Source organism: Acomys russatus, chromosome 17 (genome assembly GCF_903995435.1).
Source record: "Acomys russatus chromosome 17, mAcoRus1.1, whole genome shotgun sequence".
NCBI lineage: Eukaryota > Metazoa > Chordata > Mammalia > Rodentia > Muridae > Acomys > Acomys russatus.
Window position 1 is genome coordinate 25,439,508 of NC_067153.1, and position 66,250 is coordinate 25,505,757.

The 66,250-nt window shown below is 45.3% G+C and overlaps 1 pseudogene; it reads left to right on the plus strand.

The window, feature by feature from the left end:
* The first annotated feature begins 27,100 nt into the window (after window positions 1-27,100).
* On the plus strand, window positions 27,101-27,539 carry LOC127201850 (40S ribosomal protein S15-like; annotated as a pseudogene).
* Window positions 27,540-66,250: the final 38,711 nt, after the last annotated feature.

Here is a 66,250-nt window from a genome sequence, read left to right on the forward strand (position 1 = left end):
TCTGTCCCTCAGCAGCCAGCACTCCACCCTGAGGTGATGCTGAGCACCACTCCCTTGTCTTCCCGGTACCTTTAGTTATCCTCTCACAGTGGAATGTGATAGAGGACGAAGCAGCCCGAGCTTTTGTTCCCTCACACACACATGCTCTTTCACCATTCAAATCCTCCCCACACTGGAACTGGCCAGTGGCCAACTTCCCCACCCCCACACTACTGAGTTCTAAGACAGAATGCACTGAGTTTACAGGTCTTCAAAAGTCTCCATTTATCACAGAAGACAGTGGGTACTTGTCCTTGTCATCAGTTCCTCACTGGAGGTGCCAATACAGTGCACAACCAGGGACAGCACCTCCCTAGACCTTTCTATGTGAAAGAGGTCTCTGGGCAAGTCATTCGACCTCACAAAAACATAGTTACCCAAGTTATATTTTAGAACTTATGAGACCCTACCCCCACCAACTCCTTACTCAGGGGCTGATGAGGGGGAAAAATCATATGAATGTTTAAAACCAAAATAGTTACTAGAGGGTTAGGCCTGTGGTGGTGCATGTCTGTAGTCTCAGAACTCTGGAGGCTGCAACAGGAGGACTGTTGTGGGTTCAGGTCCAGCTTGGGCTACATAGAGAGTACCAAGCTAGCCTGAGCTACATAATGAGATCCTGTCTCCACAAGCACAATGGTGGGCATGGTAGCAGATACAGACCCGCAATGCAAAGAGACGGAAGCAGAAAGGATGGGAGGGAGGAGAAAGTAATGGTCTGTGGTACCATTGCATAGGTGCAGTCATCTCTCACCCACACCGTACTGTAGCCTCCTAATAATCCCCTCCTGGATCTTGCTCTGGTTTTAGATATCCCTCAGAAGCTTATTGTACTGGTTTGAATGAGAATGGCTTCCACAAGCTCATTCATTTGTTGGCCCCCAGTGGGGTGGAACTGCTTAGGAAGGATTGGAAGGTGTGGCCTTGTTGGAGGAGGTGTGTCACCTAGGTTCCAATTAGCACTCTCTCTCTCTCTCTCTCTCTCTCTCTCTCTCCTCTTCTCTATCTCTCCTCCTCCTCTCTCTCTCTCCCTCTCTCTCTGTGTGTGTATGTGTGTGTGTGTGTGTGTGTGTCTGTCTGTCTGTCTGTCTCTCTGTGTGTGTCTCTCTCTCTGTCTCTTTCTCTGTCTCTCTCTGTCTCTCTCTCTCTCTCTGTCTGTCTCTCTCTGTCTCTCTGTCTCTGTCTCTGTCTCTCTCTGTCTCTGTCTCTCTCTCTGTCTGTCTCTCTCTGTCTCTCTGTCTCTCTGTCTCTTTTTGTCTCTCTCTCTCTGTCTCTGTCTCTGTCTCTCTCTGTCTCTCTGTCTCTGTCTCTCTCTGTCTCTGTCTCTCTCTCTCCCTCTCTCTCTCTCTCTCTGTGTGTGTGTGTGTATGTGTGTCTGTCTGTCTGTCTGTCTCTCTGTGTGTGTGTCTCTCTCTCTCTGTCTCTTTCTCTGTCTCTCTCTGTCTCTCTCTCTCTGTCTGTCTCTCTCTGTCTCTCTGTCTCTCTGTCTCTTTCTGTCTCTCTCTCTGTCTCTGTCTCTCTCTGTCTCTCTGTGTCTCTGTCTCTGTCTCTCTCTGTCTCTGTCTCTGTCTCTCTCTCTCTCTGTCTGTCTCTCTCTGTCTCTCTGTCTCTCTGTCTCTTTCTGTCTCTCTCTCTGTCTCTGTCTCTCTCTGTCTCTCTGTGTCTCTGTCTCTCTGTGTCTCTGTCTTTCTCTCTCTCTCTCTCTCTCTCTCTCTCCTCTCTCCTTCTCTCTCTCTCTCTCTCTCTGTCTCATCTCATAGATTAAGGTGTGAGCTCTAGTTACTCTGCCCCTAGCACCATGCCTACCTGCCTACTGCCTTTTTCCATGCCATGAAGATCATAGACCCCAGCACTCTGGAGCCATGAGTTCCAAATTAAACATTTTATCTTCTAAGTTTCCTCAGTCATCGTGTTTTGTCAAAGCAATTGAAGATCAACTAAGAAACTGACATTTTTGAATGCTTGATGCTTGTGGTACCTACTGTGAAAGCTTTGGGGCCTTGGGTGGGTCTGGGTGGCAGAAGTGGGTCTTTAAGGGATATCTCATTCTGCGTTTCCAGCCAGTTTGCTCTCCTCTCTAATCTGCAGCTACATAAACTATCTCTAGCACAGCATGGGCAGAATTGCCCCTACAGCCACACTGCCCCGCTGGGATGGACTGCAAACCCATGCTTTCTTATTTAGCTACCAACCAACAGTGTTCAGCTATTAGCCACCGCTAGATAAATAGAAACAGAGACTAACTGGATCTCTGATGCTATTCATCCATTGGGGACAATGTGACCTTCAAATTCATGCCTGAGGCACAGCACACTTACCCCCATAAAGTCTTGCTCCCCGTGGATGTGGCTAGGGCTTCTGTTTCTCAATAAGTCTTCAAGGAAATGCTTTTGCCCTCAAAATTGCCCCCTTCTCCTTGTCTGGAATGGCGATTTATCCCATTATTCAGTGACTGGAAATTCATGAAATCTTGTGGCTAGAGCAAAAAATGTGTCACACACAATTTCGTATGTCCATACAATGGAACTGAGACCATCTGACAATGAAAACCACTACCTCTCCCTGAGAGCTTAATGGGCCTCCGACCTGATTTTGTCTTAACTTACAATATTTTTATCCTCTTAATTGAAAACATTGCTTTTGTTTTTGTCTTTTAATGTAATTAGAGATAAGGCCGTATAAAGACAGCGGTCAGAACGCCATAGCATCCTGGCTGAGTTTCAGAACTGACATGCTCAATTGGAAATGCAGCTCTTCTGAGCCATGGAGCTGATGGGGGACCAGTTGTTCCAGTCCAGAGAGACACTGTGGAGAAACAGGAGTACCAACCAGCCTCAGAGGAGATGAGTTTGATAGCCATCTCTCCCTGGGATCAGAATGGGATCCTGAGACGATGTCTAAGCTATGATTCCTTGTAGATGGAGCTCATCTGCCCAAGGCCCTTGAGAAAATTGCAATTATAAATGTAAAAGTAGGTGATGGGTAACATCACAATGGGCAACAAAGCCCCAAATAAATATTCTCCCATATTTATCACTCTATCTCCCAGACCAAGGCCCATTTGGCTCAGGCAGGCCAAGAACAAGAGACTAGTTAGAGGAAAGCACTAAACACATTTTTGTGACCAGCACCCAGATTGAAGAAAAATAAGACAGCGTTATTAGGTTTCAAACCTGGGACAAATGCTTGAGGTACTTATTTAACATGTCAAAGTGGACCTGGCCACCAGGTTCTCCCTGCGTCCATCAGTCCCTGCCTGTTACACGGTATGGCTGGCATACCCCACGCCCTGCCCTGAACTCTCCAGCCCTATATAATCTAATCACTTTGGCTACCAGCTTTCTTTTACCTTTGGGCCTCCTGCATGCTGCACTTGGTTTCCCTGCTTTCCCTCTTACAGGTCCCCTCCCTCTCCCACCAACCCCCAACACGGCAGAGCTTAGCCTGGACATGTCCACTCTGGACTCTCCGAGAGTCCAGGGATCTGACTCTGGCTATGTTCTCCCACATATCTGTAATAAACACTCTCCTACACCAAACCTAGGACCAGTCATGTCCTTCCTGTCCTTTCTTTCTTTTTCTTTTTTTTTTTTTTCATTCAAATATGGGATCCCAGACCCCTCTTATCCCCCTTTCCAGCCACTAGACTCTCTGAAGGTCCTACCCTGATTTCCAGCATGTTAGAACAGGTAAACTCTGCACAGATGGAGTTAGTTTGAATTTGTCATTCTGGAATATTTTGCTCAACATTAAGTTGTAAACTTCACCTATGTTGCTGTATGCACTTAAAGCTTATTCATTCTTGCTGCTTATTAGTGCTGGACTTAGAGTGTTACACTCTCTGTAAGCAAGCATTCACGTGGTTTCTTATTTGGAGTTCTGACAGCACTCTTGTGCAGAACATTAATGGCTTTGTGTATGCAGATCTACCCCGGCATATATGAGGAATGGAAGTGTTGACTCATAAGGCATACACGGATTTGGCTTTACAGATCGGCCGAGCAGTTTTTCAAGCTGCCCGTACTGAATCTCTCCTCTCACCAGCAGTGTGTGAGAGTTACAGTAGCCCCACGCCTTCAACACTTGCATGATCTGGCCATTCTGGTGGTGGGAAGTGGTATATCACATCACAGAATGATTTGCTTTTAAATAAGTCAGGTTAGGTGACTCTGCCACTTGCCCTCAGTATCCAGGCAACTCCTAACCCTCACTTCCAGGAGCAGATTACATCCGACTTTCCCTCCACGTGCTCTGTGCACAGCCCTGTGCTTCACTGTATTGCCTCTTTCCTAGTGTTCAAAGTGCAAGTTCTCCACCTCGAGATTTTCGGATTTACTGTTTCCCAGCTGAAATGTTCTCTCCCTTAGTTACTCCCATGGCAGACTCTTTGCAGTTCACCCACTGTCTTAGGGTTTATACTGCTGCAGTGCAACACCATGATCAAAAAGCAAGTGGGAGGGAAAGACTTTATTTGGCTTACACTGTCATGTTGCTGTTCATCACCAAAGGAGGGCAGGGCAGGAACTCAAGCAGCCCTGGATCCTAGAAGCCAGAGCTGATGCTGATGCAGAGGCCCCGGAGGGGTGCTGCTCACTGGCTTGCTTCACGTGGCTTGCTCAATGTGCTTTCTTATAGAATGCAGGACCTCCAAGGCAGGGATGGCCACACCCACAAAGGGATGGGCCCTCCCAGACTGATGACTAATTGGGAAAGTGCCTTACTGCTGGGTCTCATGAAGGCATTTCCTCAACTGAGGCTCCTTCCTCTTTGACGGCTCTAGCTTGTGTCAAGTTGACAGAAAACCAGCAAGTACATCCATGCAGTCAAGAAATATTATGGGTGATCAGGTTTCCTCTCAGATGTTTCCTTCCTTTCAAGATCTTTTCTTAGCCGTCGCACAGTATAGTCATGGCAGCTCCTTGTAATACCCATGATCCTTCCCATTTCTTCTCTTTGGATGTGTTTTCAGTGAGAAGCTGAAGAAACAGTTCAGCAGTTAAGAGTGTATACTACTGTTCCTGAGGAAGCCAATTTGGATCCCAGAAGTATATCAGGCAGTTCACAACTATCTATAATTCCAGCTCCGGGGGATTTGACACTTCTACCCTCCAAGGGCACCCACTCACATGTAGCATACATTCACACATACACACATGAAAAGGATGTGTTTCTGCTTCTTTATACTAAAATATAGGCTAATAACAGAGTACATATACATGTTTAATGCCTAAAATGCCAGGCACAAAAAAAATATTTTTTTAAAAAGTCTTCATTGAAAAAAAATGTTGAATGGAAGGGAAAACATTGGTAGATAACATTTGCAAAGAGAATTATAAAATAGTAACACTCACAGAACTCCTTCTGTCTTCATTACTGTTCTATTGTTGTGAAGAGACACCATGGGTCAGTCCATGATCATTATGTCAGGTAGCACGGCAGCAGGTAGGCAGGCAGACAGGCATGGATAGGGCTGAAAGGTTACAACCTAATCCACAGACAGCAGGGAGAGAGAGAGACAGAGAGACAGAGAGAGAGACAGAGAGAGAGAGAGAGAGACAGAGAGAGAGAGAGAGACAGAGAGAGAGAGACAGAGAGGAGAGAGGACAGAGAGAGAGAGAGAGAGAGAGAGAGAGAGGGAGAGAAGAGAGAGAGAGAGAGAGAGGAGGACTGTGTTTTTGAAACCCCAAAGCCCATCCCCAGGGACACACTTTCTCCAACAAGGCCACACCTCCTAATCCTTCCCCCAGAATTCCACTAACCAGGAACCAAGCATTAAAACATACAAGCCTGTGGAGGCCATGCTCACTCAAAACACCACACCTTCTCTTCTCTACTCAGCTGATAAAATTAAGCTCATGAAGATATAGTAACTTGGTCATGTTCATGGCACATTCTTTTTGAGACAAGGCTTCTCTGTGTAGCCTTGGCTGTCCTAGACTCACTTTGTAGACCAGGCTAGCCTCAAACTTGCAGCAATCCACCTGCCTCTGCCTCCCGAGTGCTGGGATTAAAGGTGTGCGCCACCACGCCCAGCTCTTGATTTTTATTCTAGCGTCCTACATTGTTTACAAGAACAGGAGACAAGATTTTACACTGTCTAAATGTGTCCACAATAGAGCATTGGTGGCTGACATTGGTGGAAGGCCAACAACATAGCAAGAAACTATGAGATGGAATCAATGATGATGCCCCCTCAAATCATCCTTGACCTTGGTTCAGAAGAAGAAGATAATTGAAAGGATAAATATGGGTCCATTGCCCACGCCTGTGAAGTAAAGCAAAGAAACCACCTTGGCTAGAATAATTTCCCTGGGTTACAAGAGCCTAAGATCTTTCAGGAGGCCATGCTGTTCCAGGTGAGAGCCCTGCCTCACATGCTTCCGTGGGGTGAGACTCAGACTATACCCCAGTGTGGGTCTAGGGGCCAGCTGCATAAGTGGAGGGGTAATCAGTACCTTGGAGAATGCCAGCCAAAAGCACTCCTGACACCGCTTTCGGTCTCACTGAATCATCTCCAGACCCCATGACTGGATGATTCATGAATCTTTGGGGTCATGACTATCAGGTGCTGACCTAGAAATGAGAGCTGAGTTCTTAAATGGAAAGAGAGCCTGTAATCGGAACTCTGGCTTTTCCAGTGCTTCAACCTATGGCTCTCTGGCTTTCTGGAGACTAATGGAAGACACATTAGTGTCTTTTCCATATCAATCTGAGTGAGGAGAAGCAGAAACCAACGAGACAGGAGAAGGTGTGACTATCTGAGCTATAAACAATCTGGAGCTTTTACACTGAGCTGCTAAGACAACTCACCCACCCTGCACGAGGTCCCAGCTCCTCGGGTTTTTCCACAGAACAGCTGAAGCGCCAGCCCAGATGTATGGCTGGAGTCTCCCAGATGGATGCTAGAGAGAATGAAATGGAAGCCACAGTGCTTTATACGACTGTACTCATGGATCAAATTCCATCATCATCATCATCTTTGTACCATCCCTCTAGGTCACCTCTCTAAGGCAGGAGGAAACCGCACTAGGACACACCAAAGTCTGCAGGTGCTTTGTCCCCAAAGGGTTCATCTGTTAGATGTGTGGTGCTCACTGGGGTGGTTTTAAGAGGTAAGATTTAGAGTGAGGTAACTAAGGCACCAAAGGGGCTGCCCTTGGGAAGATCTCCTAGAGCAGGCTACTTCTCTCAAGAGTAGATCATAAAGTAAAGTGGACTCAACACAAACGTCAGCCTCTTCTACACATGCTGAGCCCCGTTTCTGTCTTTACCTGTACTATGACGTAACTGAGGTGAGGCAAAGGAGATATCTCTCATATTTGACGTTTAGTCTCCAAAAGCTAACTACATGGTTTTTTCAAAGTGTCCAGCCTCAGATATTTTGTTTTCACAGCAGAAGGTGGACCAGTAGACATGAACTTCAGGAAGCAAGAATCAGTGGGAACAACCTTGGAAGAATGGCAACCACATCTGGTAGAAAGTCTGAGACATTAGCCAGAGGTTATGTGACTTACTGACTGCCAACAAGGACTTGTAGCCAGGCTGGCAAACCCCAGAGCCCACATTCTAGCTATATATAACTTGATACCACCTCCTTAATCTCTTGTTATTGCCCTAGGCAAACACGTAGGGAGACACAGTTGCTAGGTCAAATTGTATGGCCTTTTTAATACTGTTGATGCATACTGCAACAACAACAACAAAAAATCCCCAGGAAGGAAATGCTAATTAAGAACCTCAGTAAGCACTCATGTGGACACCGATCTGGCTCACCCAGTGAATATTATCACTGGGAAAACCTCTATGGGTTCTGTAAGTTACAAAGACTTGTTTTGATTTTTCATTTTGAATATTTCTTCAATTGCTTATTTTGCATAGCTGCATCATTTAGAAGCATTGGTTACAAGTAAAAGAAGCCAATTTTTTCTCCTTTTACTGAGACATAAAATTTGTACATATTTATAGACGGCAGAATGATGTTATGTATGTGTACTGTGTGTGATGGTCCAGCCAGGGAAATAACACCTTCCATTTCTATCTCTTTATCAAGTCAGGATAGGAAACATTTATTTTTTTATGTTAGGAACTTTCAAACTCCTTTCTAGCTCTTTCTAAATCTATCATAGATTGTCACAAAACACCAGTATTAACTTCTCCTCTGTATCTTGTTCCCCTTATCTGACCTTCTAGGCTCCCTTTCACTGTCATTCCCAATCTCCAGTGACCACAACTCCATCTGCTCCTTTATGGTCTTGATGTTTTAAATCCCACAAATGACTAAAAAAGGTGTGGTGTTTAGGTCTGACTCATTTCACTTAACATGATAGCCTCCAAGTCCATCCATGTTGGTGTAGATAAGCTGTAATATTTCCTTCTTTTGTAACTCCATGATGCTCCATTTTGTGTGTATATCATATTTTTGTTATCCGTTTATCTACCAGTGGATACCTTGATTGGTTATATATTGACTATTGTTACTGGTGCTGCAATAAATATAGGCATGAAAGTATTTTCTTGAGATAATAATTTTATTTTCTTTGTATATGCATTCACTCCATAGCTGGATTGCTAGGTCATATGCTAACCTTATTTTTTTGTTTTTAAGGAATTCCCATAGTGTTTTCTATACTAATTTACATGACCACAAATGATGTATGGGTTTCCTTTTCTCTGCTTCCTGCCAGCACTTACTTTGTTTAGGTTTATTTTGGTTGGCTGTTTTTTGTCCTTGATGCCAGCCATTCCAATTGGGGATGATGTGATGTCATACTATAGATTTTTATTTGCATTTCCCTGATGATCAATGAATCTGAACATTTTTTCTATGTTCTTGATCATTTCATCTTCTTTTGAGAACTGTCTATTCAAAAATCTAGGCTATTTTTTAGTTGGATTATTTCCTTCTTCTGGCTGTTTTTGATAATATTTTTAACCCCATATATGCTAGGCGTCAGATAGCTAGGTTGGAAACGCTCCTTCCCCCTCCTACCTCTTCAGAGTGTCTCTTAACTCTGTAGATTGTGCTATTTGCCACAGAAAAGATTCTCCATTAGAGAAATGATCCAATTAACTACTTTTGGTTGTAAATTAAAGAATTGAAAGCATACCAGATAGCTCATGGAATTTAAAGGAAATCTTAGAAAATGAATCTGAAAATGATCTGTGATCAGAGCATCTCCTGAGCTCCAGGCAACAGGAAAGGACAGGTGGTGTGGTCTTATAGGCTACTGTCAGTGGGGTGAGTCAGTTTAACATCCGTTCCCTGGTCATATGTCTAATTTCTGTAAGATGGTACAGGAAGAAGTCCCTTGACTCAACCAAGACAGCACATGTGTGTGTTGGGGGCAGGGAATAAATGACTGTTACGAAAGGGTGGAATAGATCCTAGACAGCTAGAGGCAATAAATGCCTTCTTGGAACTTAAGTTTGATGGCTCCCAAACCTTTCATCTTTTTATTAATTAAAGTTCTTGCTTCTTTACTCTGTGTCATCATCTGTTCTTATAGTTGATCAAATAAATAAAGAGTGCTAACCTTTTCAGCATAATGTTCAATCACAGCACTCGGGAAGCAGAGGCAGGTGAATTCCTGAGTTCAAGCTAGCCTGGCCTACAGAGTGAGTTCCAGGACAGCCAGGGCTAAGAAACCCTCTGTCTCAAAAAAAAAAAAAAAAAACTAATAGAAGAAGAGGAGGAGAATGAAAAGCAGAATAAAGAAGGAGGAGGAGGAGATGAAGGAGGAGATGAAGGAGGAGAAGGAGGAGGAGGAGCAAGAGAAGGAGGAGGAGATGAAGGAGGAGAAGGAGGAGGAGATGAGATGAAGGAGGAGAAGGAGGAGGAGAAGGAGGAGGAGACGAAGGAAGAGATGAAGGAGGAGAAGGAGGAGGAGATGAAGGAGGAGAAGGAGGAGGAGAAGGAGAAGGAGGAGCAAGAGAAGGAGGAGGAGAAGGAGGAGGAGATGAAGGAGGAGATGAAGGAGGAGAAGGAGGAGGAGATGAAGGAGGAGGAGGAGCAGTTGTTGTCATCGTTGTTCAATGCAGAGAGGACCTCTTTGGCTGAGATAAATATCTAAAAACACAGAAATATGAAAATAAGACTCCTTCAACTTGCCTACCGAAGTAATCAAGAGGAAAGAGATAAGAATAAACAGATCAGCCCCTTGACAACAGGCCGGCAAGAGTTTTTGCTTTTTTGTTTGTTTTGGGGTTTTTTTTGTGAATAGCCAGGCAGCAAATATCCTATGCTTTTCCAGACTACATAGTCTCTGCCATAAATACCACTATTGCTGTGGGAAGGAAATAAATAAACATAGTTGTGGTCTAATAAAACTTTATTTATAAAATCATGTGGCAGACAAGATTTTACCTGAAGCCACACTATTGCAATGGATACTAGTGCTACACTGTAAGTCCAAGTTCCATGGAGAAATCAGCCAGAGAAGAACTGAAGTCTTCTCATCAACAGTCCATCTGAGCATCCACCTGGCCACTTGTACTGTTAAGTCATATGAGCGCGTCATCTTGAAAATGATCCTTTGGCCCCCAGATTAACAGTGCCAGGTGATTCTGCACGGCACAGAAATTAATAACCTAGATGGTCCTAATGCATGACCCACAAATTTATAAAATAAAAGAACTTGTTATTTAACCACTATTCTAGACACTTTGTCATTCATTGGTAGATAGCAAAACAAATCAATTTTTTCCCTTCAATTTGGTGGAGATAAATAGCCATTTGAAATTTGTGAGCTGCATGTCATTAAAAGCAGCCACTGATGTACATTAGAACTGAATGGACAATCTGGGGCAAGAGGGAAAGTTCCAGATCTCCCACCCAAATCTCTTTTCTAGTAGGACTTAGCGTGAACCTGGCAGTCTTGTAGCAAGTATGTCATACAATTCTGATTTCATGAACTAAAATTCGTAGTTGCGTACTGAACAGGGAAAGCAAACACCACATACATTCAGTTTCTCTCACCTTATGTCTTCAAACTGCTTTTGATTTGAGCCCTAATAATTTAGTGTAGGCTATTTGTAGCCTCCAATCTGTTAGGTTTCAAGATTAAGAAAATCCTGCATCTATAATACTTGAACAAAGGGGATGCTAAAACCCCAATCCTCATGAACATGTCTGTAGTTTGATCAAAATTGAACCTGAAGACTTGCCTTCCAATTTTAGAATCTTAAAATATTCACGACTGCAAAATTGAAGATCTCTGTCGAAGACATAGTATGAAACCTTTATAATGCTCATTCTAATTCTTCCTGCAAAAGGCAATAGTCATCAGACACCTTGGGGACTTTTCTGGATTCTGTCACAGACAACAGGTCCTCTCTGCAAGGCACAGCTGCTGAGACTTTACCATTATCTGCAGATAAGATATCCAAGGGCTTGTCGGACGCAAGCTGGGGCTGGGTGTCTTGGAGCAGATTTGCTTTGATGGGTGCAGACAGGGAAACTGATTCACAGGCACAGGACTGCCCCAGATCTGTTTCAGTTATACACAAATAGGGTCATGGTCTGTGTGTTCTTTGCTGCTTAAGCACTTATCTGGGAACAAGAAAAAGAAAAACCTAAGAGTTAAATGGTGGTCTGTTCATTGCTTCCAACAGTCAGTCCAAAAAGCAAATGCTATTTAAGTGGCATTTGACGTGTCTCTAGTGGCAAGCTTAGAGTTGTTGTTTTATTTGAATACTATTGCATATTAGGTGTAAAAATAATATGGCATTTTCATAAATGTGTGCAATGTTATTCAATTGTATCCTCTTCACCCTAAAAAAAAAAACCTATGATTCCAAGACAGAAATTCTACGTTTATAATTCATTACCTATTGACTCAAATGGGCCTCCCAGTTTAGTGGGCCCATCTCCTCACAAAAGACTAGCAACTTAAATAGAGTTATTAGAAGGAAAAGACCTAGAAGATGGAGAAGAGAGGAATCCAGTGAGAGACCAGGAAGGACCAAGGGAAGCGTAAGTCTCTGAGTTTCCAGGTTGGATGTGCCAAACAGACAAAGAAATGAGCTGTAACCAGGTGTGGTAGTGTCTGCTTGTAATCTCAGAATGCCAGAGGCTCAAGGCCTGCCTCAACAATGTCAAATAAAAAGGGTGGAAAGGGCGGGACAGAAAGAAAGGACAGTAAGGAAAGGAGAGAATAGGAGAGTGGGGAGAGAGAGAGAGGGAGGAGAAGAGAAAGGAAAAGAAAGGAATGGGAAAGGGAAGAGAGGAATGAAGACAAGAGAACAGAAGGGGGGGCGAGGGGGAGTTGCAGAACACTAATGTTTCCTGTTTCTTTGGCTAAGCCTTAAGAAAACTTCCAAGGAGGCTTTCTAGACCCTTATGGATATTCATTAAATGGTAAATAGGTAAAAAAATAGAAAAAAATGTTAAGTAGATACAGTTATAATGATCCTTAAAAAAAATTTAATCGTTGATACCAGTTAACATAGCTGTTCTCTTTCTGTTCAAAGATTGGTACTAACCTGTGTGGAAACGAGGAGGCTTGAAAGGGAGAGGAAGGAAGCAAATGACCAGCAGGTGCCTTTGCTCGGTGCCCACCTAGCACCAGGCTGCACTGGGCACACTGAACGGATGCTCCTGTCAACTGCTTAGACAAACAGCAAAGACATTAAACACCCCCACTCTACAGATGAGTGATGTTGAGGCTCACAACACTTGCTCAGCATCAGCCAGACAACGATAGGTTTAAGTTCACATCTGGTTGAGACTAAAATCCATCCTCCTCTCATCATGAGCATCCAAACCGCAAAATACATTTTAGCTTGTCACTTCAGTGATAAGCAAAGTAATAACTTTTATTAGCACTTGATGAAAGTTCATCATTTTATCAACATTGAGCTAGGTCTGTCACCTATTGCGGCATTCAGCTCTCACTCCAACCCCGTGAACAGCTAATACTGCTCTCATTTCACTACCAGGAACCTGAAGTTAAGCCTTTTGCTCAGGAACACACAGTGAGATCGCAGAGGTTTAAGCCAGACAAACTGACACCAAACACCGGTGTCTTAAGTGCCGCACATTACAAACTTATTTTAGTACAATCAGCCCATAAATAAAAACCTGTTGTGCTCAGTGCACTAAGAAGGAGAGAGGCGGAGGAGATTTTAGCTATAATCCAGGAGGTTGATAAACAGAGAAATGTTTCTTCGGCACCTGGAGGTTACTGAGGGGTAAACTCTACAGTGAAACAGACCAGCCTATGATTTCACACACACACACACACACACTCTCTCTCTCTCTCCCTCTCTTTCTCTCTTTCCTTCCCTGGCCCCAAATGCAATTAGTAATCATGAGTTGCATTCAGTCAACCATCTCTGATGTTCTTAAGTACACAATGCTATTTCTATCCTCCCATGACTACAGCTGCCATGGGACATTTTCCTGCAAGAACAACATACTGGCTCTCTTCATCTGGTCCTGGAAAAGGTTTCTGGCATGAGTGGGGAGATGGGGGCCAGCATGCAAATGTTTACATACAGACAGTGCAGCGGGAAGCTAAGCACATGAGAGAACTCAGTTCCAAAACAGGAACCAAAACGTACTTCAGAAGCCCTCTTGGCCTTGGGATGGATCCGTTTTTAAAGGACATGGCTATGGGTACCACCTTCTGTTTACAGGCTTGTCCTCTGTCCTCCATGTCACCGTGACTTTCTGTATCCAAGATGAGACCTGATGATCTCGTTATCTGGGCTGCAGAAATGCAAACAATTCCAAGTCCCTAGGGCAAGACTGCGGGAAGAAGGCCTGCAGGAGCACTGGCTGTGGGTGTACTCTCACGTGCAAGTAAAAGTATGTCACACGCACGCAAGGGTAGACCCAAAATAAAGAACTGGCCTATGCACCGCAAAATGCTAATGTAAGGGCTAGGAAGAGGCCAGATCACTAAAGTGCTTGCTGTGCAAGCATGAGGACCTAAGTTCAAATCTTCAGAACTCATGTTAAAAAAAGACACAAAACAACAACAACAAACCAACCTGCAACAGGCACAATAGTCGTTTCCTGTAATATCTGTGGTCGGTTTGCTGGAGTGGCCAGCCCAACCCTGTCTCAAAAACCAAATAAAACACAATCAAATGGAAAGCACTTGAAGGAGATCCTTGATGTAGACCCATGTATGCCCCAACATACATGTTTACACACACAGACACTAGCACATACACAAACAGTGGAATACAAGCACATGAGTGTGTGTGTGTGCTGGAGGGTTAGCTAACAGCATGAAGCCAAAGTTAAATCTCAGCTTGAGCATTGTGCTAAAAGACTGTTCAAAATGACAATGGCCAAACCATATATAAACACAGAAACAGAACCCCATTCTGCAACAGTCTAGCCAGGAAAGCCACCTCATACCTATGATACCCAGGATGTCATTATAATTATTCAATGTGGCCTAGTCAGAAGCCACAGGGCCATTCCTCAGGGCAGTCCAAGAGATAAAACAATGAGTAGCTTCTACACTGATCCCAAATGGCTCGGTCTCGATGGATAACTGACCACCTCCCTACATTCAATCCCTATCTCCAATTTAGCATCAAGCAGACAAGGGCACCTGAACTTCTCCAGGCTCACCTCATCTGCCCTTTTCCACCACAATATAGTCTCTGCCAGAATGACAGTGCCTCCCTTCCTTGCTACAGGATAGGCAGCCTTTGCTTTGCTCATGTGGTCGGTCCCTGTTTGTTGCCCCAGCACAGTGTCATGTGAGCACTCTTGTTTATCGGAAAGATGTGCTGAAGTGTTTAGTTGTAAAGAGTCTGTTCTCGGTCCTGAAGTGATTTGAGGTGGGGGGACATTATGTCTATACAGACAGAAACAAAGCAGATAGGACAGTAGACTAACAGCTCCCGTACCCAGGCTAATAGTAGGAGAACTCTTCGCACAATCCTGACAACTTTTTAAAAGTGAGAACTTATTCCTGAATAAGAAGGGTTTTATAGTATCTCCACTTGATTGCTCACCTCCTGACGTGTTGGGCAGCCCACCCCTCTTCACCTGAGATTATAAACAAGGGGCTGGGACTTGTCTGTGTTGCTTGATCTGTCTGTTCTCCTTGCAGGAAATGGGGTCCATCGGTCTATTCCTGAGGGAATAATCATATGCCCCGCCACACACAGCATGCCTAGATCTCTTTGGTGATTATTTGTTTGTACTGTTGAGCACGTAGAGCAGTGGTTCTCGGGCTGTGGGTCATGACCCCTTAGAGGGTCTCATACCAGAATTTGTATTACAAGTCACACCAGTAGCAATACAGTTATGAAGTACCAACAAAATAACTTTATGGTTGGGGGGGGTCACTACAACATGAGGAACTGTATTACAGGGCCACAGCATTAGGAAGGGTGAGAACCACTGACACAGAGAATCTCAGAGCTATCTCTGTTTTTTCCCCGTGGGCCAAGGGTACAGAAACACTGTGGTATGGATCATGAGGGCAATGTTCTTAGTATCAATCCTCATGTGTACCCTGGACCATGTGATGCAAGATCTCACAAACTAGGGATTTCAAGGCTACTGGAGGCTGGCCCCTACCTAACCTTGCCTTCAGACTCTTCCTCCAACCTTGCTACATTAAGCTTTTCCTATGACTTTTATTCCCCTCTTATTCATTAACACAGCAGTTCCTTACCTGGGCTGTACACTGAGACAGCAAAGAAGCTTGAAAGAATGCCATGCTAGTCCTATACCCCAGATGCTTAATTGTTCCCAGGTGCAGCCTGGGCCTTCTTGCCTCTTTGGTTTTCTTCGCCTTTAGCCCCACCTCCACCCACACACCCACCCGCACCCCACCCCCATCCCGGAGGATTCTTAAACATATGCAGCTGAGAGTGAGAACCACTTCTTTCATACATTGCTTGTAGGAAATATACCTTAACCCTCGAATGGTTAGGAAAAATATGTTCATATCTATCTATAGAAAGAGGGAGGAAGCAGGAAAGCCTGTATCCATGAAGCTCTCCCTTCCAGATTCTCCATTACTTAAGGGACATGCCTGGTCCTTCACCCAGTCTGATCTCACTAAAGACCCCACACAGAAGCACCTGTCCTGAGATAGTGAGGATTTGCTTGGCCTTTACAATTATTTTATGATTTATTTTAGAGTCTTTCCCAGCAACAAATTAAGGAGAGATGAGCGGGTCAACAGCAATCATAGCTAATCATTGTAATTTCCTATCTATAAACCCCCGGCTTGTATTTACAAACACCCCCCCACACACACACAACAGCACCGAAACCATTCCCCTGTGACTGTACAAGTTGCTACAAGACAGAACACAACAGACTGTTCATCCAGATGCAGTTATAAGATACTGAAAGTACACGGAGCAAAGACATGATGAAATCGCCTCAGATTTACAGCAACAGGTGGCAGCCTCTGAGAAGGCGTAGATGTGGTCATCTGGCTTCTTGTACATACACACACACACAGCAGAGGGAACAAGGAGACCCAGCACCAAGAACTCTGTTGAAAGCGCTGTGGCTTACAAAAGTGGCTTGGAAGGGCACAGGGATGTGAGGAAAGCATGCATGTGCCCACTTGGCTCTTAATCCAAGCACTCAAAAGCACCGCAGAGGGGGCTCCCAAGCAGTCCTCCCAATAAAATCAGTGGCTATAGGTAAGGCCTGGGCATTGCTTTTTAAAGCTTCCTAGGCAAACCACACTGTGTGCTTGACTTTGAAAATGACCTCCACAGAGAATTCTCTACCTCCTGAGCTGGGCAGGACACTGAGTTCCCCGTGCCTTCAGCCTTCCAAGCCAGGCCTTGCACCCTCTTAGAGCTTCCTTCTTTTCTTTTCACTATACAGCTGAAGCTAGCTTTGAACTCCTGGTCCTCACTACATACATATATACACACACTCACATCCACTCACACTCAAAACACAGGGGCCTGCAGTGCAAACGTCTCCGCAAACCCATCTAACTCACTGGAGTTTCTAAACTACAAAGCCATCTTTTCTAACCAGATAGGCTTACCCTATGAAAGTCCCTGAAACATCTGCCAGTGCCCTGTTCAATATAAACACCAGCACGTAAAAACGTCAGTTGACCTATTCAGTCAAAGCTATAAGGAGACAGATTCAAGACTTGGTGTGCTCCTGCGGTTACTTCCTGGTGTTAAGTGTCACACCTAGAATTTGCTAGCTTGTTTTGGCACAGGTCTGGTGTAGTTCCATGCTATCCTGAAGATCATTATGTAGCCAGTGCTAGCCCTGAACGCCTGGACCTCCGGCTCCGGCTCCTACCTCCCCGGTGCCGGGTTACAGGCATATGCCGCCATGTCTGGTGCATATAAGCTGTGTGGCATTAAATTAATCACTTAAAACCTTGTAGCTTAAGACCTTTTATTCAAGTCTCAGTTTCTGTACCAACAAAATGAGGTTAGTATCCATTATACATTCATAAGGCTGTTAGATAATAAAGCAGAGCTCTCTACCAGATAGCACTCCTGTCGCTAGTCCCTGCTAGGGACCAAAGTTTGCCTAAAAATGTCTAAAGTGCCCCAAAACCCAACTCAGTCACGGTTCATCTTGTCTGAAAAGTGGCCGTGACTCATTAAAAATGGGCTCCAGTTGGGGCAAAGGCCCACTACTCTGTGGTTCCTGCTGCGAATCCAAGGTCCCATCTGGGTAACCTTGTCTCTCCAATTCTGATTATTCCTGCCTTAAAAGAACCAGTGGCAGGAAGGATAGCTCAGTGGTTAGAAGAGTATACCATCCTTGCAGAGGACCAGAGTTTGGTTCCCAGCACTTGCACAAGGTGGCTTATGGCAGATTGTAACTTCAAAGGATCCAAAGCTCCCTTCTAGAGCCCCAAGACCCTGCACCCACTTGCACAAACTTACATACAGATGCACACCTGTATGTGCATAATTAGAAATAACATCTTTAAGGAACAATGGTAATCAGCCATGACTGGTGATCTGCTCCGGGGTCACCGGTTTGCATCTCTGATTACAACAGGATACAGATCAGGTGGCAAAAATGTCAAGGTCAGGTCTAGAAACCAGCACTCCAATATCAGGAGTGTTTGGAGTCCTTCGGAGAATTTGAGATGCCCACCGTCCACCCCAGAAGGTTTCGGGCATGAATGACATCAGAATCGCCTGCGGAATTTGTCACAGAGGACAACCAGGGTGGCTCTGCTCTCCAAACCTGACCCCACAGATCTGGACTCAGCACGTGAGTCTTCCTAACAAGGAGCCAGGTGGCTGTGGAGCTGCACCTAGGGACACACTGACCTTACAGGGCAACAAACAGAGCACTCTGAGAAGCCGCAGACATTGTGGAAGGAGTGCAGCCTGTGACAGCAGTCACTGCTTGAGTTTGAACCAGTAACTTCATCTCAGCTAGTTGTATCCTCCCTAAAATACTGGCTTCGTCACTTATATAACTATTTAAAATACTACATGTAAAAGTATCTGAAAACCCTCCAGTATAGTACCCAATACACTGACCCTCAGTATAAGTTTATTCATTGTAGACCAAAGAGCACAGCACAAAAAAATAACTTGATGTCCTCAACCAAGGTGTCAGAGATAATTAGAATGAATAGGCTGAGAGTAATGAACGAGTTGCTACAGACCAACACGGGCCTCCTTTGCCAAGGAGAATGTCCAAGGTCAGTTCTTCATTGAACCTGGTGTTTCCCACCTAAGCCAGAAACTCCATTTTTTGTTTGTTTGTTTGTTTGTTCTGGGAATGTTTAAAAGGCTCAGAGTGGCTTTGTGTTCTAACAATTGACTACCCTGCCCCACAAACAGGCAAACAGATAGCAAGAGCAATCTTTCAAAATAAACAGGAGGCTGGAGAGATGGCTCAGTGGTTATGAGCGCCACCTGCTCTTCCAAAGGTCCTGAGTTCAATTCCCAGCAACCACATGGTGGCTCACAACCATGTGTAATGTGATATGCACCCTCTTCTGGCCTGCAGGTGTACATGCAAGCAGAGCACTGTATACATAATAACAAAATAGACAGAAAATGCCACAAAGCTCTTGGGCATCCTCAAGCACTGCAGCTTTTCTCTGCAATGGTCCTTAAAGCTTTTCAACTCCATATGCAAAGGGCACAGTAAAGAAACTAACATCACTGCTCTGTGGGTGGAAAAGAAAAACTTTATTCCAAACTGTGTAACAGGTACCTATGATACTGTGTGAACATGGAGGCCAGCATGGGCTTTAATATGCTGGGGGCGCCTTCTGCCCAGAGGTAAAGGAAATCACTCCTTTTGGTGGATGGGAACCAGTTTTCACAACTTCCTGAAGGGTGCTAGATTTACCTAACTAATAGAAATCTTCCTATAGTCCAGGTTGCACTCCTTCTGGATATTTGGACAACCTTTTGGAGTTTTGGGAACCAGAGGTTCATCTGGACATGAAAACTCTACTTTCATTCCTAGAAGTGACACTCACCAAATTTCTCATCTCCCAAACTTCTCTAGAGAGGGCATAAGACTCTCTCTCTCTCTCTCTCTTCAGTAAGCCCCTTTTCTCAGCCAGATAGGCTTAGAGTCAGATGTCGGTGTCAGCTGATGTCCCTTCAGGTGCCCGTCCACCCCCAGTGGGTAACCTGTGACCCCAAGGAGCCACCACAATAACACTTGTATCCTTGAATCATGGCCTCTGGGGATTTCCCTCACTATAGAAGTGATGAGACCAGACTATAACGGTGTTAGCTAGCTATCCAGAGCCCAGCATGCCAATCATATTTACCCAGCCACCCGTACCTTAAAAGTACAACAGGGTCCCAATGACAGCAAGACACAGAACAGGAGGGAGCAACTTGTAATTCCTCACACTATGGCTTCCATTCAGCTCTTCCCTCATCCCTCCCTGAGAAATGATCAGATGATCACATGCTGGGAGTGTTATCTTTTAAGCTGTTATACGGATTCTGTTTCCTGCTGCAGTGATGACACCAGGGTTCCTGCCACTTCCAGAAACACACTGGTCTGGCTCTCTGCTCAGGCCACAGTTTTCTGGGCAGGTTCATCTCAAGTGTGTGATGCTGAGTCCTAAACGCATGCTCCAGATTACTATGGCCAGGCAAGGAGTCATCATCTATCCTCAAAATGGAGTCAAAGGCTACTTATAAAATGGAGTCTCTCAGGGCAGGCCGCAGTCTGTAGGATCACTGTTTAGCACAAACAGTATAAATTAGATCAAGGTACAGCCTGATCCAGCAAGCTCCATTGTCAGCCTTCTAGAAGGTTGCTGTTAGTAGCCTCTAGACAAGGCTTGCCTACAACCAAGATAAAGTACAGCCCTGGACCGTCACCACCCATGGTTCTCTGAGGTATACCAGGCAAATATAACCAGAGCTCCAGCTCCAGGGGTCTTCAACTTTTGAGATCCAACCACTTCCCTCAGGGAAAGAAAACACGAGCCATGGTAAAGAGGCAGGAAAGGATTTAAATCATCACAGCTAAGCTACAGCATGAAGCCAGAAGGTGTGCATTTCAAACCCATCTTCGCAGTACTCAGATGAGCTCTGGGTTTAAACAGAGGAACACTGGGACAAGAGGTGTGAATGAGTAAGCAGTCTCAGTCAGAGTGCAGTCTGGTTGGTCGTTATCTTAACTCTGGTTCTGCAAGGTGATCAGAGTTCTGTTGCTTGAGGGGACGAGCAAGTTCCCAGGAGATGAAGAGGTGACTGCTCTTGCCTCTGGGTGTGATCTGAGCATAGGGAGACCTGTCTGCAAGGCTCTGCTTTTCCTGTGGTGACATTCCCTGCAGGTTTAGGGCAATGCCTAGGGACTCTAGTGCCTGGTGGGGGTCTGGAACAGGACGTTGTAAGAGGTGACAGGAAGATGCCTGTTTCTTTTATCTATATGCTGTCAGCGTGGGAAGGGGATGAGCTAGAGCTGATAGCACCAGTTCTTAGACACCTCTCGAGTGATTAGCACACAGGCATGCAGAGGTAACCAGGAGTCTGTCCCCATATGCCAGACTCAAAATGTCTGGAATTACATTATCTCTGTAGGCTCAAGAGAAAGTCAGTGTTGTGCAACAAAAGCAGGTTTTTGTTTGGTTGGTTGGTTTTTGTTTTTGTTTTGTTTTGTTTTGTTTTTGAGTACCCATTAAAGAAGTACCGGGTCAAAAGAATGTAGTTCTGGGAAGAGGGCCTGACTCTTCAAGCCTGAAGTAGAACTAAGACAACGTAAGATGCTAACCCTGGAGAAAACCAACTGGATAAGGAAGCCTCGCCAGTGCACTACGCCAGAAACAGATGAACACATTTGTGTCTTTCCTCGGTGCCAGTTTACTAAGTAACAAGAAATTCTAAGGTCCAGTTTCAATGATAGGAATTTGATAATATAGCCCACCTATCGTGGTAGTCCTGATGAGGCAAATGCAAGTTCTTTTATTTAATCATTGTTAACTAATATTAGCTCTCAAATCATACAGCACATAGAAAATGTGTGTGTGTGTGTTTATGGCTCACAGAATAAATACAAGTTAAATAGCTTGCAGCAGAGTCCAAAGGGTCTCCAAAGGGGGCTAGTGTGCTGAGTTGATAACACAGAGAACTAAACCAGTGCCAGGTGGGAGCAGTTACCTGTGCTGCAGGAATCAGGTTTGAGAGTTAAGTCACAGAGTTCTATGGGGTGGAAATCCAAACAGGGTTTGGCGTGAGGAGCAGGTCTGGGACAGGAAACAGCAGGCCAGGTCCCAGTCTAGATGATGAACAGGTGACCAGGCAGGCAGTCAAGTAGGCCGCATCAGCAGCTCTAGAAACAGTCAGAGCCCTCATCAGCATCAGCAACCAAATATGCCCGATTGTTTTCAAACACAGTCCCAACCACACTGGAGGAGCTGGAAATGCCAGCGTGAACAAGGCAGACACATGGCTGAGGATGCTCATCCAGGGAGCAGCAAAGAAACACAGAAATGAAGACTATCTCTGCCCAGGAAGTCCCAGTGACGTAAACAAAATGGGAGTCAGGTCTGCAGTTCTTCAGTTAGTCTACAGAACACCTTTGGGGAGGAGCGCAGGGATGGAAAATATTCCTGGAAAACATTCCCTAGAGGCAGGTATAATCCTAGCAGCTCTGGGGGGGCGGGGGCTGAGGCAGGAGGATCACAAATCCAGGGTCTCCTTGGGTTAGACACTAAGTTCAAGGCCAATTTGGGCAACTCAGTGAAACTCTAGCTCCAAAAAGAAAAAAAAAAAATCACAATTTTTAAAGGTAAAAAACTGGGGTGGGGATATAGCTCAGTGGTACAGTGCTTGCTTGGCTTGTTTAAAACCCTTGTTAGAAGGAAAGGCGGGAGGGAGAAAGGAAGGAGGGGAGGGAGAATAAAGGGAGGGAAGGAGGGAGAGGGAGGGAGGAAGGGAGAAAAAAGAAGAAAGAATCCCACCTAGCCTCAGCAAACAGTCAACACTTAGTGAGCTGCACACAGGTTGAGGTCTGTCCCCATTGGCCCTTTAGGGCAGATACCTTAGCAGAGAATGCAAAATGCTCTTAAGGTGACCTTGGCTGTGAAGAATGAATAAGAGCCCCGATAGAAGGGAAAGGGTCTTCCAGGCAGACAAACACCAACAAAGGCCAGGAGCTGTGGCAGAACTGGATCCAAATATCCTGATAAACTTCCTGCCTAAGCAGGAAGTGATCAGCTGTGTAGGTTAAGGGTCAGATATAGAACAATTTATATCAGCTAAAAGGCAAAGGAAAAACCCCACTCAGAGAGAGAGAGAGAGAGAGAGAGAGAGAGAGAGAGAGAGAGAGAGAGAGAGAGAGAGAGTGTTCTAACGGGGTGCTGTGAGAGAGATCAAAGGGCAGAATGCTCTGCTAGTGACAGAGTCTTCATAGGACTTCAAAATGTGGAGAGCATCTGAGGCCCACCCACCCTTTACAAAAACACAATCTTCCTCTTCTGAAATAGCATTCAAAGACTGAATCTCCTAAAATAATTGTTCTGAGCTCTTCATTCCCCTTTGTGAATTTGGAAAGGAACAAACACATCTCCCTTGGTTGGACCTGATTTTGTCTGTGGTAGACAGACCCTGCCCCCCACCCAGGATGGGTCACCGGGAAGAACACTTTAATCAGACCACCACCATCCCAACAATTCAAGGAGATAAAACACATGTGAGCGTGTACTTTTAAAGCCAGTTCTGCACAACACAGAACAGTCACATAGTTTTCCTCTCAGCCTCCCGGAATTCACCAAAAGAAAGGACAGAGGTGGGCCAACCAAACCACAACAGGAACAGAGTGATTTGAGGGAAGTAAAGGGGGTCCAGAGGGCTTCCATCCATCATGGAAGAGAGGGGATGGTGGATTGGCTCAATGAAAAAGCTACACCAGTATTCGGTAGAGGCTCTTTCCCTAATGGCAAATCAGAAAGCAAAGAGTGAGGCAGAAAGGAAGTGAGGCTGGGTTGTCAGAGGATGGTCCCTAGGAACCCACTTCCCTTAGCTAGGCCCTACCCCTAAAGTTTCCGCAACCACACCACACCCCCCCCCCCACAAAACAACACCACCATCTGGAGAACAAGCATTTGAAACAAGAGCTTGCAGGAGGCAATTTGCATTCAAACATAGAATAAGCATCACTTTTAAGTGTGTTTTGTGAGACTTAGAAGTATTCATTCATTCATTCATTCATTCAACTAGTATCTATTAAGAGTCTACTATGTGTTAGATGTGCGGGCCTTAGAAATATAAAACTAAACAAATCAAAGACCCCCCCTGAACTACATACATAAGGGACTAACAATAAACAAATATATAAATATGTAACTATAAGCTTTCTTTTCATGTCAGGTGAGGCTACGACACAAGAGAAAAGAAAGACAGTGGAGAAGGGGACCTGGAGGGAAGGAAAGCATCACTCAGAGGGTAGCACTTGACCAGAGAGAGCAGAATCGACTGAGAGAGCGAGAGAGCGATCCATGCAAATAAACCAAGCAAGGAAGGAGCCAGTGCAGATGGCCAGGGTCAGAGTGCACGCAGCAAGCCTAGAGCAGCAAGGAGGTCAGGCGCTCAAGCAGAGCTAGCAGATCGTCTCATCACAAAGGCAGACAGGTCCAGGAGATGAACTCCAGGAAAAGCATGAGATCAGATAAGACTAGAAGGACACATGAAGAGTCGGGGGTTTTAGTGACACTTAGGGACTGAGTGGTGAAGTTGTGTGAGTCCACTAATTTTTTTTTTTTTCTGTTAATTCGTCAAGCTGCTGTGAAGCAATGGAGGGGTGGAAGGCAGGGGAGGAAGCCAGGAAACTGGGTGGGACCTGCCTCAGTGCAGGTGAGAGGAGCTGCTGGTTTGGATGAGTGGGAAACATGGCTGGATATAAATCCAACAGGACTGAAGGAGGCACAGGAAGTCTAGTAAAAAAAAAAAAAAAAAAAAAAAAAAAAGGAGGCAGAGGCATAGAAGGACCTAGAGGACAAGAGCTCCACAAGAAGACCAGCAGAGCCACCTAACCAGGGCCAGGGGGGCCTGTGGAGTCTGAAGCACCAACCGAAGACCGGGCATGGACAGGACCTAGGTCCCCTACATAGCGGATGGGAAGCTCATGTTTCGTGTGGGTCCACTAGTAAGGATAGCAAGGGCTGACTCTGACATGGACTCGGTTGCCTGCTTTTCAATCACATCCCCCTGATAGGACTGCCTTGCCAGGTCACAGGGGAAGTGGATGAACTCAATCCTGATGCGAATTTATGAGATGGGGTAGGGGGTGGGGGCTCCCCTTTTCTAAGGAAAAGTGAATTAATTAATTAATTAATTAATAAAAAAGAGTAAGGACAAAATGAATCTGGTGTGAGTATATATATGTATATATACATATATATATACATATTTATATAAATGTGTATATATACTTATATGTGTTTATATAAATATATATATATACTCATATATGTTTATATAAATATGTACATATATTTATATTAAGCCTGAGTGGTGCTACTATTACCAAGAAAGGGAACAACAGGTGGTACACTTTTGGAAAATAAGGCAGGATCTAGAGCATTCCATTTGAGATGTTGGCAGAGTTCTTAGACCTTTGAGAAGGGATATTGAACAAATAGCTGGGAATATGAGTCTAGGATTGGCGTATGTATTAGACTGTCTCTAGAGTAACAGAACTTAAAGAATGGGTCATTCTACATATATAGAAAGGGGATTTATTAGAATAACTTACAGTTTGTGGTCCAGCTAATCCAACAGTGGCCGTCTGTGAATGGAAGGTCTAAGAATCCAGCTGGATCCAATGCAGAAGGCTAAATGGCTCAGCTGGTCCTCAGTGTACACCAGAATCCTGAAGAAGTAGGCTCTAGTGCCAATGAAGGAATGCGCTGGCCAGCAAGAGTGAAAGAAAGCAGGTAAAGAGAGAGGCTTCCAGCAGGTGTGGTCCAGATTACAGGTGTGTCTTCCTACTGTTGTTTTTGAATTACCAATATGGCCTAATAATTGATTTGTACTATCAGTATTATTGGTATGCCCAGCTAGCAATCAATTAAGACATAGACACTTGTTATATTTTAAAATAGCCTTAGTTAACCTGGGGCAGGGCAGATATCAATCCTCTAAACTACCTCCCATAGCGGGGCAGGCATGGGATCCCTGCCCCAATCCCATGCCATCTGCTTTTAATAATGTCTATCAAGCTACCTCCCATCCATAATCCCAATTACGTGCTAATGTTCTTCATCTGGGCCAAATCCCCCATCCACACCGGCCACGTGTTTCTCTTCCATCTAACCCATGGCGGCCTTCTTCTTTCTCCTCAGGACTCTCTCCCTTTTTTCTTCCTAGGATTCCTCTCTCTTTCTCTCTCTCTCTCTCTCTCTCTCTCTCTCTCTCTCTCTCTCTCTCTCTCTCTCTCTCTCTCTCTCTCTCACTCTCGCTCTCTCTGAGCCCGAGAACCTTAACTACACCTCTATCCCCTCTGCCTTGTCCAGGTGGGATGGCTTTTTATTAATCAAAAGGTGGGTCACAGAGAGAGCAAGCAGTAATTAGCGTCAAAATACATTAGCCCATCCCCCACACCTTACCTCAAAGATGTGAGCTAGAGGTGGATCCTTTCACTTCAAGTGGTTTAATTAAGTAACGATCCCTCACCGGTGTGCCCAGCCATTTGGGGGTTTTAGTTCATTCCAGATATAGTCAAGGTGACAAACAAAATGGCCATCACAGGGTATGAGGACACAAACTTAGGAGTCATCAGCACTTAGGCGTTGTCCAAAGGTGACAGAGAAGGCCTAGAGATGTACACAAACGGAAAAGAAACCTTGAGGCTGAGCCTGGGCCACTTCAATATTCACAGGTTGGGAAAAGGATGCCAATATAGAAAACAGGCCACAGAAGCCACCAGGATCCACGTGCGGAGTATGTGTTTGAAGTGGCCAATCCCATCAAAAGTTACTACCGAGTTCGGATGGAAAACAGAGGGGACCCCAGTTTTGGCAACGTGCAGGCAGCTGGTGACCTTGAAGAGAGATCATAAAAAGTGTTCAACTGCTGGGACATTGCCAAAACATAAAAAGTGGAAAACAATTTACATCATTACAGGCAAAGTTGTGGATTTATAGTCACAACCCAGCAATTCTTTATGTAAGATCTATCACAGAGGGATTGTAGCACACATGCGCCCTGAAGTATACCAAAATGTTCCTGGCAGCATTGTTCACCAGAGTCCTAAGCTGATGAGAACGTGCCAGACCATGGGCCTGCCCCTTCAAGACACTGCTCACTTTAAGCGGCTAGATCCCACACTCAGAGCTGCCTCTCCCAGCCCGGACGGGAGGATAAGAAGCCATGCTGCACTGTGGATTCACAAACCCTATCTATACCTGGCTCCTCCATGCTCCTTGTCACACAGAACCAGCAGGAGATTGACAGGTGGCTTACAGAAGATAAGTGAGAAACGGGTAGATGGAGGAACGAGAACATAGTCTTCCAGCAATGTGATCACAGGCACACTCAGTGTTTTACCAATTATCTGGAACCCTTTAGCTCTGTCAAGTTGACGCTTAAATTTACCCACCACATTCTTCTTAAAAGTTGTAATCTTTTTTTCCAAGCAGCTGCCGAGATGGCTGAAGTGGAGCAGAAGAAGCAGCCTACCGCGGCGTGGACTGGTACCAAACTGCTGGACATATCAAAAGCAGTGATGCAGCTGTACAGCGCCCACAGAGGCGGCGCCTGAACCGAGGCCTACGGCGCAAGCAACACTCGCTTCTTAAGCGCCTGAGGAAGGCCAAGAAGGAGGCTCCACCCGTGGAGAAGCCGGAGGTGGTGAAGACCCACCTGAGGGACATAATCATCCTGCCCGAGGTGGTGGGCAGCATGGTGGGCGTGAACAACGGCAAGACCTTCAACCAGGTGGAGATCAAACCAGAGCCGATCGGCCACTACCTGGGCGAGTTCTCCATCACCTACAAGCCGGTGAAGCACGGCCGGCCTGGTATTGGGGCCACCCACCCCTCCCGCTTCATCCCCCTCAAATAGCCATGGCTAATAAAGACTCGTGTTCAGTCAAAAAAAAATTGTGATCCTCAGCTGGGTGCAGCGGTGCTCCCCTGTAATCCTAGCACCCAGGGAGGCAGAGGCAGGTGGATCGCTATGAGTTTGAGGCCAGCCTGGTCTACAAAGTAAGTCTAGGACTGCCAAGGCCTCACAGAGAAACACTGTCTCAAAAACAAAAACAAAAACAAAAGTTGTGATCCTCAAAAGTTGTGAATAAAGTGAGGATCTGCCCAGCTATCCAGCACCCACATAAAAGACAGCCATGGCAGCACCTGCCAATAGTCCCAGCCCTGGACTGGGGAAGGCAGACACCGGAAGATAATTGGGGATTGCCAGCCCAGTGGCCTAACCAAAATGGCGAGCTCCAGGTTTGGTGTCTCAAAGAGTAAGGTGAAATAGAGGAAGGCAGTCACTACCTCTGGCCTACACACACACACACACTCTCTCTCTCTCTCTCTCTCTCTCTCTCTCTCTCTCTCTCTCTCTCTCTCTCTCTCTCACACACACACACACACACACACACACACACACACAAACACACTCACATATAGAGACACACACATTCACATACGTATACTACAAAAAAAATGAATAAGTAGAAAAGTTGGAATTTTGTCCATTAAATATGGGGGGGGGTAGCAAACCTTGGGTCCCAAGCAAAATCTGAAGTAGTAAATGTCATATTCAATACTTTGAACATCGTATTCAACTCAAATATAATTATTTATCTAGCTTGAGCTTTAGAACTATACTATTAGACTTTATCCCAAGACTTAGGATTTTTTGCACTTTTAAAATTCATTTTTTAAATGTCCATAAAGATACGAAAGCCCTTGGGGATACTGGGATGTTCGAATATGTTCTAAGTAACCCTGTTTTATGACAAGACCACTGATAAAGATGCAAAAAAAATCCTGGGAACTGCATTCTTGTGCAGTCTTCGCCAAAGAAGGGGACATTGCAGAGAAGCCATAGACTCTGCCACTTCCCACCACAGACCGACAGCAGACAGCTCTAGCTACCAACCTCAGTCTATCACCAACAGACTTCAGCCTGTACTCCCAGTTCTGCTAACCTCTATCTTCTCAGCCATACATACGGTAGGAATAAAAGTGGTGTCTACCTCGTCAGTGCTGTAAGAATTAAATACTAAAATGATTAACAAGCTCAAGGTGCATAACTGTCAATTAAAACAAAATTATGTCCCTGCCCCCCTACCCAATATCTTGAAGGAAAGCATCTTATTCCTGGAACCGGGACTACTTTTCTTCCTAGTCTGTAGTTTCTGGGAGGAGCATTTCCCACTAGGCCTTGGAGAAAATATCCTATTGCTGACACCACATACTTTCATCATAGGACCTGGAGAAATCTAGGTGGTTTCGAACTGGAAGCCTCCTCCCAAATGGCCAGATCTCATAGTGGCAAAAAGTGCTAGCAGGCAGCAAAGAGGAGAAAAGTACCAGCTGTCTTACCCAGATATGAACCCAGTAAACTCTATAACAGCATCTCACCTAGTCCATTCGTGGTCCCAAGGTCTTGGTGAGTAACCAAGAGCTGTCTCACTGGACTTAAGGCCAACAAATCAGGGTAACTCACGCATGGTGCTGGAAATCTGGCCACTAAGTTCAAGTCAGAGAACCCAGAGGGAAACCTGCTACTGTAACTTTACTAAACTGATATCGAGTACAGCTTCCTTCTAGATACTTATTCTTGTTTTATTTTGTTTTCAAGACAGGGTTTCTCAGTGTGGTCTTGGCTGTCCTGGACTCACTTTGTAGACCAGGCTGGCCTTGAACTCACAGAGATCTGCCTGCCTCTGCCTCCCCAAATGCTGGGATTACAGGTGTGTGCCATTGCGTCCAGCTTAGATACTTCTTCTTATACATATGTATTAGTCCAGCTCTCATCTTTCACCAAAGAAGCTTCTTTTTTGTAGTAGATGCAGGCTAACACAAAGAACCACAAATGAGTCAGAGAATAAGAGATTGGGGTATTCGTCCTAAAATAGAACATCTGTATCATACTCACCCCCAAAGTTCAAAGAATATCTCAGAAGACGAGACAGAGAGATTTTAAGAGGCAGAGGTTAGAAAGAATTTTTGTGAAACTTCTGACAGGTGGTTACTCTAGTGAACTCAGAGCAACTGTAGTTGCCTCCACAAGGCCTATACAAGATCATCGCAGTCAGTAGTCCAGCATGAATTTGGGGGGCTCATGGGCTCCCACTCCTAGTTGATAAGGTATAGGTTGTTGATGGCTACTAAGGGAGAGGAAGTTTTTTTTTTCAGGAGTGGGCCATTGATGCCCATCTTATATAGTAGCCAGGCCAGTCGTACATCACATGCATGTAAGCAACACTAATTTGGCACAGACAGACAGACAGACAGATAGATAGATAAAAGACAGATAGACGGACAGACAGACAGACAGATGAAAGAACATGACATTGGGTAAGAGGCAAAGAGAGGGACAAGAATTGGAGCATGGAAGCAAGAAGTGGATTTTATCAAAATAAAATATATCCCTGCATTAAGTGAAAACAAAGCTTTAAAAGAGCAATAGAGAAGTTCGCAAGAATTTTAAGTATTTGATCTGCTTTTACAAAATAAAATAAAAAATAACTTTAGGTAAGCCCACAAATGTGGGCTGGCTCTGGCTGTTGGTGGCTGTGGTGTTGCTATGTTGGCACTGAACTCTTATTTAGGCGATGAATGGTTGAAGATCTTGGTGATGATGGAGTTCAACCTTGTTTGTAGTCTTTTCTGTAGGTGTGCAGTGTTCACTTCACTCAAGACAGGAGGCACCTTGTTGTTTTACTATCTTTTCTTGTTTTTTCTTTTATTTATTCACTTTATATCCCAATCATAGTCCCTCCCTCCTCTCCTCCCAGTCCTACCCTCCCTCTCTCCTACTCCTCAGAAAAGGGGAGCCACATCAGCAACAGCCCACCCTGGTACATCAAGTCACACCAGGACTGAACACATCCTCTTCCCCTGAGGCCAGGCAAGGCAACCCTGCCAGAGAGAAGTGATGGAAAAGCAGGCAACAGAGTCCATGTCAGAGGCAGCCCCTGCTCCCCTTACTAGGGTACCCACATGAAGACCAAGCTGCCCATTGGCTACATATGTGTAGGTGGCTTGGGGCCAGTCCATGCACGGGCCTTGGTTGATGCTTCAGTCTCCATATGACCCCCTGGATCCAGGTTAGTTTGCTGTTGGTTTTCTTGCGGAGTTCTTGTCCCATCTGAGCCCTTCTTTTCCTTCCCCCCACTTTTCCACAAGGCTACTGACTCTCTGCCTAATGTTTGTCTGTGAGTCTCACCATCTGTTTTGATCCACTGCTGGGTAGAGCCTCTCAAAGGACAGCTATGCTAGGCTCCATTTGCAAACAGAGCAGAGTATCATTAACCGTGTCAGTGGTTGGCTCTCTCCCACTGGTTGAACATTCCCTCAATCTCCACTCTATCTTTATCCCTGCACATCTTGTAAGTAGGGTAATTTTGGGGGTTGAAGTTTTTATGGGTGGGTTGATGTTCCCCTCCCTCCACTAGAAGTCCTGACTGGCTAGATGGTGATCTCTTGGAGTTTATGGCCCTGCTACTAGGAGTCTTCGAGTCACCCCCATATCCTCCCAGAACCTACCCTGTCAGAGGTCTCCAGCTTGTCTCAGTGATGCCCCCATCCTGGGTTTCTTTACTCTCTCCAAGCCCTCTGGCCTTCCACCTACACTATCCCCACATCTGATCCCCACCCTCCATACTCCTTCTACTTTTTTTTTTTTTTTTTTTTTTTTTTGTATCTTAAATGCCCTTGATCTTCACAAGAGAATTCAAGGCCACATCTTTGTTATGAAACTTTTATTTATTCTTTAAAATTTTTTAAAGTCATATAGAATATATTAATCCTATTCACCCTTTATTCTCCCTCCAACTCTATGACACCCCATCACATCTCCCTGCCCAAATTAATGTCCTTTTGCTTAGTTTTGTTTGACTTTTGAGTCCATTTGTTGCTATCCATATGCTCCTAATTGTGGCATTCTCCACTGGGGTATGGGGAACCTACTAGTGCACATACTTCTGAAAAAAAATTATTCTCTCCCCCAGCAGCTATCAATTGCCAATGGCTTCTCAGTTACAGGTGGGATCTCAGAGGACCTTCCCCAGTGCATTCTGGAATCTTTAACTAGCCTGACCTTGTGATGATCTTGTGTGAGTTCATGTGTACAGCAGCCATGGCCTATACAGAGAACAGCATTTCATAGTTCTCTTCCCATCCTCTAGCTCTTAGACTTGTCCCATCCCATAATGCTCCATGAGCCTTAGGAAGTGGTGCCTGCTGTGCAATAGTGGCACCACTGTCTATGAGGATAACTAACTGTTCACCTGATTGGATGTGAGACCTGCTCCATAGGAGGGAATTCATGCCTGGCAGGGTAAACATAGTCAAAACTTCTTATAGCAGGGGGGAGTGGTCAATACAGAAACTAATTACTGATCAAAGTGCTGAAAATAAGCAACTGCGAGTGCTCTCCTGCAGACAGAAAATCTTTACTCTTTATCCAGTGAAACTCTCTTCTTCCTGATAGAGCTTTTTTGTCCTGGTCTTGGAAAAGCTTTGAAGATTTCAGCTCCAGACTCTTCAGCAGCAGACTTCTCAGGGTTATCAGACATTTTGCTAGTCTGGTGGCACGCACCTATAATCCCAGCATTTTGGAGGCAGAGGCAGGAAAATTGTGAATTTGAGGGCAGGCTGAACTACATTGTGAGACCCTGTCTCAAAAAAAAAAAGTTTTAATAAGTAAAACACACAAATAGGCAGATCCCTTATCCACAGCTGTATCCAAAGGAACAGCCATTCTATCTATCCATAAAAACAAGCACCCACTGATTCTGTAGCCCCACCATGCAACCCTGACACCTGACCTCGACCACCAGTAGCTATGCCAGCATTCCATCAGCCAGCAAGTTTGTGATAAATTTCCAGGGTGCATGGGCACTAGGGGATTGCAAAGGAAGCACATGGAATGGCTCTTAAGGATACAGGACAATCCGTGAGAGCATCTCAACAGCAGTGTGATCTCAGGCAAAGCACATTTCTATCCTCACCCCTGGCTTCCTGGATTAAAATGGAAATCATAATGATGCACACTGTCCATGTGAGGACTGCCGTGAGGGTTGGGAAAGACAGTGCCAGTGATTGCTATGGAAGACACCTACCCAGAGCCAACATTCATCCTTGTTATTAGAACCCAAATCTCCTTCAAGAAAGCATTGTGTTGGCCTGCTTCTTTGTTCTTGGCAATTTATGGTCACAAGATGGGTAACATATCTGCAGGCACTGTATCTGAATTCAAGGAAGAAAAACACATTTGTGTGTAAGGGTGGTGTGGAAGATGAGGTGGGAGTATTTTATGTGTGTTATAACACACCTGCCCCCTTGATAGGGAAACCTGAGTCAAAACTGACCCAATTTGGGATGGCAGGCCCATTTCCCCAGACACCCTGTGCTCAGGAGTGTTCATCTGACCTTGTTCTGGTCAATGAAACATAAAGTAAACACAACCCTGATAAGGCTTCCTTATAAAGGGGACAGGTGTGATGTGAGACACACGAGATGCTCCCACCTTGTCTCCCACCCCACCCTTACACACAAATGCTTTTCTCTTCACTGAATTCAGATACAGTGCCTGGAGATGTTACTCATCTTGTGACCATAAATCGCCACGAACAAAGATAATAAGATGCTGAGAGGAGAAACACAGAAATGAAGAATGATTCTGGGTGCTTAATAAGACAGTGCTCACAGACCGCCCTCCGAATGCCTGCTTCAAGCCCCTAAGAAAAATAATAGATGGTTGGACATTTTAAGTCCCTGTTGGTCATGTTGCTGGCTCACCGGCTCAAAGGTATCATCTAGTGCTATTCTTCACTCCAAGTTCTCACCTAGGTACCAAGAGAGATTCCAAGAGACATTACTGTGATCTCATTTATACACAGTAAAATTAAGGCCCTCTGTTATTTTCTATAAAGTTATTTTGGATCCCAGTAGAATCACCAAACTGTTCACAAAAATGCTTCACAAAGAGCCTTCCAGAAAGATCGCCACACTTGTGGCTTTCTTGAGCAACTTCATACCTTACACATCTCAAATATCACATGAACAGCATTCTGAGTAAGACCTGAGCATTGAGCTCTGCTTTGATGGGCAAACTTCTTCTAATAAACCGGTCTCATTCTTGCCCTTGAGGACAGAGGAGGAAGGATTTGAATTCCTGAGCAAATGCTTAGAAAACACCATGCACAGTGGTTTCAGCCTATAAGCTTCTCAGCAGAAGACAGTCTGACAACAACCATGATCATTTTATACCACAAAGCTACCCTCTGATCTCCAGATGTGCTCATGTGTGAATCATTTGCTGGTTCCGCTCAGGTCCTTTGCACAAAGCAACTTATCAGGAAATAACAGAGGAGCTTGACTTTGCTGTGTACAACACATGTACACAATGGTGGGAATATGTATGCTATGTGTTGTAAGGGCACATATGCCACAACACACACGTGGAGGCCAGAGGAAAACTCGGCCGAGTTGCTTTTCTCCTACCTCTAATGTGAACTCCAGAGATCAAACTCGGGTCATCAGTCTTGCGCAGTAAGTACCACTATCCCCTGAGCCATCTCACTGGCCCTCAGTTTAAGGTCTTAATAGAGCAAAGGATGACGCCTCTAAGGGAGGAAGGAATTCTTTAGCCACTGGCCCTTGGGTTGACTTAAGCTTCATCTTTTCCCCAAGCCTCTAACCTGCTATCCCAGATGTTAGACACTTTAAGCCACACAAGGACATGGGCCAATTTATTTCTCCCTCTCTCTCTCTCTCTCTCTCTCTCTCTCTCTCTCTCTCTCTCTCTCTCTCTCTCTCTGTGTGTGTGTGTGTGTGTGTGTGTGTGTGTGTGTGTGTGTGTTATAGAGAAGGGAAGGTGAAACCTAGCTCATAGTCTTACGGATCCCCCAGGCAGAGATGTTAGAGAAATCAGGACAATGTCCTCTTTCAGGAGGACTTGTGCAATAAGCCTCCCCATCCCAGCAATAAATACCAGTAGTTCCTGAGCTGGTACACCAAGTACTGTGGGGTATGAAGAGAGATAAACCAGCACGAAGACGGCCAAGAGGAAATCCAAAATAAAACGTTCGGAAGACAGCTTGGCACTCCACCCGGTTGCCCGTGGTCTGTTGGGTTAGTTCCTGATCCTTGTATGTGACAATGCTATTGGCCTAGAGGTAGGAAGTAGGGATTTGGCTGGTGCTGATGCTACCATAGTGAAAAAAAAACAACACCTATCCTGGGCATGGTGGACAACGAGGTTGTACAGAGAAGATCGCAAAGTTCACATCCAATTGGAGACCACAGGGCTTAGAAGAGCCTGCTGCATGCCAGCTGCTCGCTAAGGCTCCACCTGCCTACTTTTGAACATGCTCTAGGCAGATCTCAACCACAGCTCCCACAAGCAGAGAGACCACAGCTTGGGGAAAGGTTGCCCATCCTTCCCACACCCCATCCCCGTAGCTGGTTTTCCGTCTCTTTAAATCCTATGTCCCAAGCTCCAGCCCAGCTTTCTACTCTTACCTTCCCTGGAAATCTCATCCACATCAAAGTTGCCACAACATGCGGATGAGCCCTAGTCCTGAGCCCATCTCTGACTGTTCTCTCCCATATGCTTGGCCCGGGCTCCCCTAGATGGACACTCCCTGGGGGTGAAGGTGGTTACCTCCTGTTTCTCAGCATGTGGGTTATTTTAGGTGGGGTCCAAATCTCATTGTGGTCAGTGACTAGAACTGCATCCTGGGCCTACAGACACCTTGCTGAGTTGAGAGTTGTCTTGGCCTCTGCTTTTGTACGATCAAGCTCTCCGTCCCCCAGCAAAGTGTGCCTCCTCCCCCCTCCCCCGCTTGTTGGTTTTCTCACTAGCCATTTCCCTCTCAGATGTGGGTGACATCTCTAAGGCCATGATGTTCCATTGTCTCCCACTTTCAAGAGGTCCCCAAATCCTTCCTCCTTATCCCGCTCACCCATTCTGTGTCCTCTTCCCCACCTAGAACAGAAAATGTGGGTGGGCAGTCGCTCCCCTCCTACACTATAGTCATCTGTTTACTTCTCTGTTTCTTCAACCAATGAGTCATGGAACAGCAGGGATCCGAGGTACCGAGGTTAGGCCACAAGGAGAAAAAGAAAACCCCACAAATCTAAATGTTTTCTTATTTGAGGGGAGATACTCCAGTGATTGGAAGGTGGTGAGGTGCGTGGGAAGCCATGGGAGACAGAAATGCTGCCCTGTGCAGGCAGGAGCACGTGATCTGGCCCTACCCAATCACAACTTCCATCTCAAACTTGAAAGCTGAAGGAGACTGCCAAGAGTCAGGTTCGTACAGAGCGCATCCCGGCTTCAGCTTTGGCTAGTAGCTATGCAAGAGGCACTGCCAGTGAGTCTGAACCAGCAGACCGTGCCTGGGGAGGATGTCCAGGGCTGTGTTCCCTGCAGCCTGGCCTGCTGGTCGCCCTCATTGCAGTCTCCAGCTTACTACCATCCGTTCTGGGAAATGACCGTCATCCTTTTATGAATAAGTTGAGCTAGAATCAGCTTCCGGGATATAGACCCAAGAAACCCAAATGGGTATCCAACAGCTAGCTAATCGAGGGCTGGATGAAGAAACAAATAGAAACAGGACGGAAGGAGGAGAGAGGAGGCCGGGAGGAGGCTTTTCCTCCCTTTGGAAGTGGGGAGAGTGAGAGGAGGAGAAGAAGAAACCCCCCCCCCCTCGTCTGGTGTGCACCTCGGGTCTCTCTGGCCGTCGGACCTCCCTTCTCACCTGCAGAATCTAAAGACTTTTGAAGAATGTGAGAAAAACGTGCCTTCGGCAGCCCTGAGAAATCACCAGGACCCCACATCCCATGGGCAGTGAGCTATAACGAACTTAATAAGTGGACATGTCTCCAGCCCAACTCCCATCGGGAGCGCAGGAGAAAAGAGTAGATTCCGAGCTGCTGCGGAAGGTCAGATGAAGCAGAACTGAGAATTCAGAGCAGCACATAAATAGCGCCTGCTCCGTTCCCATGCTCTATAGAAACGAGCTAAGAACAGACGTGGGCATCATTTTCTGAAAAGTACGCTGGTGTTCCCTTTGACCCAGTAAGTCCGCTTCTAGGCAATCAGAAATACAGATGATTTGTGTATAAAAATAACCATGCTGACGTAACCGATAAGCAGGGGGAAAAAATTCGAAGCAATCCAACTGCCTAAAAGTAAGATACGACTGGGTAAAATGTCTCAGTAGTGCCACAGAATATTAGGCAGCTGTTAAAAACAGTGCTCGCAAAACAGCTGTGAGGACGGATGGTGATATAATGCTGTGTAGAAAAGACAAGGCACATGGAAAACCATGTACACAGTGTTATGCTTGATCTCAAATAAAGAAAAAGTGTGCATTAGAAAGCAGGCTGTAAAGAAACCACGAGTCTTCAGAGGGGGCTTGTCCTCATGAATTATGTGGGGTTTCTACAACACATCAAAATCATCTTCTTGATAAAGGAAAAAGATGTAGAAAAGTAAGATGAAAGAGCAAATATTAAAATTGGGGGAAATGATTTAATGATATTATAATCTCAAAAGTAAAAGAAACAAATGTGTTAATGTGTGTGTGTGTGTGTGTGTGTTTTTTATTAAAATCAGTAAACCAACACCCACATGTACCGAGGTGCCACATTTTGGGTTTGAATTCTCAGAAGTCTTAGCTGACCCTGGGGCTGAGGAAGCTCCCTTTCTGCCTCAACAATTTTGTCTTTTACCTGCCTTCTTCCTACTCAAGTGAAACTAGGACTGAGGGCTCTACCCTCTCTCTGTCTCTCTCTCTCTCTCTCTCTCTTTCTCTCTCTCTCTCTCTCTCTCTCTCTCTCTCTCTCTCTCTCTCTCTCTCTCTCTCTCTCTCTCTCTCTCTCTCTCTCTGTCTCTCTCTCTCTCTCTCGCCCCAGCCTTGCCACCACTCTACACAGACTCTCAGGACAGAATCCATCATATCTGAGCCACAGATGACTCTTTTTTTTTTTTTTTTTAAGATTTATTTATTTATTATTATGTATACAGAGCTCTGCCTGCAGGCAGAGAAGGACATCAGATCATATTATAGATGGTTGTGAGCCACCATGTGGTTGCTGGGAATTGAACTCATGACCTCTGGAAGAACAGACAGTGCTCTTAACCACTGAGCCATCTTTCCAGCCCCCACAGATGATTCTTTTACAGAACCACACTTCCAGTGGACGGACATCACACACTCGTTCACAGTACTTAGTGATTTTTTTTTATTTAGGGATATGTGTGTGTGTATGTGTGTGTGTGTGTGTGTGTGTGTGTGTGTGTGTGTGTGTGTGTGTGTGTGTCCACATATTGGTGACAGTGGAGGACAACACAGGGGCATCCAATCCCCAGGAGTTAGTTAGAGTTACGGGCAGTTGTAAGCCACCTATAGGGATGACAGAATAGATTTCCAGTTCTTTGACAGAGCAGAAGCCCTCTTAACTGCAGAGCCACCTTTCCGGCCCCTCATTCATAGTGTTTGTAAGTATCATATCCTGGATGCACTTGGACCATCCACCACCTGAAGAGTTTGAGATGACAACCCTCCATCTACCATGACAACTGTATCCATCTGGAGTCCATCTGGCTGCTAAGTACATGTCACAGGTGTAACTAACTGTTAGCAGGCCCTGCACTGTAGCAAGCTATGAGAGAAGCACGGGTGTGCATCCTGCACTGAATTCATGCATTTCCTAACCAAATATAGAGTTGTTCTTCCCCCCATAAACAATGCAACCTTTTGACTGGTCCCACTTTCTTCTTGCAACAACATAATAAATGTTAGAACAAGTCTCGTGCAGTTTAACTGCCCTTGTCATTGAGTGGTTATCCAGCCAAGGTCCACTAATCCAGCTCTGCTCCAGCTGAGTCTGAGCTGTACTGTTGGTGTTAATTGCCTCAATGAGGAGATTTACAGCAATAATGACCCATTACGTGCCAAGCACTGGATTGAACTCAGTATTTCCTTTAATAATCACAAGATGAGCTCTACCATTCTTTCCACAGGTCCAGCAATGAGACAACGAAGATGTGGCTCATTTTTTTTTTAACTATTTTTACTTCATCTGCTTGTTTATGTTGTGATTGTGTGGGCACACAGGGCCCACATGTGGAGGTTAGAAGACAACCTGTGGGAGTTTGACCTCTCCTGCCACCGTGTGGATCCTGGGCATTGAACTCAGGAGGTCAGGTTTGGTGGCAGGTGCCTTTACTGGCTAAGCCATTTTGCCAGGCGGAGCAATGACTCTTACTATCTCCAACTAAGTGCCACTCTGGAACTTCTCATCTCACTAGTTTGATATTCTATTGTGACTTTTTTTTTTTTAAACAAATTGCTTTAAAACCTTGAATGCTTTCATATCTGATTGACACATTTATTTTTTCTTTTTTTATTTAAGTAATTTATTCAGATTATATCTCAATTGTTATCCCCCTAACATGTATCCTCCCATTCCTCCCTCCCTCCCTCTTTCATCCTATTCCCTCTCCTAGGTCTGTGACAGAAGGAGACCTCCTCCTCCACCATATGATCACAGCCTATCAGGTCTCATCCTGGTACTCATCCTGGTAGCCTGCTTACTCTTCCTCTGAGTGCCACCAGGTCTCTCTACCAAGGGGAAGTGGTCAAATAGGGGGAACCAGAGTTCATGTCAGAGTCAGCTCCTGCTCTCCACACAGCTGTGGAGAATGTGCTGTCCATTGGCTAGATCTGGATAGGAGTTCTAGGTTTATTGCATACATTGTCCTTGGTTGGTACAGTAGTTTGAGCAGACCACCCCTGGGTCCACATCCACCAGTCTTAATGGTTTCTTGTAGGTTTCTAGGATCCTCTGGATCCCTCTATTTCCAAATTCCCCCTTACTTCTCTCAACTGGAATCCCAATAGGAAGTCCAGTATCTATCCCAATCTCCTGCTACGTGAAGACTTTCAGGGGACATCTCTGTTGGGCTAGTGTCCAATTAGAAGTGAGTATATACCACATCTTTCTGGGTCTGTGGACACATTTCTTTTTTCAACTGGTCCATCTGTCTCATTGCCCAAGGTGAACCTTGATCATTATTTGCACAGTCCTTAGAAACTTTTCAAAGTGCCAGATCTTCATCCCCTTAAAAAATACTGTGTGTGTACAGTGCATGTGTTTATCTGTATCCTCATGCCTGTAAAGCCAGATGCCAGCATCTTTTTCTTTCATTCTCCACCCTGATGGTTTAATCTTCATTTATTGATCCATTCATTTGCATTACGTGTGTGCCTGGATGTGTGCATGTGCCCCACATATGTGCTGGAGCCCATGGAAGTCAAAAGACAGAACCTGATCTCCTAGAACTGAGGTTGCAGTTTCAAGCTGTGTGTATGCTGGACATGTGGGTGGGTGTGGTGTGGGTGCTGGGAACTGAACCTGAGTCCTCTGCAAGAACCACTGCCCCCATCCCCTGTCTACCCTGGGTTTGGATTTTGGTTTTGAGACAAAATCTCTCACTGAAGATGAGGCTCACCAGCGGATGACCAATAAGACCCATGGTTCTGCCTGTCGGTCCCCACCCAGGGGCTGGCATTCAGTAACATACCACTGTTAATTTTAGCTTTAAAATGTGTGGTGCAGTGTGCGTGGCACTCAAATAATTGATACTGAATTATGTTACTTATTTAATAAGCTTTATGGCACAACAACCTGTGGGAGCAATATAAGTCTACATTAATGTTCTAAGCTAGTTTGGCTTCCTCTTTGCCACAATTTCTGAGATACTTGCATTTTATGTCTTTCTCTGCTCTTTGGCCATGGTGTCTCCTGGACCTCTGCCCATAGCTGAGCCTGCCTCTCTCTCTCTCTCTCTCTCTCTCTATCTCTCTCTCTCTCCCTTTCTCTCTCTCTCTCCCCCCATCCCCCGTGTGTATATGTATATGTCTCTCTCTCTGTCTTTGTCTCTCTCTCTATGTGTCTCTCTCTCATTCTCCCTCCTTCTCTCCCTCCCTCCCTCCTTCCCTCCTTCCCTCCTTCCCTGACTAGAAGGAAGTTCAGCCCTATTCTCTCCCCTGCTCAGTGACTGGCTGTTAATCTCGGGACAATTGAGAAGCCAAGTTTAGACAGAAGATTCTCAGAACAAGGATTGCAACCAGATATGAGGGGCACAGAAATCGGCATTTGAATTTTTACCCAGGGCACAATAACATGCCTACATGCCACCACACCCTGCTTTTACATATATGTTTGGGATCCAAACTCAAGGCCTTCATACTTGCTCAGCAAGCATTTCACTGACTGCGCCATATGCCTAGCATCAGAATGTTCCTCAGGAACTTGTGGAACTGGCTTCCATCTGGCAAAAGGAGCCATTTCCCTTACCTCTGACAGAAGACGCATATGAACTTGTGCCTATCAGCTTATTAAAGCCCATGCTGGCCTCCAGGTTCCCTCGGTATCTTAGGTACCTGTTTTACATTTCAAAGTCCATCCTTCTTATAACCCAGCCATGCTCATATTCTCCCTCTTACTCTCACTGTCTCTTAGTCTCCTCTCACTGTGTTATCCCTTACGTGGCCTCTCTTCTGGCTTGCTTCCCTAGCCCTGGCCATATCCAGTCTGCTAACCATGTTCAGTCTACTTCCTTCTTGCTGTGCTCTGGACTCTTTTCCAGGTGGCAGGTGCCTCTGGCAGTTTGTTCTCTCTCTCTCTCTCTCTCTCTCTCTCTCTCTCTCTCTCTCTCTCTCTCTCTCTCTCTCTCTCTCTCTCTCCCTCTCTCTCTCCCCCTCATATCTACAATAAAAACCTTAACCATATCATGAAGTGGTCACATCAGTTTCTTTACTGTGCCCTTTGCTTACAAAATAAGCATCTGAGATTATACTTTAGAGAATTTTCTCTTAGCAGGGAAGAAAAGATAAAAGTGTAGGGCCCTCTATTTCAGAATCAGACTTCCTTGGAAATTTTATTCGCTCTTATTAAAGGATTTCATGTTTCAAATGTGAGAGACGGGTTTAAATATAGACATGTATTTCAAAAATGACTTGTTTAAATCATCCAGGCTGACTTTTGCAAAAGACAGAGAACTTAAGGATATTTAAGATGCAGGACAAACTGGGACAGTTAGAAAGATCAGAAATGCTGAGCTTTGCTTTGCAATGTTTTTAGGGCATGGTGATGAGGACTGGCAAGATGGCTCAGTAGATAAAGACATCTGCTACCAAGCCTAAGGACCTCAGTTCGATCCCCCAAACCCACACAGAGGAAGGAGGTAACCAACCCCTAAAGACATCTTCTGACTTCCACACAGACACAGTCTGTGAGCACACACACGCGTGCACGCACACACACACACACACACACACACACACACACACACACTACAATAAAGTCCAGTGTTGAATCCTGTAGTACTGGGAATAGCCTAGAATTTTCTGAGATGTGAAGAACATTCTGATGGGTTTGATACATCATATCTCAGACTTGTTGTTGGAGACTAAGATCCTTTCCTTGTTCCCAGTGGCAGCCTTTCAACTCCTCCTTTATTTATATGCCATAAATACACAATCTGAGAAAGGACAAAACTAGACACACATGTCATTTTTCTTCAAATTCTTCCCAGAATTTAGGCAAAACTTAATGTTTTGCCTAATTCTATACCGGATTCTGTTGAAAATTCCTTTTTTTTTTTTTTTTAACAGAGTTTTTCAGTAGAATAAGACTTTCGATTTTTTTCTATTTCCCTTTAAAAATGACCAAGGAAAAAAATGGACCACAAAATTCCTCAGGCACTTTTCTCCTTGGGGCCAAATATCCATGCTCCTGTCTACCATTGGTGCCATAACATCTAAAAAAGATAAGCCAGTGTGATAAGACACATAAGTATTCCTGCAACAGTTTTAGAGACAGAAATGTAATGTCGGTTCTATAGCTTCTCCGTCTAGCTCCATATCAGGAACTGTTTATGCAGATGGGGAAAGGGACTTCATGTTCCATGTCAAAAACAAACATCAAGGCCAAGCACCAGTTAGGTGACATGCCACAGCAGAAGGTATCCGGCCCACATCAGCCTGGTGAGGTTAGCCAGGTGGAAGATCACGCCACCATGACAAAGAGTTGTGGAGCCAAGGGCTTCTGTTTTGAGATGTGTAGTGGCTTTGAACACCGGCTTCGCTGTTATGTGAACTCTGAGTTACTTAGCTCTTGTTTGGTTTTCTCATAGCTGACATCATGAGTCCCAGAACACATGTTTGGGAACACCTAGTAGACACGAGGCCTGTGTGTTGGGCAGACAAGGTCTGTGCTTCGGGGGAGTTTACATTCAAGAAAGGCAGAACCAACAATTAAGAAATAAAGGATTTTTTTTAAATCAAGAATGCTATAAATAAATAACACAGGTGTGATAGAAAGTGATGAGAGGATGGTACAAAGAATCAGGAAAGGCAATGAAGCTGATAAATAAATGGAGGGAACATTCCTGCCATGCACATGTGAGCACATATTCTCCCTGGGAAGGATAAGGGACTGCCTGAGATAAAGTGTGGAAAATCTTAGTACAGGGTCAGACATAACAAATGGAAGTTACTCAACAGATGTGGGCAGCCATTCTGATTCAGTGTGGAAGAGTCCCTGAGTCAGGTCATAGGGAAGCTGGGAGAGGAAATGGGCAGGCGTGTGAGAGTGGACTGTGTCGTCTTGACCACAGAAACTGAACCAAACAAAAGACTGGGGGAGGGTGCCTGCTTGGCTGTAGATAAAAGGGAAGCCTCATACAATGCTGGTGGGAATAAAAACTAGTCTAGCCTCTATGGAAATCGCTATGGAGCTTTTGAAGAAGAAAAGAAAAACTAGACCTACATCCGCCATGTGACCCAGGTAGACTGCCTTGGGTTGCAGCACTGTTCGCCATAGCTAAGCTATAGAACCAACCTAGTGTCCAAGAACAGGGGGAAGAATATGGAAAAGGCGATACACTGATACACTTAGCCATAAAAAAAAAAAAAAAAAAGTTATACCATTTGTTGGAAAACTAGAAATAGTTGTGTTAGACGAAATAAGCCAGTCTCGGAAAGATAAATATCATATGATATCTTTCATTTGTGGTTCCTCGATTTTATGTAATCACATAAGATTTTATATATATATATATATATATATATATATATATATATATATATATATATATATATAATGAAAGTGCATAGGGGACAAACTTGAGGGGGAAAGGCATAAAGAGGGAGGGTAGGGGGCTGGAAAGATGGCTCAGTGGTTAAGAAAACTGACTGCTTTCCCAGAGGTTCTGAGTTCAATTCCCAGCAACCACATGGTGGTTTGCAACCATCTATACTATAACCTAATGTGCACTGTATAATAAATAAATAAATAAGAGAGGGAGGGTAGGGTGAATGCTGTCCAGGAGGAGATCCTCAATAGACAATATATGCCTGTACAGATTTGTAATATATTTTTTAATGACAAAGGATGGGCACTGCAGAAGGGAGCCAGGGGAACACAGAACGTGTGCTCTATTCTAGAAGGAGTGGCTGGAATGCACCCACGCCCTCAATTAACCAGGCCGCTATAACATGAATATGTCACGTTTGCCTGCCAGGGCATTCCTTATGGTTCACTCAACCCTTGCAGCACCTGCTCTTTGCCCAGGTGTCCTGGTCTCCCAGGCAGCATGTGAGAAACCAAGACAAGAACCAGCTGCCTAACCTGCCTGCACCACAGATAAAGAAGCAAGCCCTGACAGGCTCTGAGGTCTGCCAGCAGCTCACCGAGCCCTGGAAGACTATACTTCCCTTCTCCAAAAAGTCACTCTGGTCCCCTCTACACATGTCCCACAGGTGAAGAGGTGACACACACACAGTAGCATGAGAGAGAAGAGATACTAACCTAGCCTGGAAATGGATGGGGTCACAGACACCACAGGAAGAGTTTTCCCGCTTCAGTAGGTTCTGGTACTGTTGGAGTAATTTGGGGGTGAAGGAAACTTTGGGGATAGTGAGAAAGAGAAAATAGCCATGGTATTGTTATTCCAAGAGAGCTGGTGGAACAGGTCATGAGTGCCACAGAGCAAAGCATCAGAGTCCAACCCTAGAAAGCGACTCTAGCCACATTAACAGGACAGTGTGTGTTGGTGGCCCAGCCTCAACTACAGAAGGCCAGCAGAGCTCAGGAGACTCGGCGGTATTGCAGCACTTATAAACTGCTCTCAAATTCTTTGCCGTAGTCCATTTCTCAGAGGAGATGATGATAGCTCAAAGGGAGCCAAGGGTCCCTGCCCTTGCACAAGCCAAAGCCTGGGAGACTTGAAGATGTCTTCCATTTGTGGACAGAGCCAACTCCTATCTGCGAAGCAATGAAAGGATCACACAAAAGGCCCAGGCCCATCAGGGAGAGTCCAAAGCTACAGATGGATGTATTCCTGGGCAACACTGAGTTCTTCTCTTCTGAACCGTTCTGTAAACACTGTGAGCCACTGTTCCATGCTGTTCCCCACCAGGACCCTTAGTCACCTGACTAAACTCTCTTCATTTGGGCCTAATTTAAATAGGCTGACAAGGTGGCTATGGGTAAAGTTCCCTGCTGCCGAGCCTGAGTTCAGTCTTGGGACGCACATGCTAAAGGAAGAGAACTGACTCCCACAAAGTGTCCTCTGATCTCCACCCTAGTGTGTAGACACATGCAACCCCATGCATGCAATAAATAAATAAATAAAATCATTTTTAAAAATAAACATCTACATAAAGAGTTCTCAGATACTTATGAGTTTGTACCCCATCTGTGTGTTCCATGTTCCCCAATGCTTCTCCAACCACAGATTTTATAATTGCTTGTGTTCTGTATCCCATCTGTGTTCCTTAAAAGAGCAGACTGTGTCTACTCACTATTATAGCCAATGGCCTCTATAATACCAATAAATTGATGATTATACTATCCATGGCAGGAGTAGACCCTGGCCATCCCTGAGCTCACACAGTAGGCAACTCGCTTTCCAGGATATTTATTCTTCTCTCTCCTTCTCTCTCTCTCTCTCTCTCTCTCTCTCTCTCTCTCTCTCTCTCTCTCTCTCTCTCTCTCCCCTCCCCCACTCTCTCATTCTCTCTGTCTCTGTCTCTGTCTCTCTCTCTGTCCCCTACCCTCCCCCACAGTCAACAGCTTCATATGACTCAAGAGGTCTGGATAATGCCAGCCCATTCCAGAGCCAGCCAACTCCTCTCTACAGACTGGGCACCAGTCCATTTTATTTTCTCCCTCCACTGGCATGAGAGGCTCAAAGGCAGCCAGGAAACTAGTCCTGGGACTATCTGTCCTTTCTAGGCCCTTGGGACTAAGAGTCTAAAATTCTGACAAAGAGAGACAAGCCCTTTGCATTCCCTCGCTCCCTGGGCCCATCTGACTTCGCTCTCATTCGCCTGGTTCCTTATCATAACTCAAACTTTAATTCCTACTTTTGAAAGTGATTTTTAAAAATAGGTTATGGTTATATCCTTGTAAGCATCTGCCGAGTCTACTGCAGGCCCGCGTGTACCACCTGCCTGAAAGGGCTATTGAGGTCCATTCTGTGATCCTGTACTCTCTCCCGTTAAGCATAAAGCACCTGAACCTGTTTGAACCAAGTTGCTCCTTTAAGTGAGGTGTGTACCTAAGGAGTAGAGTGGTGGCTTCTGTCACCTGCTAAGTACACTAGGACATATGGAAGACAGGCTAGCAGAGAGAAAGGAACTACAGACCCATGCACACAGTGTGGGTGGTTTTCCATTCCCCTCTCTGTGGCCCAGTCACATTCCTTCTCATTGATATCTCTTCAACCTTTAGGAATTATCTACCTACACCTCTCCTGGGTCAAACAGGAGTATTTGTGCATCTGGTCCAATGGTGTTAAAGAAAAAAAAGAAAAAAGGATCCATGTCTTCTTCATACACACAATATAATTAATCAAATAATTACAAAAGTAAATCTAGAAATACAATCTGCTTTAACTTTTATGCTAAAGGAAAAGGTGGGATGGTTTTTGATAATATTTGATAATGATTTTTGATAATGGTTTGAAGTTGTCATATATTTATAAGATGTGTTTTGACCACTACCTCCCTCAGCAACCCCTAGCACCACCCATCATTCTCCTCCCAACCTCACATCTTCAGTTTTTGTTGTTATTACTAATAACCCCAGGTCCAACTAGGCCTGCCTTTACAGGCACAGATGTGGGACCATTCGCTGAAGCAAGGATGATTTCATTCTTTTTTATTTTATTTATGTCTGCGTGTATGTATGCCTTATGTGTTCAGTGGTTCTCTACCTTCCTAATGTTGTGACCCTTTAATACAGTCCCTTATGTTGTGATGGCCCACAGCCTTATAACTATTTTGTTGCCACTTCATATGTGTAATTTTGCTACAGTCATGAATAATAATGTTAATATCTGATATGTGGCCCTAAAGGGGTCACAACCCCTTAAGGTAGCATTATAGACAGTGGTGAGCCACCTGGCATGGGTGCTAGAATCTGAACTTGGGTCCTCTGGAAAAGCAGCAAATGTTCTTAACCACTGAGCCCCAAAAGTGATTTTTAAGAAAATGCAAGCAAAGAAACCAAGCCTAGATGGCTTCCTGAGACTAGAAGCATCCACGGATGGCACACTGATTCTTATATCAGACCAGTGCAGCAGAGACAAGATTTCAGCAGAAGAGGTAACCCCAAAATGTAAGCAGGAAGAGGTGTGAGCCTTAAGAATCAGAGGGGCATGGTGGGACTTGGTCTTTTCTGAGTCTCCGTTAGAGTGCAGCTCGAGCACTCTAGCCACTCTGGAGAACCACTAACTGGAGAGACAAGAAGAAGAAGAAGAAGAAGAAGAAGAAGAAGAAGAAGAAGAAGAAGAGGAGGAGGAGGAGGAGGAGGAGGAGGAGGAGGAGGAGGAGGAGGAGGAGGAAGGGGAAGGAGACCATGACCTTGAGCCAGCTTCAGGTTTGATCTAGAATCAACCAAAAAAAAAAAAAAAAAAAAAAAAAAAAGACAGTATCAGATCCTAGGGATATAAGCAGTGGCGAGGCCAAGAAAGAAAGAGGAAAACAGAAAAAAAAAAAAAAAAAACACTGAGCTGGGATAGGCTTGAGGAACAGGAAACAACTCTTCCGGCCACCTAGACTTTGGTGTCTGCTGTAGAATAGTGTAAAGCAATGTAAGTATACCTCTGAGATCTCCTAGACCAGCCAGAGAAAGTCATTTGTCAATGTCTGCTGCACTGGTGAATGATTAACAAGACTAAGCTAGGGAGCCCTGGCATGTATGTAGCAATTACCAATTACAGTGGTGTAAATACTTCTGGGACAGCAGAATTCAAGTTCCTAACAGAATCACTGATAGCAAGTCTTGGAAGAGCTTCACTCAGTGGGCTGGTTTAAACCCTCTCAAGAATACCCCGGGGCCACAGCAGGTACACTGAATGAGGCTTTCTAGACTGAGATCACCCAGGAATGCTAAGCATCAGTCACATTTAATTTCTAACCTGTGAGTAAGTAGCACTTCCTGTTAATTAACATTCTAGATGGGGGAAAGCAGTTGGCAGTCTCTCCTCCCGGCCCTTACCCTTCGTGTGTGTGTGTGTGTGTGTGTGTGTGTGTGTGTGTGTGTGTGTGTGTGTGTGTGTTGGGGAGAGGGTGCAAGGCAAGTGCAGGTTCTGGTTGCAGGCGGTGTATTCACACATGTCTAGAGGCCAGTGGTCAACAGCAGGTGTTTTCCTCTCTCCACCTTATTTGTTGAGACAGGTCTCTCACGGATCCAAGAGCTCTCTGCTTTGGCAAGACTAGCTGGCCAGCATGCTCCAGGGACCCTCCTGGCTCTGCCTCCCTGGTGCTAGGAACACAGGTGTATGCTGCTCTGCCTGGCTTTTTACCGGTACTAGGGACCTGAATTCCGGTCCTCATGTATGCGCAATTTACTGACTGATCCATCTCCCCAGAGCCTGGAGTTCCTCAAAAAGAGGCAGTTTTGACAGTGTCTGTTGTGACATATGGAGCGTCATCCTCCAGGTTTTCCTAGGTCTGTTTTTCCTGTGCTTTTGGAGCATACCTGGCTTTAAAGGGGACACAGCATCTCTCTGACCAGCCTCTAGAGGATCCTAGTGTAACAAACGAACTGCAACAATGGGTTGCACATGGGTTGGAATCAGAATCCAGTCAGGCTGGTTGCAGGGGCCAAATGTGAGCCATGACATGCTTTTGCCTCCCTTGTGCACTGTATGGAACCTGGGATACGGTGTATCTTTTCAGATAAGGTACATAAATTCCCTCACTCTACCACCTTTGTAGTTAGGATGTTTGATCTAAAATCTAGATATTCCTGGGGAGAGCCAGACACCTTGCATTCCTCTGGCAAACCAGACGGGTGTCTGCCAGGGGCCTGGGTATCACCTTTCTGGGACTCTGAATCACTACAGAAGGCATTGTGTGTCTGCTATGTGCGGTCGGATTCAACAATCAGTATGCATCCTTTGACGGAGGGGGGCGGGGTTGGTGACAAGGGCAAAAGGATGGAACCAGAGCAAAATGAAAGTGGGAATGGCACCTCAGCCCTGGGCCAGGGAGTGCAAACAAGCAAACAAGCAAGCAAAGAAATAAGAGCATGAGATACACTCTATGGATGGATGAAGAAAGGCGGCTCAGCAAGCAAAATTAGTTGCACTCCACAGAGGAAATATCCAAGCATGCACACTGCAATGACTTGGAAGAGAATAGATTTGGGAGGGAGCATAGAGCCAAGAAATCTGGAGCAAGCCTCTATATCGTCTTATAGATAAAATTATAACATTATTATTAAAATAAAATTTACCAATCAATAGGACTATTTTTATTTTGTCAAAATTAAAGGTACTTTGAATTTTAAATAAAAGGAATGAATACTTCAGGCCAAAGGAGATAGCGCAGTTAGATAGGAATATGAGGACCTGATTTTTCCAGTTTTGATAATTTGTTTAATGTGCATTGTTGTTGAAGTCTGAATGTATTTCTGTGTGATGGTGTCAGATCCCCAGAACTGGAGTTACAGACAGTTGTGAGCTGCCATGTGGGTGCTGGGAATTAAACCCTGGTCCTCTGGAAGGGCAGCCAGTGCTCTTAGATAGACTGACGAGCCATCTATCCAGCTCCGGTTTTCTGATTTTGGATCCCCAGCACCCTCAGGAAAGAGCCAGGCATACCTGCATGTCTGTAACCCCAGCACTGGGGAGGCAGCAGACAAGTGGATCCTGGAGCTTGCTGGCCACCAGCCTAGTCAGATCAGCCCAGTGAGAGCCACTCTTCAAGGCAATACTGCAGAGAACAACAGAGGAAGCTATCTCAAGAGTCCTCCCTCTGCGTGGTCACTGGCGGGTGCCTACAAATGCACATGCACGCATACATCACGCACAAGCACACACAAACTGCATTTCCGTAAATGCTAGTTAGTAGTAATGAGCCTGCTAACTGGGCTGAAAAATAAAAGTCAGAGCAACTGTTCTGCACAGACCTATGAGGCAATCAGATTTTTTAAATAAGGCCCTCTACCCTTTGCTCCTGCTCCCCAATCTCAATTTTTCCATCCTTTCCCTCACCCTGGCTCTCAGTTCTTGAGGTCCCTTCCATATGCCCTCACACAGTGTTCCATCCCAGGACATCCTTTCAAGATATTTCCTAATGCTGTATTTCCTACCCCAATTGGCCCCTTCTGTGTTCCTGACCCTCCACTCAGAGATCAATTACGCTGGAACTCAGAGGTTAATAACAGTTAATTATGTTTCACAGAGCACTTAGAAGGATCAACAAGAGAGTCTGAGAGTGAGCCGGGTGTGGTGGCGCACGCCTTTAATCCCAGCATTTGGGAGGCAGAGGCAGGTGGATCAATGTGAGTTCGAGGCCAGCCTGGTCTACAAAGCAAGTCCAGGACAGCCAAGGCTACACAGAGAAACCCTGTCTTGAAAAAAAAAAAAAAAACAAAAACAAAAAAAAAAAAAAAGAGAGAGAGAGAGAGAGAGAGCCTGAGAGACAGTGTTTGACACGCCTCAAATCAAACCCAATAGAAGATCTTCCTGTCTGCAGGGCTGATACTGAGTGGAAAAAAAATTTGGGAAAGCACAGGCCAAATTCAAACTTTGAGGCAGAACTTGTTGGAAGCACAGAGTCTATTGACCATGCCCTGCATATCCTCTGCGTCCTCTGTATGCTGTGCTTGTTTTCCTTCCATCCACTGAAAAATAAATGCAGATATTATTTTAGATGCTCCACCACACAACAAGGAAATATGCTCAACCATGTTCATAGCAACCTTATTCACAATAGCCAGAACCTGGAAACAGCCTAAGTGTCCCTCAGTAGAAGAATGGATAAAGAAGCTGTGGCACATATACACTATGGAATACTACTCAGCTATTAAAAACAAGGAATTCCCGAAATTTGTGGACAAATGGATGGGACTAGAAATGATCATACTGAGTGAGTCAACCCAGAAGCAGAAAGACTCACATGGTATATACTCACTTATCAGTGGGCACTAGCCTAAAAGGCATGTCCCATGAAAGTCTTCACTTACGAGGAGATTGGGACAGATGTGAGGACATCCCACTGGGACTCTAGGTAATACAAATATAGGAGATGGGGAAATAGAAGGACCCAGAGGGTCCACAAAACCTACAAGGAGAATATCATGATGGCTAGATCGGGGCCCAGGGGGGTCTGCTCAAACTATTGCACTAACCAAGGACAATACAAGTAGTAAAAATCGAACCCCTACTCTGATCTACCCAATGGACAGGACATTCTCCACAGTTATGTGGAGAGCAGGGACTGATTCTGACATGAACTCTGGTGCTCCATATTTGACCACCTCCCCTTGGTGGGGAGGCCTGATGGCACTCAAAGAAAGAATAAACAGGCTACAAAGATGAGACTTGATAGCCTATGACCATATAGTGGGGGAGGAGGTCCCCCCTCAGTCTTAGACCTAGGAGAGGGAAATAGGGTGAAAGCGGGAGGGAGGGAGGAATGGAAGGATACAAGTGATGGGATAGCAATTTAGTTGTAATCTGAATAAATTAATAAATATTTTTTATTAAAAAAAAAAAAGAAGGTAATTCTAGATAACTCAGGTTATCGGGCTGCATTTGGTCTGACAGATCATCCAGGCTGGGGGCAGACAAAGTCAGGCAACGACAACAGAAGCTCATGGAGTCAAAGACCTAGCAATCTAGACCCAGAAGGTTAAACTTCTGAACTAAGAGTCCATCAAAGTCCAAAGACACAGCTCACCGCCCTGTGGGAATCCCCTAGCTGTCTTGGCAGGAGTCCACCATGACGCTTATCCCTAGGCATTCCAGTGTTTACAGGACTCTTCCCAGCCAGGCTGCCTCACAACTGTGATGGGACAAACACTGATGGTGACATTCCCACTATACAGATGAGTAAGCTAAGGCCCAAAAGTCTGGTGATTTGCCCAGGGTTGCACAATAGGTGAGAAGAGAGCAGGGACTTCACTCTAAGTCAACTCATTCAAGCCCCATCTTTCTTTCCTTCCTCTCCACCCCATGATCCAACCCACTTAGTTGATGTCCACTCACGTTGACCACAAGCAAGCACCTGATGTTGATAATGCCAAGTGAAGTAGAAATAGAGGGAAATGCCTCACCCGGAAGTTACAAGCAGAAGAGATTCTAGAGAGGAGGTGTACAGCCTCTGCCTCTGTGTTTTCAGTCACAGACATGAACTTTACGTCATCCTCCTCCATTCAACAAGCAAGGACCAAACACCTGCCTGCAACAAGTCTGGTCCTGCTTGCTGAAGTTTCCATGGCAACAACCTAGTTAAGAACCTTTGCCTTCACAAAGACGATGTTTTAAAGGAAAAAGATGGGTGGGAAAGAGGGAAATAAACAGGTGTGTACTGCAGCTAAGGCAGATGCAGACAGACCTGACCTCAGGTACCAGATTTCAGTCATCTAAATGTCAGGCTGGCCTCCACAAGTCAGCCCACAACTTTCAAGTCAATCACAGTAGCTGTCGCTTTCCTTATCAGATCATATTAAAAAAAAAAAAAAAAAAAAAAAAAAAAAAAAAAAAAGCCCTTATTACAAAACCATGAGAAACACAGCATGAGAACCCAGGCAAAGGAAGAACTGATGCAAGGCCTAAGGACAGTCACTGCTAATAAGCCAGAGCCCCATCTCCGAGAGTAGAAGCAATACTGAGCCTGAGAAAGGGAGGGCTCCATCCATGCCCGAATGACGTGGAAAGATGACATTATCGCCATGACTTCAGGGTCGAACTAGAGACTCTTGTAAATCGAAATTAAATTACACTCGGTATCATAAGCAAGAATTTCAGGACATCAATATGCTTGTTCACATCTGGCTCTTATATTTCAAAAGATGATACAGTCCGAAGCCAGCCCAGCCCACCCCACAGAGCGTGTTCTCCCTTTGAACCCGATGCTTTTGACATCTTTGGTCAGTGTTGTTTGGCAGGTAACCATGCACTTGCCTGTGAACTTAAGTTGTTTTCTTGCATTATTTCTTATCTCTTCCACTGCTGAACTTCTCATGCAATGATGATTCATCCCAGCAGCTGGCTTGCAGGGATCTCATCTTACCTTTGGACTGTTTTAACCTTGGATGATAATGTAGCATTCAGTTAGTCCACAATTTGTTGGGCATCCGCTATATTCTGGGAGCCTCACAGACAGCGGAGAGGTGGCGGTCTTGGAGAGTGTACTCTTAAGGAATGAAGAGATACTGCCATCACTTAGATGAGTCTGTTGTGACAGATTAAGATAAGGGTAAAAGAAGGGAAAGAACTCAATTCTGTAAAATTGCATCACTAGAAAACTATGATTGCACTGGGAAGAACTAAAGGACTTCCCTAAGAGTGTGGTACCATAGCCCAGATGGGAAGCTATAGCAGGAAGAATGTGCAAAGGCCGTAGGCAGGAGCAAACATGGACCACGATGTGTGGTGTGCGCACTGTGCACTCTACATTGGCTCGCCACAGTTGCCAGAGCAGAGAAAGCAAGGTGGACAGTGGGTCCTTGCAGGGCCCTCCTTAAAAGCAACGGAAGCCAATGAGTATGAGCAACACAGGTACAGGGCCAGCTCTGCATAGCGAATCCATTCCTCACCTGTAGGGTGGGCATCCTTCCCTAAACACTTCATCACTAACCCTTAAGACTGAAAGGGTTGTGAATGCTGTACACTTGTGGGGTGTGTGTGTGTGTGTGTATGTATGTGTGTTGTTGTTGTTGTTGTTATTGCTGTATCACTCTTCATTGCTATGACCAAAATACCTGGCAGAAGTAAAGGGGAGAAAGGTTTATTTTGCTCAGTTTTGGAGCAGGGGTCATTGAGGCAGGGATGGCATGGTAGAGCAGACCAGTTCAAGTTATGATGGTCAGAAAGCAGGCAGAGGGATACCAGCCCCCGTGGCTAGCTTTCTCACCCCTTATCTTTTATTGCATGCAGTCACCCCCACCCTCAGCAGATGGGATGGTGACAGCCATGTTCAGGGTGGATGTTCCCACAAGCCACTGGTCTAATTAGGAAAATCTTCAGAAAAGTTGGTCAGTACCACAAAAGGTCCCTTGGTCTCCTAGGGGGCTCTAAATCCAGCCAGCAGTAAAGAGCAACCATCACACTCTAGTGTATCAATAAAGTGCACACGTATAGAGAAAACCCTGGAAACTTGAAGAGTCAAAGTTTTCAGTCTTGCCTGATAATGGCTGAAGCTAAGTGACAGGTGAGCTATTTGTGATTATACAATATTTTCCATTTTGCATGTATTTGAAAATACCTCCAGTGGAATGGTCTTCTTTACACTTAAAAGCTAGTGTCGCTTTTTTTTTTTTTTTTTTTTAAGCTAAGCACTTAAAGCATGAAATGCTTTGGGACACACTCAACCCTGGAACCAACATTGAAGCAAAAAGGAAAAAAGAGAGGCACAGGGAGCTTCTGGGGTTCCCTCCTGCACAACAGCCTTACCTTATACAAAGAAAGAACTGGTGACCTAAGGCGGAAACCTCAAACTGAAGCAGGTTTTGTTAGTGGCTATAAGCGAGGCAGGATCCTTTCTTTTTTCAGCTGAAATTTTGTGATGCAAGGTAGACATCCTCAGGGGCATTCTAGGCAGCATTGCTAACCTTGTAAGCATTGTTCCATCTCCACCACGCCCCTCCCAAAGTGTCTAGTCTCTTCCCTTCTCCAGTTAAGGCATTAAATGAACAGACCAAGAGTATACGCCCTAGCTGAGCACACTCAGGAGTGTGCCCGCCTCTAAAATGCTTTTCTGTATGAGTATGCATGAGCCTCTACATTAAATCGGCATCCTTCCTCTGTTGGGAAAGGGCACTGCTTTGGAAATACGTCTTGGTTTTCCTTACCTCTTGCAGGTGTTAAATCTTTCTCCACACCTTTGCGTCTCAGCTACTATGCTTACTTTGGCTTTACCCTCAACAAGATGCAAACCCATTGTGTTGGGTTACGGTTTTCACTTAGCTAATCTCACCGTGGGAAGCTTCCGGTTTTGAAGCCTCGAAGACAATAGTGCTCAGCCAGCCTTTCCTGTGCCCACGATGCAACCCACATCCCAGGTGCTTTGGCCCCTGCCTTTCTCTCCACCAATGGCTTCCCTGTGAGGGCGGACCACAAAGGGGTGGGGAGAGGCTGGTAAGGGGATTCCTGGCTAGGGGCCAAACACACAATTGGCTCCTGTACTTGAGTAAAAGTCTGAAGACATCGCGACCAAGCTCCAAGCCCTCACCCAACCACCCACCAGCCATTGTTAACTGAGGTTCCCCACCTGCTGTTGGAAAGAATAACATTGCTCTAACCTCACCCTAGCATTTTTGCAGGGTGTAAACTATCGCTGTTACCTTGGCCTGAAGAGATTTAGCGGATTACTTTTCTCGGGAGTCAGGAAAAACCTAGAGTCCCGCAGAACACTATATTGAGCAAACGTTTGTTAGCATGCGCCGCAAATCCCCACACAAACATCACACACAGGATGATTTTTTTTCATCCCCTAAGCCCAACTAGGGAGTATGTAAAGTGATCCTGAACAATTGTTAGGATTTTCTTTTTCTTTAAAACTATAGGGCTGGGGATATAATTTACTGGCCAAAGGCACACCTAACATGCATATGATTCTGAGCTCACCCCCTTACCCCCACCCCACCCCACCCATCACAACACACAAATACAAACTCTAATTTACTGGACAATTAATAGTGTGCGGTTACCATTTAGAAAAGTACTTTCCAGGGCAAAAAAAAAAAAAAAAAAAAAAAAAAAAAAAAAAATCTCATTTGGTCTTTAAAATAATCCTGTGAGGTCAGTGGCTGAGAATGTCTGCATCTCAGATGAGCCCAGAACAGAGAGGTTAAAATACCAGAGTAAAAGCCACACAGTGCAGGGTGGGGGCCAGGTCATATATGAGATCACGGTGTTGTAAATGAAAGGAAATGGAACCAAAAATCAAGAGACTTGGGGTTGAAGCCTGATTAGCAGGCAATAGCTCCATGACCTCCGGTGATTGTAGAATTCATATTTCCTCTTTTATAGGATAAAGGATCAAATTGTTTCAAGGATCCTTCTAGCTCCATCATCTACAGAGACATAATCTCCCCTCCCACCAGACACTGTGTTGTGAACAGAGAGCCATCAGCAGCATCCCACGCTGGTTCAAAAGGACAGGCACCATTTAGGAGGTCAGCAGGCTTGCAGCAGTGGGCCCTTTTTAAATTCTTCAGTAAAACTTTAAAAACATTCCTGCAGTCCTAGTAAGCATGCCTGGCATTGCAAGGGCTGAGAAGAAAGAGCAGTACCACCATGCCGGGTGGATGGGACACTCCCGAAGGCAGCTTGGGTGTTATGGCTCTGTGATGTCATAACCAAGGTCAAGGAAGCTCAATGCCTTGACCGCCTATCCACTTGGGACCGCATGTGGACTCTCTTTCCCACAGTCGTTTTCCACAAAGACAAACCCAATGCAGTGGCTCATGTCTGTGGTCCCAGAACTTGGGAGGCTGAGGCAATAAGACTGCCACAAGTTTGTGGCCAGCCTGGCTTACCCTATCAGGAAGAAAGAGAGAGGGAGTGGGGAACAACAAAGGGACGGAGAAAAGAAGGAAGGGAAATTGTGTGTCGGGTGGCCTAGGGTTTCCATACAACACTCAGGACAGTCATAGACCCAAGCCCCAGTGCATGTGATTTTGAAAAAGAATAAATGCCTTCCTTTCTAACAGAGAGGACTTCCAGGCGAAGCTCCTGACATGTCTCTGTGACAATGTTACTGGTTTACATAAGCTCTGAGTGACCACATATAATTGCACTGCACAACTCCAGGATATAATTAATATGAATGAAACATGAATGGCTCTCACCTGTGCTGTGCACAGTCCACCCAGCCACACATGGCAGCCCTGGGTCATTATCACTACTGTCTCAACATCTTGCTAAGTGCCACTGAGGTGACAAAGTAGCCGAGCCTGGATAATGCAGGTAACATCACAGTATGACAGTCTCAGAACCACACTGCCTGTTTTACATGTTGGCTCTGATATTTAGTGGCCTTAGATCAGCCAACGAGCCTGCTCATACAGCTGTCATGACTTAGAGAAGTGACCCCAGCATGGACATCCTCCTCACATTCCAGCAATGAGATGAAGTTAAAGAGTAAACACTGACTTTGCTGTCCTAGGTTAAGGTCTCTGGGTAAGACGTGGAGGGAAGCCAGTCAATGTCCTGGAGAGAGAGCTTCATATGGATGCACCTAGGTCAAAGCTAATGCCCCAGGCCATGTAGAGTCCAGAGAGCCACAGGGTGAATCCAAATTAGAGTGGCTATAGAGCTGCTGCCTACAAACAGACACCAGTAGTAAGGGCAGGAGACAGGACAGAGGTGGGGGTTGTAATGTCGCGACCATGCCACCCAATGGAAAAGCTACAGTGGGCAGAGGAGGGGGCAAACAGCTTCTAGAGCACCACCACACATCCTGGAGATGCTGTCTCCTTCAGTATAAAGGGACTCAGTTGAGACTCTTTAAACTTTGGTCCTGACACTCTTACTTTCTATAACCACCTGGATTGCTCCAGCTGTGGGCTTTGCACATAGCCACGTGACAGTCACTTGAATAAGATAGGAGTTTATTTCTTGCTCCAAATGTGGAGTTAGAAATTGCAAGGCTGGCTTTGGGGCTCTGCTCCTCCTGGTTCACGCCTCCACCTTTGGTAGCACGCGTGCCTTCATCCCAGTGATTCAGCAGCAGAACAGAACAGATTCCCAGGAGCTTCCACGTCTCTCCTCCACTTGCACCCAGGACCTAGCCACAGCCACACGAGTGCAAGGAAGCCTGAGCAGTGACATTTTATGTCAGTCTCCGATTGCCACTGAACAAGCGCCTACCACTCAGGAGCCTTAAACAGTGCCTTATAGGTCCAGAGAGCCAGAGCTTCCGCTGCATCTCACTAGGCTAAAATCCAGGTGTAGCCCCAGAACAAACACCTGTCTTGCCTTTTCTACCATCTTCCCTGTACTGAACCACCCACATCATCTAGAATCACCTCTTCATTTTAAGGCCGCTGGATCGGCATCATTCATTTACTCTGTGACCTTTGCTCCCCCTTGCCATGGAGTTTGCTTGCTTTGAGTCCAGATAGAAGAAATAGAAGCCATTTCCTTTCTCCCTCGCCTCATTCTAGCGGCGTACTTCCTGACTCCCTCTTGCAGTCCCGCAGACCCCCCTACCCTCAGTGAAATCAGCCGCTGAGAAAAAAAAAAAAAAAAAAGTCTAGGAAAATAATCTTTACCTAGCCACCTGCCGGGTTAATATGAGACTCGGTGTCCCTTTTTGGAATTTCTTCTGGCAATGTGTGTGGCCTAGGAAACAGCTGTGCATCTCTCCCCACAGATTTGCCCGTGTCCCTAAGCCTAAGCATGCTGCTGAAGAATGGGACTTTCTCTTCATGGAGGACAGGGGCCCTGTAAGACTAACCTGGATCCTGGGGGCTTCAAATAAATCAGTGCCTGTTGAGATCTCCCATTAAATGAGAGAGTGATCCCCATAATCTTGGCAGAGTGACTGGATGGAGGCAAATATAAAAGCATGAATCCCTCATTCGCATAGGGACTCCCGAGGGCTTGCCACCCTTTCTCCCTTAACCCAAACTAAACTCCCAAGGAGGGCCCAGCTCCCTTACCTTTCAAACCCAGAGAGAAGCAGTTAGTTGCCCAAAGTTTTGTTTACAACAAGGAAGCATTAATGAATTAATGAAATAAAAATGAGGGAAGGGAAGGGAAGAGGAGGGGAGGGGGGAGGGGAGGGAGGGAGGGAGAAGGGAGGGGAAAGGAAAGGAAAATAAAAGGGCAGGAAAAAATATGGCACAGTTGTAATGGTAGCATTAGGAAGGCAAAGACGAGGCAGATCTTGGGGACTTGCTAACTAGCCAGCCTCACCTCTGTGGTGAGTTCCAGGCCAGTAAGAGAATCTGTCTCAGAAAAATGGAAATGTATCAAGGGGGTCACCTGGATTCCACACATGCAAAAGCTCACACCCATACATACACAAATCCCGCCCCCCCCGCTCTGTCTCACCCTATATAACTAGCTATGCAACTCTAGACAAGTCAAATGCTACGGTTTATGTATTTGTGCTCCCTTAAAATTCACATTGAAAAGCAAAAGCCAAGTATCAAGGGGGGGGTCTTTCGGAGAAGATTACACTTATGGGGTTCATGGATGGATTAGTGCCTCTATTGGAGCACTTAAGGGAGTAAGTAACTTAGTTTCTAATTCGCCTTCCATGATGTGAGGCCACAGGCACAAGCCACCATCTTGGCAGCAGAAGGCACGCTCACCAGTCACTCACTGGATCTGCCAGCCCTGCCAGCCCTCGATCTGCCAGTGAGAGTACTGGGTTTTGAGTGTGCAGCAGCACACATGTAGTTCTATGCCCAGAGGATAGAAAGGAGACACCTACAACAAGCTGACTTGTGAGGCTAGCTGTCGGTGAGCTCTGGGTTTGACTGAGAGATCCTGACTCAACAAATAAGGTAGAAGAGCGGGTGAGGATGATGCCTGATATCAACCTTGGATTTCTGCATGTGTATGCACACCCACACACATGATCACACATTTGCATACCATGTATAAACACACACAAAAAAACTGGGGGAGACAAAAGACTCCAAGCAAGTTCCTTACCCCTCCAGGTCGCTGTTTCTTCTTCGGTAAAGTGGAAGGTTAGAAATGAATTCTCTCTGAATGCTTCCAACTCAGACACCCAAGATAACAATGAGAGATAGCCTTGCTCTCTGAAATTCCTTTCCTTATGGTCTGGTAAACATGATGCATCTTGGCTTATACAGTAGCCTGGCATCTTGTTGACAGTTTGGATAATTATGCTGCTTAATTGTCCATGTGCTCAGGGGCCCAGGAGAGTGGGTGCCTTCTAACACTGATCTAGTGAAAGAACACTTAATTCAAGATGATGCTTTACATGTGGCGCATCGCTTCTGCCATGAGCACCAGGTGCATGGCAAGAGCGGAATGCCCTTGATGCCAAGATAAGGAAGGGATGGAAGAGTTTGCTCTTGAGAAGTCCAGGGCACTTGCCAAGGCAAAATCACTAGCTGCCCCTTTGGGACAGAGAGTGGAACACAGAAAGGCTGTGTCTTCATATATTTTCCTGTTGCCATGATAAAAATTCTGACAAAAACAACTTAAGGGAGAAACAGTTAATTCTTGATCACCATTCCAGGTTGTAGGCCATGGATCCTGGTAAGTCATAGCATCAGGAGCTTAAAGCAGATGGTCGCATTACTGCCAAGGTCAGAGGTCAACAATGAATGCATGCTGCCCTGCCTCCTGTCTCCACTTACACTGTCCAGGATCCCCTGCTCAGGAAATAATCCTGCCTTACCATATCAGCTCATAGAATAAAGACAACCCATCACAGGAATGGTGAGAGGCTCAACTCCCAGATTCTATTTTGTCAAGTTGAGAATTACCATTGGCCTTCATATACCATAATGCCACACCTCTTGGTGTCTGAAATATTGGGGAAACACTCTCCCCAACAGCCTCTCCTCTACACTCTTACCCCCATGACAAATCTCATGAGCATGGATGGACACACTGGTGGCTAGAGTCTTTGTGTTTTCTCTAGAGATTTCTGCTTTTGTTTGGCTCCTGTTTTGTTTTTTTTTGTTTTGTTTTGTTTTGTTTTTTTTTAAGCAATCAAGTCTTACATTGAAAAGGGTATTGTGTTCTGGCAAACTTCTTTGATATAAGAAATTAATAAGCCACTTGGGTGCATAATAACATTTCATAGCTTTGACGTGTGACTTTTAGAGAGTGGGAAGGAGATGGAAAGTAACATTATCATTTAATCAGAGTATTTCAGAGGACTGGACATTTGGTTAGACATTATCAAACAATTGTGATGTGTTTAATATGGAGAGACCCTATGTTCTCTCTGTCACTAGTGGTTTTTTTTTTTTTTTTTTTCTACTCAACCTTGCTGCTCTCGAGAATTCCCCACTGTGAATCTGGGGTTCAATGCATCCCTCTCAAATATGAAAACCAATGAGGGTAGATACTCACTGTTCCTGCTTCCCTTGCAGCCAAAGCACAGCCAGTCATGTAGGCCCACAGCTTTAATCAGAAGCCAAGGACTCAAGGGCTCAATGACAACTGGAAAGGCATCCTGGTGAGGACAGATATAGTAGAAGAGGTTAAAAAAACAAAAAACAAAACAAAACAAAACAAAAAAAAAAAAAAAAAAAAAAACCACAGCTTACATCCAAAGCCAGGGATAGCCACAGGGAATGCTGTTCAGGGGAATGTCAGCCATGTCATCGCAGGGCTGCTTTTCAGCATGATCCAGCCTTGTCTAATCTGCCATCCTCCACTCTGTCCTAGTCTCTTCTCTGTTTCTGGCATTAACACCATGACCAAAGCCAACTCCGAAGGAAAAACTTACACTTTATAGTTCATCATCTGGGAACCTGGAGGCGGGACCTGAAGCAGAAACCACAGAGTCTTGCTTCCTTGTTCCCTGCTCTTGCTCAGCTGGCTTCCTTGTACAAGCCAGAGTAAGCCTCCACGGGGTGGCCCTGCCCACACTCAGCTGAGCCCTCCTTTATCATTTAACAATCAGGTAAATAGCCTCAAAGCCATGCCACAGACCAGTGTGATGAAGTCAGTTCCTCAGCTGGGGTGCCTTCCTCTCAGGGGTATCAAGTTGACAGCCAAAGATGGCCACCCACCTTCCTTGTTCCAGATCATTCTCTACGCCTGCATCTTTCTGACATTTCAAAATATCCAGAGTTGATTTCCATCGTTCGTATTTAAGAGTATGGCAGATGGACACACTGCATGACTTGAACAAGGTAATTTACTCCAATTCCGTTTATACTGTGCTATCACACCATCTTTCATTTATTTCCTCAGAAAATACTTAGTTTTTGAACATCTACTAAGTGCCAGGACTGCCTGGTCTCTTCTGCAAACACAGATTCACAGTGAGATAGAAAAGTTCAACAAACAAAGCATTCTAGAAATAATTTTTGATGACTATGTAGTTTTTTAATGAAAATTATCAGTTATTCATACTAGACACAAATAGGCAAATAGCTAACAACTGGCGTATGCCATATTCTTTCTTATAAGGAAATATCTAGTCATAAAAAAGAATGAAGTTACAGCATGTGACAATATGGGTGAACCTTGAAAATGTTGCACTAAGGGGGGAAAGGCAGCACAATTACCACAAAGCACATGACTCCGTTTATATGAAATACTCAGGATAGGTAAATCTGGAGAGACAGAGAAATTATTAGTTCTCAGTGCCTGCGAAATGACAGAATGGGGAGTGATAGGTAAAGGTTTGCTGTAGCGAAAATATCCTAAATATAATAGCAGTGTACTTTAAGTACAAGTGCACTTAAAAAAAAATAAAAACCACCAAACCATACACTTTAAAGGGAAGATTTTTATCATATAGTGGTGTATTTGAAAGAAGCGCTCATTCTTATCAAACCGACCCCTCCACCCCCCCCCCAATCATTGCTTACCATTACAGAAGGCCATCTTCCTCTCCTTACGCTGACAGCTTCCTCTTGGTGACTAGGTGCCCACTCCCCAGCTCAGCAGCCTCGTCAACTGACCTTCCTACTCTCCTCATCTCACTAGATCAATCCCAAAGAAGACTGACTGACTGACCCCTGCTTAGTTCACATGTCTGCCTACGAGCTTCATCACTACACTGGGAGAGACTGGCTTGCCTGGCTACATGGCAACCCCCATAGGGTGGGAGATGGGTACAGTGGGAATCAGTCCCACCAGCCCCAGAGGGAAGGCAGAAAACTTCCCTCAAGGAGAAAGACGGCTTATTGCCAAAAAGGGAAGATGAGGTGGGGCTGATCTCAATCTACCATAGTCTCTTTCAGGGTGTCAGAAAGACCCCCCCCCAAAGATGGTTAAGATTTGGGGCTAGGGCGATGGATCAAGTGTGAAAGCACTTGCCTGAGAGGTCTGAGGTTCAGAAACCCAGAACCCAGGAAATGCCAGGTGTGCGTGGTGAGCAGCCTACAGTTCCAACCCTGGAAGTTGGGGACAAGAGGTCCCCAGAGCAAGCTGATCAGTGAGACTAGCCAGATAGGCTGGACTGAAAGACAATACCTCAATAAAGAAGATGGGAAGCAATGGAGAAAGCCTATCAACACCAACTTCAGGCCTGTGTGCACACACACGTAACACATGCATGCAACACACAGAGATATGTTTTTAAAAGATATTTAAGATAGCTGGACATGGTGGCACACGCCTGTGATGCCAGCACTCAGGGAGGCAGAGGCAGGCAGATCTCTGAGTTCAAGGCCAGCCTGGTCTACAAAGCAAGTCCAGGACAGCCAGGGCCACACAGAGAAACCCTGTTTTGAAAAACAAAAACAAAGCAAACAAATAAACAAAAAGCTCACAGCTGGGCACGGTGGCACATGCCTGTAATCTCAGGACTCAGGGAGGCAGAAGCAGGGTGATCTCTGTGAGTTCAAGGCCAGCCTGGTCTACAAACTGAGCCCAGGACATACAAAGCTACACAGAAAAATCCTATCTCAAAAAAGAAAACAAAACAAACAAAAGATATTTAAGATACAATATAAACGATAAGTAGATGTCTGGTGGTGGTGACGCATGCCTTTAATCCCAGCACTTGGGAAGCAGAGGCAGGAGGATCTCTGTGAGTTTGAGGCCAGCCTGTTCTACAGAGAGAGAGAGAGAGAGAGAGAGAGAGTGTTCTAGGACAGCTAGCGTTACACAGAAAAGCCCTGTCTCCAAAACACCAAAGAAACAAAACAGAAAAAAAAAAAAAAATGAGTAGAAATAGGCAGTACTGAAAAAGACTGCCATGGTCCCTCCATGCAGGTCAAGGACAACCCCACAGGTGATACACACCATCGTATATACCATCAACTCTGAACCGCTGAGCTATGTTGCTGCTGTTCTAGGACCCAGAAGTCCCAGGGTAGCTCCCCTTCTGGTCCAGAGACCTGGGTTACAGAAAACGTCCTGCCCCAGGTTTTGCCCTGCAAAGGTTCAGCCCTGAGAGTAGTTCCCGTCCTGGGAGCAGCTGCCTGGTTCTTGAAGGCTCCCGGCTGTTGAACATTACAAGTAGGATGAATAGCATTTCTTGCCTTGTGTTCCATCCTTGGTCTCATATAAAAAAATTCCAAGCAGATATTTTTAATGGCCTTTGCTTTCATCTAGGTAAAGCTGAGCCACAAGCCGATAAGATCGGTTCGGACTCGTTGCTTGCATCTCGGAACACTCTGCACAGATTTGCTCTTTTCTTCTTTGTTTTGGATGGTTTTTTGTTTTGTTTTGTTTTGTTTTTTAATGGCCAATGGGAAGAAGGGGAGATTGCGAGACTAGCCTGATATAGATACATAGTTTTATGAGACTGGAAGAGGATGTTAAAAAATATTCAGCTACTCATTTCAAAGAGTAAAAATAATAATAATAAAAATAAAATAAAATAAATAGAAAACCCCCCAAAGAACTGGCTAGGCGTTACACGCAGATGTTTCTGTCTCCAGAAAAGCTAGTTCCTGAGGACCCATTTGAAAACAGTGAAAGTTCACAGACAGGGCTGGACCTTGAACCGAAATAAGATTGTGAGGACACACTCTCACTTTTCAGTCTGGGTGACCAGCTGTCCTGGTCTGAGGACATTGGAATCAGTTCCTAGGCTGTGAGCCTTGAGTTTCAAAATCAGTAGGATCCCAGATAAATAGGGCCGAATGGATAAGCCTGGTCTACATCTCCAACAGTGCTCTTTTCTAGGCTAGCCTCAGCTTCCTGGGCAGCCCTCTAACCAAACCTTCCCTGCAATTCAAGCACTTGAGCATTTCCTAGACTCACCAACAGGGCACCCACAATTGGTTCTGATTGGCTAGATTTGGGCCACATGCTATGAATATGCCAGTATACCAAACCAATCCGTGGTGAGGTTGTAGGCAAAGTCTCCATTACAGCAGTCCTTCTGATTCCAACCTGGGATGTTCCTCACAGGTTCATGTTCTGAGTACTTGGTCCCCAGGTTGTGGCACTGTGTTCTAAGACTCTCTGAAGCCTTGAGGAAGTGGGTTTAAGCTAGCAAAATTCGGTCAGTAAGTGCAAGCCTTTGATGTTTACAACCTGGGCCCTGGTTTCCAGCCTTCTCCTTCTCTGCTTCCTGCTCTGAGAAAATATGAACAGCTACTGCCTCCCACTCCCACTGACTACCTCTGCCTCCGTGATGGCCTGCAATCCCTCTGAAACTGTGAGCCAGACAGTCTTTTCTTTTCTTTTTCTTTTTTTTTTTTTTTTTTTTTTTTTTTTTTTTTTCTGGTTTTTCGAGACAGGGTTTCTCTGTGTAGCCTTGGCCATCCTGGACTCACTTTGTATACCAGGCTGGCCTCGAACTCACCTCGATCCGCCTGCCTCTGCCTCCCGAGTGCTGGCCAGTCTTTTCTTCTTTAGACTGTTTCTGCCAGTTACTTCGACCATGGTAGCCATTTCATCACTGTCATTTGAGTCATGTGTGACTCTGGGATGATATTATAATAACTTTGACATAGATCTGTGTATGTGTAGCCATATATCAAAATTCTACTCCCCGCCCAGTAAGAAATTGTTCTAGAACATAGATATCAGATCCAAAGGACACAGCTTGACAAAGGAACTGTGAGAAGATTCCAAATGTGGAAAATATTGCCGGGGGGGTGGGGTGGGGGGAGGGTTAAGAGGGGGAGGAAAATTATGTCAGAGTAGCCAGAAATAACAGGTCTCTGCTTCGTCATTCCACGTAGTTCCACCCCGCTGGCTGTGCGTGTTATCCCACAGGAAACTGTGCAAGATGCTTGGGAAATGTACAGAGCCGCTGCTTTCAGTGTGGTCCCCTTAGGAAAGGCAGACAATATGATCCAGAACCGAGGAGTCAGATTGCCTCTTCATTCCTTGGTACCAAGTGCCAAGTACCTACATTTGCCTTTTCAGACCCAATGCTAGCCTTTTCAGCCTCCAGTGTGGCCCGGGAGGCTGACGCTGATAACGTGAGTGAGTGGGC